A 71,024-nucleotide genomic window follows, 5' to 3' on the forward strand; every position below is an offset into this window, starting at 1 on the left:
AATAAAAAGACTTTGTCCAAGGTCCATGGTAAAGAAGAAAGTGGCAATTTGCAAGGGTGCCTTGTGGTCTTTGTCCTTCTATTAAATATACCAAAAAAATTATTATCCCTTGATTAAGGTACTTTATCAGAAAACTTTAAGTGGAAGTTCCCATACTTGGCTGGCTACACACATAACTTCAGGCCATTCATTGTAAACCCACAAAACCTCACAGCCTCTGAGGCCACTGAAAGTTTTATTTCTGTTTTCATTGGAAATGATCAGCCCATGGGAGTTTGACTGTTTTTACTCAGATTTGCCTCAAGCAAGATGTTGTCAGTTGTCACAAGGTACCCAGGCTGCCCTAACCAGTGTTTGATGGAAGACTTCCAGAAAAGTCCAGGTAATGCAGGAAGTGTCAGTGACTCACTGTTAGCAGCTCCCATTCTGAGTCATTCTCCCCCAAACTCTTCAGGATAGCACTAAGAAAAAGGCTGAGTGAGCACAAATAGCCAAATTATGGAACCGGCTTAGGTGTCCATAAACAGACGAATGGATAAAGAAATACACAATGGAGTTTTATTCAGCTATAAACAAGACTGAAATTATATCATTTGCAGGAAAGTGGATGGAACTTGAGATCATTATGTTAAGAGAAATTAGCCAAACTCAGATAGTTGAGGGTTATTTATCTCAAATGAGGAAGTTAGATAAAAGGAAAAATAGTGGGGGGATCTTGTGAAAATATAAGGGAGACAAGTAGAGTAGAGGAAAAGGAACAGGAAGAGAGAAGGGTAAGAAAGGGAGGTACTAAGGAATGAAATTGACCAAATTATATTGTTTGTATATACAAATATGAAATGACAGATTCCAATATTATGTGTAATTAAAATACACCAAAAAATATTTTTAAAAGAAAAGAGAAAAGCTGAGAGGTAACATCATAAACCCAGGGAGTTGTAAAACAAGCCAAGTTTGGCTTTTTCTCTCATCTCCCACTCTTCTCTGGGCTGCTTCCCTTGGCCATGCCCCATAGCCACCACAGTTCCAAACTGGGTCACTATCATTCTTGTCTTTCTCCCACTCAAACTCTTTCTCTTCTGATTCTTCTGGACCAGATACTAATCTGATTTTAAATACATGAATAAATAAAAAGGAGCTTCTCCTATGAGTTAAGGCACTCTCTTCCTTTCCAGTTACCTTTCATTATAAGTAGCCTTTAGAGTCTATGTGCCTATTTCAATTCCCTAATCCACCGTGGCAAATAGGTTTTATCTTGAGTTAATTCCAACTGGCCTGGGATGCTGAACTGATAAGGATACTGAGGCCACACCTGGACTTGTGAAGAGGGGTGAAATGGGTAAGTAGGCATGTCTGCCACATTTTTGTCACCCCTAACCTTAAAGGAAGTGCTTTCCGTGGTAGGCTTCTCCAAACAGGCAAGAGGAAAAGGCTATATAATAGTCCTTTGTGATGAATGCAGTTAACTCCATCACAGTATGTGGCATTCTGCAAACCTTACGCTCCAATACCTGAAGGGTCAACGTAGGCCAGACAGGCAATACAGCAGATATAGTGTTCTTAAGACATTTTAACTCAGTTAAATTACCTGAGGTACTGCACCATTTTTATACTTTTTTATTATTTTGTTCAAAGGGAAAGGTTGGAGTTGCAATTTTTGGTCCTAGATATAAATTGGCTAATTACTTACTGTCTTCTTTTATCTCTAGAGTCTCAACTGGACACATTTCCCTTTTTGAAAACAATGTTATTTAATGTCATTGCCTAGCTACCATATACCACTGAGCTGAAAATACTACAAGAGTTGGAAAATAATCTTGATTTACTGTGTAATCACAGAAATATGAAATACTGAAGAAACAAATGAATTCTCATTTCTTTGAAAATTATGGTACAAAAGTGTTCTCTACATTACAGAACAATGTGATACTAAGCAGGTACATGAAATAACTTCTCATTAAAAGACTGATAACTTGCCTTTGACTTCACGATTTAATTTGCAGAGGTGTCGGAGACAACACTGACAATGGCAGAGCCACCACTACCTCCTCCAAAGTTCTTGTGACCTCCGCTGAGACTTTTGCACTTGTCCTTAAAGAACAAGCTGCTTCAAATTTCATCCCTGTGGAATTTAAGGAAGTGATCATTGCCAATGAATCCAAACCACCACCGGCACCTGCGAGCACATTGCCTCTACTATTAGATCTACCACTATGTCACTCAAGATGTCACCAGTGGCATCAAGGCTGGCACAAGACAAACTAGAAAGCAGAAAAGTGTGACTTCAGTGCTGATCTTTTTCTGTCATCAGAAAAAAAAGTTCTGTGAGGGCGGAATCCATGTCTTTCTTGCTTATTGCTGCATTATTAATACCTAGCTCAGTCGATGGTATAGAACAGGTGCTCAAAAAGCTCTTGTTGAATGTGTGGATGGATAGATAGGTGGATGAATGGACAGAGAAATATGTAAATGCATAAGTGTTGGTCCTCCAAAGGCCTTACATTAACATGTTGGCATGAAACAAACAACCCACCCCAAGATGGCTGCAGTCAGGGGGAACATTTAATAGTTTAACACAGGAAGTTAACTATTGAGTCTATGATTTTTTTTTTTTTTTTTTTTTTTTTTTTTTTTTTTTTTTTTTGGTAAGAGGAGAGGTCTTTTTGATGTGGTGCTTAACCTGAAGGTTGTTTTCTTCCTGTCAGGGTAGGACATTATGCCTTTTCTTGAAAGCAGAGAAAAGAAATTCCTAGGTATTAGCAGCAGCTGTAAACTGGGCATGGTGGCATATGCCTATAATCCCAGATACCCAGGAAGCTGAGGCAGGAGGATCCTAAGTTCCAAGCTGACCTGGGCAACTTGGCAAGAACCTGTCTCAAATAAAAAGGGTAGTCTGCCTCTGGGTTCAATCCCTAGTGCCACAAAAAATAAAACAAAACAGGCAGTTGTAGAAATCAGCACTGACAAGTTTTCCTTACAGAGTGGTTTCTCACATCCAGTAATGCTTGGATCTGTGAAATATCAAATTGGAATGCGAATAGCTACAGCCAATAAACAGAATTCACAAAGATTCTACCCAAAGTCTCCATGTAGAATACTTTCACTTAGACTCTATTGTCTATGTATGGTTTATCAACCTGATAAAGAAAGTTAGTCTTTAACAGAAGATAGAGGAATGAGGCAAATGGTAATACAATGAAGAACCAGATGAATTAAGAAAGAGGACATTCTACAAAATAACTGGTTTGCTCTTTTCTCAAAAGTTAATGCCAAGAAGAAAGAAAGTAGGAATATTTTGTGGTGGTTTTTAACAACCAATTGTAATACACAAACTTTGGATCTTGATTTTAAAAAAATAGAAATCTTTTTATAAAAGAATGAATGGAGAAATTTGAACTCAGGCTGCATATTAGATGATATTATGGAATTGTTAACTTTCTTAGTTATGATAATAGTATTATTTTTTTAAAAGAATGTCCTCAATTTTTTTGGATATGAGGATTGAAGTTATGCAGAGGAAAAGTAACTGCTATCTATATCTTCCAAATGGTTAAGCATACATATACAATACTTAAATGGGAAAGAAAACAAATATGGCAAGATATTAAGAATCACTAAATCCAGGTAGTAAGTATAATGGTGATCATTGCACTGTTCTTTCAACTTCTCTGTAGTGTGGAAGATTTTCTTAGTAAATTAGAAGAAAACAAACGCTGATGCATAGTCGTTCATGGATTACTCTGGAAGGAAATGCTTGGACCACAGGCAACCCTCAAAAGCTTTTTTTGTTTTGTTTTGTTTTGTTTTTAGGTCTATTTTGTTGGGGCTAGTCAAGTTTCTCAGGGAAAATGTTCTTCCCATCTCCTTCCTGTAAGAGAAGGTCTACTTGGCCAGAATATTATATACAGGGAATGACAGTGTGTGGAGAGAGGAGTCTCAAAATGTAATAAATAAAGTTTTATTTTGAGTACAAGAAGAAAAAAGAGAGAGAGTGAGAGAGAGAAAATTAGTCTCTAGGATGGATCAGTGTGGGAGACGAGTGAGACCAAGCAAAAAAACATCGTGAAACAATCAAAGGTTCAGCAAACACCACTGACTAAGAAAGATTTCTTCCTCCTTATTTCTGGCTATTGTTTTTACTAGTAACTTGGTGAAAATGACTGAAATAGAATAAAAGCAGTTTTACTGAAGTATAATTTGCATATCATAAAATTCACCTGTTAGGTGCATTCCTCAATGATTTTACTAAATTTGCAGTTTTGCAATCCAATTTTCATGCATTTCTGTCACCCCCAAAGTTTCTCTTGCTCACATTTCACATTTGCAATCTTAGCTCTAGATCCAGGCAATTACTGTTCTTCTTTCTGTCTATAGATTTTTCCTTTTCCAGAAATTTCCTACAAACAAGATCATGCAAGATATAGTCTTTCGTGTTTGTGTTCTTTTATTTTGTATGCTGTTTTTGAGGTTCATCTATAGTGGATATATATCAACAGTTTATTTTTATTGCCGAATAGTATTCCATTGTATAATACTACATATTGTTTAGTTAATAGGCATTTGGATTGTGTTCATGTTTTAGCTATTGTAAGTAATGCTTCTCTGAACATATTTACACAAGTCTTTGTGTGAACATATACTTACTTGTTTGTTTTTGGTTGGTATCTGGGGAATGAATTGCTGGGTCATATGCTAAATTTATGTTTAACTTCTTAAGATAATGCCAAACCATTTGCCCGAGTGGCTGTGTCATTTTGCATCCTCACTGTTATCATGTATGCATTCCTGTTTCTCCATGTCTCCTGTATTTAATACAGTCAACGTTTTGGACCACAGTCCCTCTGGTGAGTTTCTAGTGAAGTGAGTGATGTCATTGTGATTTTTAAATTGGTCTCCCAAATCAAGGGTGTCAAAGCACCTTTTCATGTGTTTATTGAGACATTCATACTTCTTGGATGAAATCCCTTTCAAATCTTCTGCCTGGTTTTTTTAATTTTTAAAAAATGTTTTTAGTTGTAGATGAACACAGTACCTTTACTTATTTATTTTTATGTGGTGCTGAGGATCGAACCCAATGCCTCATACATGCTAGGCAAGCACTCTGCCCCTGAGTCACAACCCCAGCCCAGTCTGCCTGATTTTTATTTAGTTGTTTTGTGTTCTTATTATTGAGCTATGGTATTCTTCCCCCCGCCACCCCCCCCCCCCCCGGCTCTAAGTCCTTCAACAGATATATGATTAACAACTATTTTCTCTCAGTCTGTGGCTTGTCTTTTCTTTCTCCTGCACCTTGTAATGAGCACAATTTTCAATTTGATGAAGTCAAATTAGCCAATTTTTTTCTTTTATTGATTGTTCTTTGAGTGTTATATTTATATTTTTCTTTGTTTTGCTTTTAAAAATTTCATATCCATATTTTTTTAAAAAATTGTTGCATCAATATTTTTGCCTAAGTTAACTAAATAGGTATTTCACAACAAAACATTTATCTTATTGTTTACCTCTTTCTATTAAAAAATTATGTGTTAAAAAAATCTCCACTGGGTATTTTCTATCCCCTTTCCTCTCTTCCTTCCTCCTCCAGCCTCCTTCCTCTACTCTTCTGGTCTTCATTCTATTTATTTATTTTTTCATTGGTATATTATAGTTATACACAAAATGGAATGCATTGTGACATATTTATACATGTGCATGGCACAATTTGGTCAACTTCATTCCCCAGTTCTTCCCCTTTCCTTGCCCTCTCCCCTCTTCTTGGGTCCCCTACTTCTACTTTAATGATACCACTGGGTATTTTTCAAGGGAGGCAGACCCAATTGATGATTTCAGGAAATATTATGATGTTCCAAAGGCAAGATAATAATAGTTATTTATCAAGGACACTCTGTGTGCTGGGCACTGTTTTGAGCTTTGTTGGTATTAATTCATTAAATCCTACTGCTCTTGTGTAGTATCATTATCATCACCACTCTAGATGGGAGCAAACAGGCACAAAGAATACTGAAGTTGCCCAGGATGTGGCAGGGCTGGGGTCTGAGCTCAGGCAATCTAGTCCTGAGACATGTGCTTCTAACCAATATACTATACCATCTCTAAGCAATCTCCCCCACAGAATGACTCTCTGGGGTATGTGGTAGCTGTTTAATACAGTATCACTCCAGCCCTCTTCTCTAAAACTGACCTGTCTGCTACAGGGAGATTCCTGTTTCTAACATGCGAACTTCCCCTGGACCTCTCTGCATCTCCTTACGCATAGCTGCTACTGAGTGAGCCAACAGTGAACAATAATTTAAGATGGTCATGTGGTATTCTCACTCCCACTGGAGCTTGGGAAACACTGGAATTGGGAGCCAAGTCAGGTCATTGGATGGTCATGGGTTGAATTCCATGACCATCATGGTTCCTTGAAATACCTCTTGTGTCCTTCTAATACATTTCCATTCTGCTTAAGTTAGCCCAGGTCAGTGTCTGTTGCTTGCAATAAACCAACACTACCACAGGCATCCATGGCTGAGTCTCATTCTATCAGTCCAGGATCCACAGCTGCTCCATCACTACTCAGGTTTCAGGAACTCTGTCCATACTTGCTGGCCTCACTTTCTTGTCAAGGAGTGAAACTGTCTTTCTAGGCCTTCCAGAAGGAAATTAGCTCAACTGACACACTAACCTGCGCTAATGAGAGAGCTAGAGGAGACTCCTAGCCTCTGCTTCTTACTCTTAGGTAGTATGGACTACTGTAACAGGGCATTTCTGAAGACAACAGTACTTTTGTTTTCCTAACCAAGAATGGCTCGGATAGTGCCATTAGATAAAAGAGGAGATGGAAAAGTCCTAGGAAAAGGGCCCCAATTTTGAGCCTATGATTCACTTCATGATTCAGCTTATGATTCTAGCTTCTTGTGTTAGCAGAAAGCAGGTTGAAGAGCAAAGAGCCATCACTACATCCCATCAGAGATAGAAACTAGTTCCAAAGGGTGATTTCAGAACATACAGCAACTCCCAAAGTGATGCTAGCTCCAGTGACAGTAACAAGTGCAGCAAGAAGTTCTGGTTTGGGGTGTGTGATCTAAGAGAAGGAGTACCAGCTTTGGAGTCAAGCCAACACATTCCAAGCTCACTGCATACACGGGCCAGTTCTGAGCCTGTTTCCTCATCATCAAAATATAGATGATGCCGGCCACAACAACACACACCTGTAATCCCAGTGACTTGGGAAGTGAGACAGGAGGATTGCAAGTTCAAGTCCAGCCAGAGTGACTTAGTGAGATCCCGTCTCAAAAATAAAAAGGGCTGTAGCTGTAGCTCAGTGGTAGAGCGCCCCAGGGTTCAATCCCCAGTACCAATTAATTAATTAATTTAGTGAAAAAAAAAAAAAAAAAAAACAGTTGATGACACTGGCAACCTTGAAGGGTTGGGGGTTTCAATTGTAAAAGGCTGGCACACTGACTCACCTCTATCACTTGGTCTACCTGTTTCAAAAAGCAGCAACTCTATAGTTCTCTTTATTGTTTCACTCACTCAAAATGATCCTCAAAAGGATCATACTTCTGATCATGCATGATACCAAATCCAAAGGAATAGCTTCTCTGTAACATTAATGATAATCTGGGTATACACAATACAGTGAGTAGATATAGGCGTGCACACACCCACATACATAGAGAGCCAGTTACATACTTTGCAGGGCTCTCTACAACATGAAATGTGAACCTCTTTCTCAAAAATTATATATCTGATTAAATAAAATAAAATTTATTTTCATAGATAACATTTCAGGTGTGACTTTGGTTGTATAATTATTTTGTCTAATTATAACCAGGTAAAAAGAAAGTCAAATATTCTAAAATACAGTTGAACCAATGTTTCAACAGTCTATCTTATCTAAAATTATTCAGGTATTCAAAAATTATCTGTTAATCATCTTGATTTTATATTAATCCAAGGTCTTAAGTTAACATAGGACTTTAAGAATCTTATTTAAGTAGATTCACTACAGAATAAATAGTACTGTTATCAATACAAATATTCTCAGAACTACAATTCAATTTTTTTAACACAATTTTACACTTTTTAAAATTTTAAACATTACATAGAAGGAATATTTTATCTGATTGGTAAATAATTTTTTTAAAAAGTTTTATAAAGTTTACATTCTAATTAGGTCCTTCAAGACAAAACAAATCCAAATCTACTTTATTGTAATAAAGTAAAATGTATGCTTATATTATGCTCAAACGTATAAAATCAGAAAAAAGACTCATAGCTATTTTTAAACCAAAATAACTAAACCAATTAGATTTGTTAAAGAATTCTCCTTGCCTATGTGAACTTAAATTCTTAATTAAAAGACTTCAGAAATAGAAAAAAAGAAAACCAAACTTCTGAGTATTATTAAATCAAAACATTTCACAATTATAGGTCTGTAATTATTCAAGAATGCAGATACATACTTAGTGCCTGCTTTCTAAAAAGCATGATCTAGGCTGGAGGAAATTTTCCTGCAGTTACAACATGGATAATACCTCTTGGAGTATGCAGCAAATACTAGCAAGCAACTGAAAAACTATGAAATTTCAGAATAATCAGATATTAATATTATTTTTCTTATTTCTTATTTTTGAACAGTTTAGAGAAAGCAAGTGAAAATTCCATTTCTCAAACAGAAAAGAGTAATTTTGTAATGATTCTAAAATCTTTGTTCTTTCTATCAAACTTCAAAAACTCATCAGAATGTCATGCCATTCATCAGTAACTCAGGACCAACTAGTTTTGTACTTACCGTGGATAACAGAAATCACCCTAGGGAACCACATAATTAAGAAATCTAAATATGAACTGAATTCCTAAAAACCCATGGGAAAATCTACCAATCTAACCTTGAAAAGTGAATCTATATATAAGTAAATGATTCTAAAATCACAGCAGCTAACATTTATTGAGTGCTATGTGCAAGGCAGTGTATAAAGGCTTTTAAAAGAGTGTTTCATTAAGCCTTACACACCAACGAGCTAGGTACTATTCTTATCCCCCCTTTTTAAGCAAAGAAATTCAAACTTAAGATATGGAAATAGTGGGGTGGGGGATTCTCATAGCTGTTATGGAGTCAGAATACGAACTTAGGCTTTCTGACTCAGAGTCCAAATTTTTAACCAAGACATTTTTTAAAAATTGGTGCAAAATACACTTAACATAAAATTTACCAATTTAACCCAATTTTAAATGTATAGTTCTATGACCTTAAGTACAGTCATGTTGTTTTGAAACTATTACCATCTTTCTTCAGAAAATTTTTGTTTTACCAAAATAAAACTCTTGCTTTAGCATAATGTCTTCAAGGTTCATTCTTGTTGTAGCATGTGTCAGAATTTCCTTTTTCTTTTAAGGCTCAACAATATTCCATTGTATGTGCACCACATTTTGTTTACACAGTCACCCATCATTGGATATTTAGGTTGCTTCTACTTTGGGCTATTGTGAATAGTGTTACTATGAATGTGAGAGGATAAATATCTGTCCCAGTCTCTGCTTTAAAGTCTGTTTGATATATACACATTAATTAAGATGTCTCAAATACCTTCTTGATTTTCTATTGGCCAGTTATGAAGCAATCACAAATGCGTAAATATCTAGGGAGAGCTTTATGTGTCATCTTAAACCATTGTCCTGGAGAACAGCAGAAGCAGGCTGGACTGACAGCTTAGGTAATGTAGATATATGCAGGCAGACTCATGAACCAGATAAAAAATTTTAGGTCAAATATATTTTAAACATAATTTCTCTTCATTGGTTAACATGTTCTTTTGACATGTGTTTTTTTAGGCGTTAAGGACATGACAACTGCTGAAGAACTTAGATAAAACAGAAGAGGAAAAGGACCTTATTGAAAAAAAGTTGTGGTTCTGAGGTCTACTGTGAAGCAGGAAGGAAATGTATAAAAACATTAGTGATATTAAAGTCAGTATTTTCAAAAGCAAGATTGTAATTTTAAAAAGAAAAAAAGAAATGGACAGCATCAGCTAGAACAGGGTAATGAAAGATACTGCCCTTAGAAGGCTGTTTCTGCCACTGTCAAGTTTTGTTAAGCTTTTACCAGAATCCCACTGAGTAACTGTTTTTCTCAAATATATTTGCCTTAAGCCAAAATATCTACTCTCCCAACACACACAAGTAGGACTCCTTTTCTAAAAAAATCTGGTAAAGCAAGTACCAGAATTGTACTTTGGTAGTTTTTCCCCCTACTTAAACCATCTTTTATTACTTCACTACATTCTGCATTTCTACAATACCATGACCAGATGGAAAGCCATGAGTCTCCCAGAAAGAGAGCCCTGGGCTTCTGCCTCAGACTGACATTATGGCCTCATATTTCTATTTTAGCCTTCCTCAACCTGTTTTTAATCTGAAAACTGGGATAAAAATTCTCAACTCAAACAATTTTTGAAAGAATCAAATACAAGAAGTTCCTAGCATGTAGCAATTGTTTAGAAACTAACTGCACTGTTAAGTAACTAATTGCACTTCTTGTCTGGATTTGGAGATCAGTGAAAAATAGTTTTCAATTCATCTACCATATTTTTTTTCACATAATAAAAATACATATATGTATAAGGGAGGGCTTTACTTCCTCAGTCTCACAGTTATATAAAGATGTGTAACATAAAAACCATAGGATTTTTGTCACAGAATGCTTGTGAAGGTATTGACCTGAAGTGGTGCCATTTGTACAGAAGCTGGAAAATATGGAAAGACACATCACAAAAGAAAGAAGTACAAATGACCATTCATTTACAAACAGAATAGGAGCTGTTAGAGGTTAAAAGAGATTTAAGAGACACAATTAAATGTAACATTTGGACTTGTTTGGTTCATGAATTGAGTAAACTAACAGTAAAATATCATCTGTGATATAATCAGGAAATTTTAAATATGGACTGGTTATTGGATTGTGCTAAGGATTCATTTTTAATTTTCTTGGATGTGTTAATGGCATTGTGGTTATATTTTTTAATTCGTTTATTTTGAGATGAGATCTTGCTGATTTGCCCAGGCTGACCTTGATCTCCCAATTCTCACCCCAGACTCCCAAGTAGTTGGGATTACAGGCATGTGCCAACATTTAGAGAGTGGATGGAAAGAGACAAAAGTGAAAGTACATAAACCAACCAAACAATGGAAATGGAGAAAAGCGGTCAGATTTGAGTGATTCAGAAAGTAAAATCAATAGGACTGAGTGGAGAATTTGATATGTGCAGTAAGGTAGAGGCAAGTGTCAGATTTCCCTTGTAGAGAGCTGGTGCCATTTATTGATACGAGCATTCCTGGAGGAAGAGCAACTTTGGGGAGGTTGGCCAAGGAAAGAAAGCTTTCCAGGAGGCAATTGGCTCTATGCATCTGAAGCTCAGCAGGAATGTCTGAATGGCAGATAGAGATCTATGAGTCATTGGTATTTAAATGGCATATAAAGTTGGCAGAGACTATATAATTGCCCAGAAGAAAGTATACAAGAAAAGGGCCAGGATCAAGATTTAAGGAACTCTAACCCTAAGTTCAGGAAAAGAAAGGTATAGCCCAAAGAGAGATTGAGGAGCGGCCATAGGGAATGGTGTTATAAATGCTGATTAGTAGCAATTGGAATGGTACTTTTGGATTTTTGTGGTTGTTGTTTTGGCAATACAGAGCCTCTCACATGCTAGACAAGTACTCTATCACTAAGCGACACCCCCAACCTTCTTATTCTGTTTTGAGAAGGGTCTCACTAAGTTGCCCAGGCTGGCCTTGAATTTATGATCCTCCTGCCCCATCTTCCCTAGGAGCTGGAATTTCAGTTGTGCAATAACAAGCCCAGAGAAACAGTACTTTTAAAACTGATTTTATCATTTATGGATAAAAATAGACCTTATTTTTGAGCTTCCCTATTGTCACCTTTTAATGCACATGAACTATAAACTTTAAAGCATTATTTCCAATGCATAAATATGTTCAAGTTATAAACTACTGACATACAGAAACTGAAAAACACAACCAATCCTTAAATGACGACTGTCATATGCAAAGCAAAGTGAAAGTTTAATAAACATAGATTTATAGATTTGTTACTATATTTGTACAAAGTAACATTGTGCCCCAGGATATATCACATTTATGAACCCACATTTATGGAGAATCTTTTAGACATGATACCTAACAGCTAGAGTGCTTATTTTATAGTAGGTACCATTCTATTTGTGTTATTTACCCCAAACATAGGTTCTTATTATTGTGCTTAGTTTACAAATGAGGAAAATAAGGCACCAGAAATAATTCCTTAAGATTAGAGTCCATAGTAGAATGTTTGCACTCTGTCTCCAGAGCCAGTTCACCTGACCACTACTCTGTGGGCATGCTAGGCAAGTGCTCTAACACCAAGCTACACTCCCAGCCCAACTTCCATTTTTATACATGACCCCTATGTTACTACACTAAACTGGCCTTAAACTTTTGGATTCTCCTAAGTCTCCAGGATTACAGGCATGTACCACTGTGCCCTGCTATTTTAAAACTTTTCAAAAGCCCTACTCATATTGCTTAGTGCATTTTAAAGATAAATAAAAAGAAACTCAGAAAGATTAAATAACTTCAATGAGTCATAAATCCTCTATGATCAATATGGAGAATCTAACCAAGATTATCAAGACTCCCAAAACATTAATTTCTTATATGTGATTTCCACTGTAAGATCAGTACAAAAAGTAAGATGTGACTTTAGAGCTGGGGTTGTGGCTCAGTGGTAGAGCACTTGCCTGGCAGATGTGAGGCACTGGGTTCAATTCCTAGCACTGCATATAAATAAATGAATAAAAATAAAGTTCTATCAATATCCAAAAAAATTTTTTTTAAAAGATGTGACTTCAGTTCTCAATGATCTCAAGACAGAAAAAACAAAAGTAATTCAAGTTAAGTAATGTATGGTAAGTACCAAATGGATGGTATAAACAATTATTGCAGAAATTCAAAGAGGGAGAGACCATTGAGACTTGAAGAAAGACTAAGACTTAGGTAAACACAAAATAGGAGAGATTTTTCTGGCTGAAAAAACAGCATGAATAAAGGAGTAAGGAGGGCAGCTTGATGCCAAAAAAAGGCAGATAAACTAACCTAGAAATTTCAACTCTGTCACATATTCATATATAGCCTTGGGTGCTTAGTCTTTCTAAGTTTTAACTTTCTCATCTGTATAATGGGTCATTAAAACCTATCTCTTGGAATTTGGTAATTACTACTGAGGTATATGATTCATACATAGGACTTGGGGGTAACTGAGAGTTGAAGGTAATTACTATCCTTAATGAGAAAATCCCAGGAGATGCCTGCCTCTTGAGTATCTTAGGCAAACACTCTACAACCCAGTCCTTTGAATTGCTTTTGAAAATTTCATGATGAGGGTGTTTCGTGAAGTTGGTTTTTGCAAGGGTTTCCTGTTTTTAAAGCTCATTTACATGATGGCTCTGGGAATGTCATTTTCATTTTTGTTTTTTACAGCTAAGGCTTCAGGAGGGGAATTTCTAATTATAATCTGTTCCTTAAATCACAGACATTAGCACTGAAAAAATTATAGAACCCACGAATTTATGTATTATGCAAGTTCAGTGGTCAAGCACAGAACTGCTGAAATACAATACAGGTAGAATTCAAAATGTATCTGGAGACAAATAAGCAGCTATTATTTTTATTACATTGAGTACAAAACAGGCCAAGCTACTTTATTTTTCTTATCTATAAGTACATGATTTCCCCAAAACAGAAATCTTAGAGATACACCAACTACCCTAGGAGAGTCTCCGTTCTGAGTTTTTTCCCCATAACAGAAATTTTCTAGTGTGCGCTCACCTGCTCTCCTGTATGATTAAGTGGTAGAATTTATAAAATAACTGCATAGAGTTCGGAATGTAATTTTTGACCAAGAAAACAGAATGAAACTAGCTGGGAACTTAAGTCAGGCTTTTTTCTTTTTGCATCCCCAAATCAGTCTTTTTTTACTTCTCAATCCCCAACTACAGCCATGCAGATTGTTGCAAAGGTGCAGTCATAATTCTGTATCATACTCATATACATCTCATGTGCACATACTCATGTAACTTGCACACACATGCCCAGAAACACACACCCCAGAGGGAAAAGTCAAGAAACATGCCTTGAAAGGCTCAAATGTCAATGTTGTGAATGAAATTTGTGAAATAAAATAAAATATTGATGCTATGGATAACAAATTTATTTGGAAGTTAAATAGTATAACTTTTGCCTATGCTGATAACCACTAGCAAATTAATTTAAAAATAATAAATTGGGGATTTTTTTAAAAAATTACTTATTTTTACTTTTGTGTATTTTTTAAATGAAACTAAGGAAGTATGTATGTTATTTGAAATAAAACTTTTAAGGAATCATACAGCATGAAAAATTGGAAATATTATTTCAGGTTATACAGCAATAGGTATGGGTGAATTCACTTTTAATTTGTGTTCTGTCAAAGGCAGAAAACTAACTTTATGCTTCTTCTCATTTCAGGGGTTGAGAACTTTCTATTTTCTACACCTTATCTTACAACAGTTCTGTAAGGCAGATTTTTTTTTTTTGGGGGGGGGGGGTGCTGGGGATCGAACCCAGGGCCTTGTGCTTACAAGGCAAGCACTCTACCGTCTGAGCTATCTCCCCAGCCCCCAAGGCAGATTTTTTATGCAACATCCTAGATGAGAAAACTAATATTCTACACGGTTACAGAATTTGTCAAAGACCACTCAGCTTACAAGTGGTGGAGCTAAACTATGACTCTCGTATTCTCCACTATTCCATGCTACCTTGGAATCCCAGTTCAGCAAATGTATCTTAAATGCCTGAAAAGCATCAAGCCAGGTACCAACAGTGACAAAGATAAGAAATATACATCCCTTTTTTTTTTTTTTTCTCTCTCAGTACTGGGTATTGAACACTGGAGCACTCTACCACAAAGCTATACTCCTGGTCCTTTTCAGTTGTTTTTTTTTTTTAACTTTGAGACAGGGACTTGCTAAGTTGCTGAGGCTGACCTCAAACTTGTGATCCTCTTGCTTCAGGCTCGAGTTGCTGGGATCTTAGGCATGCACCATCCAATTCAGCCTATATCCTGATCTTCTATAAGAAATACACATCCTGGTCTAGATTTTATATTCTCTTACAGGTAGGAGCAGCTACATAATTTTTGAGATCCAATACAAAATGAAAATGTTGGTGTCTTAACTCAAAATTTTTTTAAAATAGCCAGGTATGGTGGCACACACCTGTAATGCCAGCTACTAGGGAGGTAGAAGCAGGAAGATCACAAGTTCTAGGACAGCCTGGACAGTTCAGCAAGACCCTGTCTTAAAATAAAAATAAATAAAAAGGGTTGCTGTTATAGTTCAGTGGTGCAGCACCCTTTGGTTCAATCCCCATTATCACCACCATCAACATAATACATATATATACATACAAATCTTAAAAATATCAAGATAATGATATTAGATTATTAAACCAATCCAGGGGCCTTCTATGAACAGGGTCTATACAATTGCATGAGTCACATGTCCATGAAACTGACATGAATACAGGGCTCAGCAAACTATGGCCCACTGACCAAATACAGTCTGCCATCAGATTTGTGCAGCCACGAGTAAGAATCATCTTTACATTTTTAAATGATTTTTTAAAAGAATATTATTTTGTCACACATGAAAATTACATACAATTCAAAATTTTAATGTCCACAAAATTTTATTAGATTACAGCCACATGTGTTCTTTGTTTTGTCTAATGCTGCTTTTGTGCTACAATTGCAGAGTTGAGTAGTTGTACAGTTGAGTAGCTACAACAGAGATCATTTGTCCCACAAAGCCTAAGATATTTACTATCTGGCCCTTGACACAAAATGTTTGCAAATCCCAGTTCTGGTAGGAGAGTCTAACACAAGTGACAACAGAAAAGAGCAGTGAAGTTTCATGGGGATCTGAAAGAGAAGAGACCATTTAGGTTGGATATAAAAAAAACAAAAATGCTCATTCTTAAAGAAAAGAGATGACCTTAAGCAAGGTATTTGCAGAATGTGATGGAGTGGGAAGGGGCATTCCAGATGTAGGGAATAACCTATGCTCAACTGAGAGGTGGGGAAGATATTTATTTGGACAAGAGGAAAAGTTCACTCTGACTAGAAGCCAATTTTAAGTGAAAGGGAAAAGAAAGACACACTTTATTTTGGTAGAGGAGGAGAGTAATTGAAGGTTTTTCAAAGAAGGCTGTGACTTTCTGAATATGTTTTAAGATAATTCATCAGCAACAATGTGTAAAATGAATCACTTCAGAAACAGACTGGAAATCACCAGTGTGCAAAGGTCCCAGAGTTAAGTTGTGCCAACCTAAACAAGTATGATCTTATATGAAAGGGAAAGAGAAACTCAGTGAAAGACCTTGCCTAATACTGATAGAGGTACCAATAGACAAATTATTTCAGAGGAGGCAGAAAAAAGTGTTAGGCTTGAAGACCGTATAATTTAAAAGGCAGCAATAAAATTAACAAAGGAAAAGGAGCTGAAACTGGTTTGGTGACAAAGATGATGAGGTCAACTGCACATGATGACTGAAGCCTTTACTCTCCAATACTCAGGAGGCTGAGACAGGAAGATCCCAAGTTTGAGGTCAATCTGGGCAACGTAGTGAGATACTATCTCAAAATAAAACTAAAAAAAAGGGCGGGGGTGTAGTTCAGCGGTGGAATACTTGCCTAGCACGTACAAGGCTCTGGATCCCCAGCACCAAAAAACAAAACAAACAAAACAAAACAAAAAATGAGTTCAATTTGTACCTGTGATCAGTTCAAGTTACCAACAGGACATCCTGAGATGGAAAGGAAATAGAAATGAGGGACTCAAATTCAAAAGCAAGTTCAGGCAGGGTGTGGTGGTGCATGCCTATAATCCCAGCAACTCAGGAGACTGAGGCAGGAGAATCATGAGTTCAAACCCAGCTTCAGTAACTTGGTAAGGCCCTAAGCAATTGAGGCCTTGTCTCAAAAAATAAAAAGGACTGGGGATGTGGCTCAGTGGTTAAGTACCCCTGGATTCAATCCCTGACACCAAAAGGAGAAAAAAAAAAAAAAAGTGAGTTTTGTGTTACAAGATGCAGATTCTGGCATTTTCTGCGGAGTGATAATAGTTTAATACAAGTGCAACAATTCCCTTCCTAATAAGAAACCATAAATCTATTTTTAATTAAACTTTCACCCATTCTCTAAAACTTTAAAAATTCTAGCTTCCAATTTCTTTTCTAAGAAATATAAAAATTATTGAAATAGGGAACATTTAACCAACTTAATTTGCAAAACACCTGGAAAACACATACTCCAAACTATAACTCATTTTTATCTACTCATTTAACTTAAGTTAGCTTAATTTTCAATTTCTGTATGTTCTTAAAAGAGTGAAATTTATCACACTTTTTATTTATCTTCCAAATTTATTAGTTTGCAAAAATTTATTTCAAAAATAATTTGTACAGGGCCCAGGCAAACCAATAATTAAGCAAAAGTTAATTTTCAATGACCTTCAACCCCAACTTTCCCCTGCACTTTACTCTCAGAAGCTTTTGGTCCATCAAAGCCTTTAAAAAAAAAAAAACAAACAAACTCAAGTTAAGTTTCTCATGCTAAAGGTAGCTGTACTTCATCTCTTCTCTAAATATGGCCAACTTCCCCTGGTAAGTTCCTGTGCTTTTTGGAAAGAGGCATTTGTGGAACAGAAAGTGTTTTCTAGTGTCCTGAAGTCACATCATGGACCTACTATGGGAAATCCGTAAAGTCACTGAAGTGTCCCAAACCACTTCCACATGCACACTATAAATACTGTTGATTTTGGCACAGGGCACAAGTTTGGGGATCATAGATTTGTAAACTGCCTTTGGCAGTTAAGTCACTAGTGAATGAAATATTTATCAATTCAGGAGAAAGGCCATTTCAAGAAAGAAAAGATTGTGTCCTAGCCTGGGCACCTTCAAGGGAGCTCTAGGCGTAGAAATTGTACACCCTCAATCACCTCTCAAGCTACTGTCCTCAGCACAAAGAACTAAGCGAACACCAGCGGTTTGAAGGCTGAATTATAGTTTGTATAAAAAAGGCACCTTTGGGAGGGTTTCTAAGCCCTGCACTTCCCTGTTATCCGCTGGGGTCTGGCAGAGTGCGCTAGAGGCAAGATGACACGCGATTCCACCCACCAGCCCTCCGGCAGGTGCGAGGTTGAAGGGACGCTGGGAAAGAGCATGGCGCTAAGGGACCGCCTGTGCCGGGCCTGCTCTCCCCGGAGGCGAAAGGCCGGCTCCAAGCCGACTCCAAGCCGAGGGCGAGAACCGCCGCGCGAAGGCCCCGCCCCTCTGCTCCATGGTCCCGCCCCCTGGGTCCCGCCCCTTCCCGGGCCGCGCACCCGCGCGCCCCGCCCGCAGGCGGAAGCGAGAGCGAGGCTGAACGACTGACGTCAAGGCGACACCGCCAAACCTCGCCCAGAGTCAGGCGTGTAAACCAGCCGGAGCGGCGGCGGCAGCCACAGGACCGCCGTGGCGCCCAGAACAGCGACCCGGAGGGAGCGCGAGGCGACGCTGGCTACGGGAGCCCGGTGACAGCGTGAGAGGTTCGCAGAGTGCGTGCGTGGCCGCTGAGGGGAGCGGCCGTGGCGGCCGCGCGGGGCGGGGACCCGGCGCCGGCTGAGGGGAGCGGGTGGGGTGCGGCGCGGGCCGGGCGGGGTGGTCGGGGGCTCCGCGGCAGCGAGGGCGTCCCTTCAGCGCGCGGCAGGTGGCGCGAGGGCCCGGCGCTCGGTCCGCCAGCGCGCTGCCTTCCGGGCGAACGAGGAGGAACCGCCGCCGCCGCCGCCGCAGGGGAACGGCGCGCTTTGCGGAAGGGGTCAAATGTCTGAAATATGGCGGAGGAAGTGAGAGCCTGAGGACCCCCCCCCGCCCGCTCCCTCCTGCCCGCGGCCGTCGCGGCCTCTCCCGCTGCCCGCCTCCCCCGCCGGCTTCCCCGAAGACTTACTCCCCGCCCCGGAGCCCCCTTACTGCCGCCCCGGTTCCCTCCCGGGTGTGGGTGGAAGTTAGAACGGAAACCAGAAAGTTGTCCTTTGCGTAGACCCACCTTCCCCCAGCCCCGAGCCAGGGCGAGGAGCGTTCGGGGGAAACCACTCCCCGGCGCCCTGCGGGCTAGAGCCTGACAGGGAAAAAGTTTGTCTGAAACGGGGCTGCTTGCTCCATTTGTTGCGGGAAGTGGCAGGAGGAAGGCAGCGGAGGGAGCCCCACCTAGTCTGGCAGCAACCACCGTGCAGAGAAAAATTGTTAAAGGGGCCTTTCCCTTCGTCAGCAAGAGGAAATCTCTTTCTCTTGCGGAGACAATCCAGGAAGTTTGTCCTCTTCTCTTTTTTACCATCTCGATATGTCTATGTTAAAACTGACTTACCGGCGCCATGAATTTTATTTGAAACTACTCCGGTATGAACCGGGCCCTTGGGGTTTTTTTCTTAAAAAAAAAGATGTCTTTGGAGAAAAGATCATCTTTGCAAGTTTGAGCAGATGGTTTGCTTCCCCTCACTTGTCCCTCTCCCACTCCTCATTAATAGTCCGGAAAAACATTTTACTCTTGAAACTCCTGATTGGCATGAATAGAAGCACTTATCTATTACAGTAAAGGAAAATATCATTTTTACAGAGTAGAAAGTTCACAATAAAGCAAATATTGTGACTTTAATATTTTAAGGTTTAATCAGTCTAGTTGAATTTTTGTTTGCTAATTGTATATGTATCTATAATATATAGATATCTCTTGCAGACCTCTTTTTTGTAATTAAAATGTTGTATGGACTAGCTCAAAAAGAGCTTATCTTAGCAAGAAATAACTTATGGAAAAGAGAAACTTTCATTTAACTTCAAACTCTTATCACTCTTAAAAGCTGACTCTTGAAATAGTATTTATTGAGTCATTATGGAGTCATGGGACTTTTTAAGAGCCGGAAGGGACTATTTAGATCATCCAGTCCCGCCCTGTCATTTTATGGAGGAGGAAACTGAGGCCTAGAATAGATAAGATAACCAGTTAGTAAGTGTGCTTAGAACAGTAGTCTGTCCATAATAGACAATCTGAAGGAAGAAAAAATGGCATTTTAATAGTAAATTATATCTTAACAGATTATATAAACCCCATCATACCCAAAAAAGTGAGTAACATAGTCAAATGGTGTGGAATAATAACTTGAAGCGTTTTATCTGCAGGTTTTAGGAGAATACTCAGAGGTTAAATAATTTTGTTTAAAGACACAGAAACCTGAGTAATAGTCTTATTTGAGCCCTTCCATGCTTTCAGTCTGCACTACAGTTGTATTCTCTTGCACTTTTTTGTATGACATTCCCAATAAATTGTGAAGCAGCCTTATCTGAGTAAACCCCAAAGTAAATTATTGCAATAATATAACCTGTTTGGTTTTAATATGTCAGATATCAAATAGAGCTGAAGAATTCACTACTAAACTGACTTAATTTTAAATGTGATATGGGGCATGAAAATGGTTGTTGTCTTTTCACATTCTCCCACCCCACCCAACCCTATGAAAGTCATCTCTTTTGCGTTATTTTATTTTTTATTTTTTGGTACCAAGGATTAAACCCAGAGACACTCAACCACTGAGCCACATCACCTGCCACCTAACCCTTTTTTTTTTTCCCTTTTTTTTTTTTTTTTTTTTTTCCTCCTCTCTCTCTTTTGAGATAGGGTCTCATTAAGTTGTTGAGACTGTTTTGGAACTTGCGATCCTGTCTCAGCCTCCCAAGTTGCTGGGATTACAGACATGTGCTACCACACCCAGCATCTTTTTCTATGAAACATGTCCTGTCTTCTGTTACCATCATATAGTATTCATTCTACAAAATTATATACAAGATATATATATATATATATATTATGTTCTAAATCACTGGCATGATGCCTTGCACATAGATTCTCAATACCAGTTAAATGAAAACACCATGAGGGGAGGGACTTGATTTATCCATTGTATTCTTCATTAAATGCAATGCCTAGACCCACAGTAATGTATGGTATTAAAATTTAGGGATTAATGAACATTCAGACAGGATATTTGAGGAGAACAGTGTAATCCTTCAAAAAGAAATGACTCCACATTGCTTTTGGAATCTCTTACTTTACAAATTGTCTTTTTACCCTCAACCCTTTACAATAGAGTTCAAATATTTTCTCTTTAACTATAAAGGGATAATGAGTCCCCATGTACATACTGAGGGTCCAGCAAGGTAAAATTGTCAGAAAGTTGATCTGCCTTTTTTACTTACCAGCCATCTTGGCAGCTGCTTTGGGTTGGGGGACTGTCCACCCAAATCGTGGCTATAAAGAAGAAAAAGTCTCTGAAATAGATCAGCTGTAGGCTCCAACTTGTTATGAAAAGAAAAAAGTATGTGCTGGAGTACAAGCAGATTCTGAAGATGGATCAGACAAGGCAAAGTGAAATTGATCATTTCCCCAACAACCTCCCAGCTTTTCGGAAATCTGAATGTGCTATGCTTGCCCAAACTGATGTCCATCACTGCAGTGGCAATAATATTGACTTGGGCACAGCATGCAGAAAATACTAAAGTAGGCATACCATCATTGATCCAGGTGATTCTGATAATATTAGAACTGTGCCAGAACAAACTGGTAAAAAGTAAAACATGCAGAATAATAAAAGAGCTTGCTTTTAAAACAGAATTGAGGGCTGGGGTTATAACTCAGTAGTAGAATGCTTGCCTAGCATGTGTGAGGCACTGGGTTCAATCCTTAGCACCACATAAAAATAAATAAAATAAAGGTATTGTGTGCATCTACAACTAAAAAAATTTTTTAAATTGTTCTGTGAATATAATCTTTCAAGTGTATCTTTGTATTTGGAATTGAAAAACTGCTTATGCAGAGATTGTTAGCATAGTAACTATGTGTGTTTTAAATGTAAAATCTAAGATATGGACCAAAAGCTCATACGGAAGTTTCTTTGCCTTTTGTTTAAGCACTTGATAAATATTTTTCTCGCCAGGTGGTGGGTGATATTAATCTTGAAATTGGATCTGATACAGAGAGAATTTGATTTTACCAGGGTATCATTCCCCCACAACCCAAAAAAGCATAGTGATTTTATAGGTGATTTTATTATTGCATATAAAGGAGATAGTCAATATTCTCTCCTGATCTTACTGATTTGCAGCAACTTAGTGAGACCCTTTCTCAAAATAAAAAGAACCGGGGATGTGCTTCAGTGTTAAAGCATACTTGGGTTCAATTCCCAGTACAAAAAGCAGGGTGAGGGTGTGGAAAACTAATGTTTGTTTTGTCTTGTGCTGAAAACTAATGTTTTCCAGAGTTCATAGGTATTTTGCAATGGCATTGGAAGATACTAAGTATCATTTGAGGATTAAAGTCTTTTACTCTACTAGTTATTTGCAAATCTCATAAACAGAGTGAAAGCAGTAGCTTTAGAATAGAATGAATTTATCCATTTGTAGTAAGAATAGCCTAATCTGTTATACTTGAAACCCAATTGAGCTTTGAATTCTAAGACCAGTTCCTTTAACCATAGTGTTCTTTCTCTCTCTCTCTCTCTCTCTCTCTTTCTTTCTTTATATACTTATTTATTTATTTTTGTTACTGGGACTTTTACCCAGGGGCACTTTACCACTGAGCTCTGTCGCCAACCCTGTCTTCCCCTTTTTTATTTGAGATAGGGTCTCACTAAGTTGCTGAGCATCTTGCTGAGTTGCTGAGGCTGGCCTTGAATTTGTGATCCTCTGATCCTCCTGTCTCAACCTCCTGCGCTACTAGGGTTACGGGCGTGGGCCACAGCAGCAGTTTCTATTTTAAGCAAAAAAACTGTCAGGGAGTTTTATTCTGCCTTTTAAAATCACTTTTTAAAGAATTTACCACCACCAACAACAACAACAAATCATTTATTTTCTATAATAACACTACTGTTTATTCCTAATGTTGGTCAAATTAAGTTTACACAACAACTGATTATTTTGGTAGTAATTTAGAAAACTTATTTTCCTTCATGTCATTAAAGATCAAAAATTTAAAAAGCTTTCTCAATAGCCTTAAAACTTACAAGAGAAAGAAGTGGAAATTTAGAGGAGAGGTACCAAGGTTTTTTTGTATTTGGTACCAGAGATTGAATCCAGGGTGCTTATTCCCTAAGCCACATCTCCAGCCCTTTTTTTATTTTGAGACAAGATCTCACCAAGTTGCTGAAGCTGGCTTGCAGTCCTCCTGCTTCAACCTCCTGAGTCACTGGTATTACAAGGCGTTATAGAGGACAAAATTCTGGAATATAATTCCTTAAAATGGATTGTACTGGAAACATGTTTATATATACTGGAAACATGTTTACTTTAAAATTAAGAATATTAGCCTCTCTAACCTTTAGGAAGTAATAATCTAATGTTCTGAATTGTACATTAAACTGGTTCCTAAGCTTACTCTTATACTGTTCGATACTTTTTATTTTTGTTTTTATGCTACTTTACATACTCAGACCTTTTAATCTGAATTAGGGTATCATTAGATAACTTGCTAGGTGATCTTTTCCAGTGGTGGGATATTGAATGTTTTTAACTGTTGTATAGATAATTGAATAAAGGTGCTAAAGGAATACAGCATCCATTACAAGCATCACAGAGCTTCAGTAGTTTTTAATTAGTTGCTCTGAAATTTATTTCAGGAAATATATCCTTAAAATTTTTTTTTCTCCTTTACTTAAAATTTTAGTAATTTTATTTTGAAAATACACAGGAAACTGATTATCCCATTGGTGAATTACCTCTCCAATATATTGTTTCCTCCTCTTTGTCTTGAGGAAAGGAAAAAATACATGGAAACAATGTTTTGTCCTCCATTGGAGAGTTTTTGTGGTGCTGAAAATCTAACCCAGAACCTCACAAATGCTAGTCAAGTGTACCACTGAGCTATATCCACTACCCTGTTTGGTCCATTTAATAACAGTTTTGGGGGAAACCTTCTGGATAGGAAATGAAAAATATTAGGCAAAATAAAATTAATGTGTCTTGTAAAATTTATCCTTCTCACAAACTATGTTGATTTAATAGTTTTTAGGTTCAGATGATAATGCATGCATCTAACTGTTCATTACCTTGTATTAAAAGTTAACAGCACATGTGGAATCCTATTATGCTAACTTGTAGCTGCAGCTTTTAAGATTTTTAAGTTATGGATAAACTTCTCAGTTAACAGTAGCAAAACTCAGGAACCCCTGTGGAGTCTTAAATTCTATACTGTGGGGGGGGGATGAGGGATAAGAATGAGGTATATAATACATATATTTTTTTAAACTGTTTGAAATTATCAAACTTGAGATATTACACAGAATTTGTATTGACAAGACTGACCAAGTTTTCAAGTTAGTATCACCTCTCATTCCACCACTAAGAGATTTTTAGGCAAAACATCTACCCTAAAGCTTTTCTACCTCTCTGCTCCCTCAGTAGGAATGATAACATGTCTTGGAGTTGTTGAGGATTAAATGGAGAATTTATAAATGTTTCATATACTTCTAAAAAAATGTACTAATATAGTATTAGTTCTTGTTCTTTAGTTTTTCTTCCCTGGTAGAAATGCTTAAGATTCTCACTAACATATGAATTAGAACTAAGAATAACTGTGATTTTTGAACAACTTTAAAAATGAAATGTCTGGCCTAGAAATTTTCAGAGTATGATCCAAGGAATCCTAGAGATTCCATAGACATTTTCAGGGAGTCTACAAGTACAAAACTGTTTTTATAGTAATACTAAAATGCTCTTTTCCCTTTCCACTATATTGACATTTGTACCTATGTGCAGAAATAGTAGTGGGTAAGATTTCTGGCACTTGAGAAATAATGAGATTAGAGTACCTTACTGTATTTACTATAGTAGTTATTGTCTTCTTCACTACTTTGCTTTCACAATTTAAAAATGGGGTCACTTTCACCTAAACATGCATGAAGAAGTAAAAAAAAAGTTTTTAAATTTAATCTCTACCATTATACATATCTTTTTAATACACTGTGAAAAACAGGAAGTATGCTTAAAACATTTTAGTTGCATACAGAAATACAGTGGTTGTCTTTGGGTAGAAGAGTCAAGGGTGAAGTCTTGGAAGTTGAACCAACCACTTCTTTATGAAACACCATTTTTACTTGGAAGAATACCAGACAAACTGGTTACTGAGAATTGGGTATTAGGCTGACATTTTCTTGAAAACAGTGAGCCTGCTGCTTTAAGGAAAATAGAAACAGTATTTATGACTGATGATAAACTTCTAGCTTTTAAGCAAAAATTAGAATTTTGGAAAGCTTATCAACCGCTGGGCTTTTGATAGCTTCCCAATACTTAAAAATATTATTCTGATGATATTAGTGATATTTATAACTTTTTAAAATAATGTATAATGAATAATCATTACTTGAAGATGTGCATAATTATGAGCCAATATGTTCCAAAAGACCCATGCATGATATTACAAAATCATGCACAGATAAATTCTTGCAAAGTACTAGCTAGACCAATGGGTTTTAATGTTACAAAAAACAGGAAGGCTGGGCACGATGATACAATATTTTAATTCGCAGCAATTCCAGAGGCTAAGGAAAGGAGAATGAGAGTTTAAGGTCAGCCTCAGCAACTTAATGAGACCTTGTCTCAAAATCAAAAGACCTGGGACTGTAGCTCAGTAGTAAAGCACCCCTGGGTTCATTTCCTAATACCACAAGAAAAACAAACAAGCATGAAGTTGATTAGGGAGGTTTCCAGTTTCATATTGCAAACAATTACCAAGTTTTGGTGTCATATCAAAGAAGCATGTCCACATTTATCTGAAAAGGTTATAAATATTCCTGTTTATCTGACATTTTTTCATTTTATGTTATTTTTGTGTGCCTTGCTCTCTATTTAATGTTACCTTTGATTTATTGTGGGTGTCTTCGATTTATTGTGTTTTTGTTGTTAGTGTGGGCTGGGGTGCAGGTAAGGAATGGGAGTCAAAGGTAAACGTGAAACAATAATTTCATGTGCTTTATCTTGGAATCCCTCAATATATAGTTATTTTAGATTTAATTTCTGAGCAGTCCATTCAACCTTTGGTCACAGTCATAGATTTAAGTTTTGTTTGTTTGGAAACAGGGTCTTTCTATGTTGACAGGCTTGCTTCGAACTCCTGTTTAAGGGATCCTCCCACCTCATCCTTCCAAGTAGCTGGGATTACAGGAGCCGCTTATTTTGAGGTTTTAATAATGTCTCTTTGACCTGAGATTTGGTGTGTCTGTCTTAAGAACATATGTCTCAAAAACACCTCCAGAACGATCATATTTTTCCTTTTTGAGGGAATGGTGTCTTTTTTTTTTTTTTTTTTTTTTTGCGGTGCTGGGGATTGAACCCAGGGCCTTGTGCTTGCAAGGCAAGCACTCTACCAACTGAGCTATCTCCCCAACCCTTAAAAGTCTTAACAATCCCTGTTAAGCAACTATTTTTATAAACCTCATGGGACATTGTAAAGGACATTTGATGCTTATCTGTGTTTGAGTCAAGTATTCAGTTTCAGATTATGAAAGGAATAAGAATGAAGCACAGCTTATACTGTGCTCAGTTTCTTGGAAATTTATTGCCAGTTACTATTTTCCCTAGAGATCAAATGGGTGTGTTTCATGAAGAAAGGGAGTATTGAGTTTGAAACCAAAGTTTGAAAGAACAGGGCTGACATGAGGAAGAGAAAGGGAGTGGAGTGCCTTAGAGAAAGCATAGGTATGAAATACTAATTTCAGCGTAGTTTCAGGCATTATAGAACTTCTTCCCACATGAACTGATTCCATGACTAAGAGAGAGGGAAGTTTTAGTGCTCCCTATATTAAATAATTACTCAGCCGTTTTAGCAATTTTGAATTAGGGAACATACTGAGGTCATATTTTACATCCTGTGCATCCAAATTAGTCACAAGATTGCCACTGGCTATTATTTTAGTTACTAGCCCCCCCAAAAAAAAAAAATTAAATGTCTTCTGTTTTAGCTTTTTTATACTTGTGCTTTCTTTTTTTTCTTTTGTAAGTCAGTCATCTGAATCTCATCATTAAACAAAGAGAAGTTAGACTGTGCAAGCTTTTAAAGACAGAAGAGCACCTGGCATGGTAACATACCTGTAATTCTAGTAACTCAGAAGGCTGAGACAGGAAGATCTCAAATTTGAGGCCAGACTCAGCACTAGGTGAGGCTCTGTCTCAAATTTAAAAATTTAAAGAACTTGAGTGGTAATGCATCCCTGGATTCAGTCCCTAGTACCAAAAAAAAGCAGGAGGGGTTAATACAATAGCACTCATAACTTTTCTGTTTAGATGAAAGTGATGATGGTGATTATAAGTAGTGAACACGTGGGAGGACAGGAAATGGAACAGAAAGGTGAGGATGGTGATTAAGAGGTTCTTGTTTGAATAAGCAGAACTTCCTTTATTTCTATTCATTCAGTCTTTAAAAGTGTTGTTACTAAGCATTTTGAGTTGTAAATACTTTTACTATTTCTGCTCCCCAACAGACCTTTATGCACTTTTTCTCTAAATATTCAGGTGCCCAAATTAGATGCTTATTTCATTGTCCTTATAAGTTTTAACTGATTTAGGCATGGGGATAAGTCTGAGAAATTATGTACTCATTTTAAGTAGTTACTAACCTTGGTTTAGTGGTGATAACATTTGACATGGGTGCTTAAATTTCAGTATCCATGGGAGTATATGCACACTTTTTCACACACTACTTGAAACCTCCCAACAAGTTAATGCCTGCTTAGGAACTTACCTCTATGTAGAGAAAGTTTGACTAAATGACTATTAAGGCCTTTTTGAACTGCCAGGTCCTGTATTTTGGTGATACCACCTTTGTTTATGCTAGTCATCTCTTCCTGTGGCTTTCTGATGTTTCCATTCTTGTCTTCCCCCATGTTTGCCTTTTTCCAGAAGACGAACTGATCTTTTAAAAATGTAAGTCAGATCGTGCGATACCCTCTAATCCCAGTTTTCCCCTCAGTGGCTTAAAACTAAAACCAGTCTCTTATCTTGGCCTACAGAGTCGTGTATAATCCATTTCTGGCTTACTTCATAATTTTATCTCCTTTCCATTGTTCTACCAAGACACTGTACTTGTGGTCTGGGAGTATCTAGGATTAAACCCAGGGTCTTGAACATACTCAGAAAGTAAACAGTCACTGAGCTACATCCTGAGACCCCACACTACTTTCTGATCTTGGTCCAACAAGCCCTTTACTACCTTTCAGTTTTGGTGTTTGCTCCTTTCTACGCAGATCTTTCCCCAGCTGTCTGCAGTTCTGCCTCAGTGTCAGCTATAGATCTTAGCTCAGGTATCATTATAGTTTTTCCAGATCACCTTATGTAAAAGAGCAACTCTCTTCATTGCCTTCATAGTTCTTAGGAGTAATTATTTTTATGCAGTTGATTACCTTGCTTTCCCTCTTAAGACTATTGAGAAAAGGGAAACACCATGTTGACTTTACCATATTTCATATAGCCCAGTAATTGGCAGGTGCTCAAAAACTTAACTGAAAAAAATGGATAAGGTATACAACAATTTGTCCTTATAAATTTCCTTCATAGGCTACTTCTAAACTAGTTTTTAAGGTATTATACCTACCTGACTATAATTCCTCATTTTTTATTTAGAACATCTGTCTCTTGAGGACTGGGTCATTCATCTGGTTGCCATGTCAAGAGCTAATTGTTCTTGGTTACTGTTAGGGTTAAGTTAACATAGAAAGTTAATCAATATGAAATGTAAATAGTTCAGAATACCCAGATGATATTTTATGATATAGATGAGTGTTTATAGAGTCAAAGGAAGAAATGATAACTCTAGAAGTCAGAAAAGAAAGTAAAAATGACATGAGATCTGTGCATGATATTAAAGTAGTATATAAATCTTAGATTAACAGCAAACCGTAGTGGGCAGCAATAAAGAAATCGAAGTATATTCAAGAAAGTACTTTGCTTTAGCAGATTCTAGGTCTTTAGTCCTTTATCTAGAACCTTTCTTCCCAAGTATTTTAGAACTCAGGATTTTAGAGTAAGATTTCTTTGGGAATTTTCGTAAAAGCATTGAAACATTAGTGTGAAACATGAATAGACTAAATGGGTTGAATAAAAAGTATGACACATATCAGTGCTCAGGTGAAATTTTACTGTTTATATCAGGTTATGTTTTGCCACCAAATTAGATATAAGACTTTTTGTTTTCAAAGATTTGGAACTTCAGGATTTCTATGGGAAACAGTTCTGAAATCATTTGTACAGGCTATTTTATTCATTATTATGTGTTTTATGAAAAACATTCAGGGCCTGAAAATATTACTTGTAAGCTATTAAATTAGAAACAGTCTGCCAAGGAATTCTTCTTGAACATGGCACATAAAGTCTTCTGTAGTTCATCTCCCAGTTGGTAAGGTTTCTAAGAATTACATAATGTATTTAATTATAAAACAGGATACAGTATGAGGCTAGGAACATTAGGACTAACAACAGTCTCTATAATGAAAATCATTGATGAAATCACTTGGTGTACTAGTGACAAGAAGTAAATGGCTGAAGAGGCTCCTTGGGAACTTAAAATTGATAACAGGAAGTGTCTGTACACTTTGTTTTCCCCTATATGCTCTTCTTATTCTAGCAGCCTAATTAACCCCCAAACTTTGGTTTTCATTTGCTTTTATCCATTAATTTGGTGTGCATATACTAATGTTCAAAAATGGAAACACGTGTATGATTTTTTTTTTTTTTTTTTTCAGTGCTGGGGATCGAACCCAGGGCCCTGTGCTTGCAAGGCAAGCACTCTACCGACTAAGCTATCTCCCCAGCCCCTGATACTAATTTTTATCTTTCAAAAGAATTGTCAAGACAGACATGTAGGAAAGCTACCCTTTTTGACCCTAGTTATTATGCAAGTATGTATTATTTGTGTGTGAAAGTCAAAGGTAAACACTATTTATAACTTTCAGTGTAATGTGGCATACCTTTTATTTTTCTAGGTGGTCTTTATTTTACTTGATATTAAACACATCTTTGAATAAAGAATGTAAATAATAAAAGGAAGGACTGTTTAATTAAAAACAACTTCAGAACAATTAGCTGCACAAGCCAGTGTGGGCAGTAAACATAAACTGCTACTTAGACTGAGATATTAAAATCATTAGAGAAAATTATGGGAAGTACTTGTGCTGTCACTCTTTTGTTGATTGGTCCATTTTTCTCCTCCAAACTTTTGGCAGGTTTGCTAGGAAATTTTCAATTAGGAATATCCTGGTCTTGAAATTTCATTCAGAATGTGCAATTTAATCATGCAGATTATGAATCTACAATTTAAAAAATCAGAACATTCTATGCCTTCTTAATGTGTGTGGAGGTAGTCATATTAAGCATGTCATTTAATCCTAGTGATGAGGTTAACAGTAAATAAAATATTTTTGTAGCCATTTGTTCCTCTTATGTAAGACATTCTCTTTATTTATGAATTAAATCTTACATTGAAAGAGTCTGTAAAATTATGCTTAATTATGCTAAGGAAGTTCACCCATCCTTGAGGGAGGTGGATATATTACAATAGCAAGAAATATTTGTGGTGGGTTTTTTTCCCATTCATGAAAATGAGTGTGCTTGCTACTGGAATCCTTACCTTTAAAGTCTAATTTATCTACTAGTTCTAAAATGTCTAGCTTATGATTTCTTATCCTTCTGTCCCAACATATCATAAGCTGTATTCAGTATTTCCTTGAAATATATGAAAGCATACACTTTCACTAACTAATGGGAATATCTGTGGTTGATATGTGGTTATCTAATTCTGCAACCTGTTTAGGAAACAGTATTGAGCATCTTTAAAGGTAGCTTTCCTCCTCGTAAAGGTCATTCTTTTCAAGATGGTATGTCTTTCTTTTTTTTCTGTGTGTTAAGAAAATTTAAGACATTCTGGTTGGCTTATTTAAATTATGGAAGAATGACGAGATCTGAGAAACAACAAAAAACTCTTCTGTACTAAATTGGGAAAATCTATTTGTAAGCAAAATGAATAAAATAGTCTCTTTAGATAGACCCTGATCTTTCTTTGCAGATTTCAAGTACTTTTCAGAGTTACAGCCCTGTTTCTTCACTTAAACCCCAGTAGACATTGATAATTAAGAACAGTACGTATTCCCTTTGAGTCTCTTTCTTTTGGTCTTGAGTTTGTCTCAAAAATCACTCAACAGTGCACTCACTACAGGAAGCCATTCATATTTTGTGTTGTTGTTTGAACCAAAAATTCATTTGCTGCCACTAAATTAATGGGCAAGATTTATTGTCTCTCTCCACGCTTTAGCATGTAGGACACATGTTAACAAACTTTCTGTGAAGAGCCAGGTAATATTTTAGGCTTTTTTTTTTTTAAACAGGGTCTCACTAGGTTGCTTACAAAGTCTCACTAAATTGCTGAGGGTGGCTTAGAACCTGCAATCCTCTTGCCTCAGCCTCCTAAACCACATATTTTAGGCTTTGTTGACCATACAGTCTCTTAAGAGTCAGTCAGCTCTGCCATTATATCCTAAAGGCAATCATAGACAATACAAAACATATGATCATGGCTGTGTTCCAGTAAAACTTGATTTACAAAAAAACAGGCAGCAGGGACTGGAATAGGTGTAGTATGGTATAGAGTGCCTAGCATGCCTTGAGACCCTGGACTTGATACCCACACTGCCAAAGTAAAGAAAGATAAGGCTGCAAGTGGGATTTGGCCTGAGGGATATAGTTTGCCAGCTCCTGCTCTAGGATAAGAAATTGATTTTGATTCATTCAACAAATATCTTTTATATTCCAGGAACTGCATTAAGTATTAGATTATGTAGCAGTGAACATACACAAAGATGCTAGGCCATGAGGTATTTAAGCATTAATTGAAGTTTGTTACTTTGTATTTTAAGGAAAAAAATTAGACCTTCCCCATACATCTACCAATACATAGATGATCTTAGGCCAATACCCTAAGTACCATGTTCTGTGATAATGATATAACTAAAAGTATCTTCAGTATGCTTTGAGTATCCAATGCTGTGGTATCAGAATTAACATCCTGTTATAAAAATAGGGAGCATGTCTCTACTAGCTTCACATAGTAGGCACTTAATATTCATAAAGCATTGTTGAATAATGTTGAAATTATCAATTGTCTTTAACTTTCCTATATTTGTTTCTTCCATGTCACATTGTTTCTAACCTCTTAATTTTGGTTTTCGCCATCTTAATATAGATTTTTGTTGCAAAACAACTCATGCATTTTAAAAGTAATCTGAATATTAGTGATTTTAACAAAATGCTTAATTTAACATTCCTGGATGTATTATTCAGTCTTCTACTGTAAGAACGCTTTTTCTTCATTTGCAGGTACCCTTAGGGACTGGGATTGTAGCTCAGTGGTGAGCCCTTGCCTAGCCTGTGTGATGCACTGGGTTCAAATCTCAGCACCACATATAAGTTAACTAATTCATTTAGTCGTCCATTGACAACTAAATATTTTTTTTAAAAAGTACCTGTAGAGGCTGGGATTGTGGCTCAAGTGTATGGAACACTTGCCTCACGTGCGTGGTGCACTGGGTTTGATCCTAAGCACCACATAAATAAATAAAATAAAGGTATGTGTCCATATGCAACTAAAAAAAGTTTTAAGTACCTTTAGTTTTCTCAATGTTGGTATGTTTCTCATCAAATTATCCAGTATTGTTGCTTAATAAATGATTCAAAGCCCCATCAGTACCCAAAATCTTTACTGTAGATTCTAATGCTATTTTTCTTTACTTATTCCTTTGTGCACTGTGATCCAGTCAGATTATGCTTTTGTTAGAATTTTTACATTTCACTACCTTTTCTTAATTTTTTTGCTGTTAAATATTTTGAGTTCTTTATGTATCCTAGAAATATTCTTTATCTATTCCATCAGAGTATCTAGCAAAGGTTTTCTCCCATTCAGTAGGTTCTCTCTTCACATTCTTAATTGTTTCCTTTGCTGTGCTAGAGGAAGCAAATTCTAATCAAGACTTATCTTAGTTTGAATGGCCAAGTGGTTTGCCCAGAATTGAAGAATATGAGAATTTCAGAACTTAAACTAGGACTGTTGGTGATCTTGATTCCACTTAATGATAAAGCCATCTCTTTTGCATATTCTGCCTTGGTGCACTTTTGAGAAAGTATAATAAATACTGGGTTAAGAGGTGATTAGTTTTTGTTTGTTTGTTTGTTTTAGGGGAGGGGGCACTTGAACTTTTATTTATTAAGTTTCAGATGATTATTTTCAGTGAACATTCTTTAATGTTCAAATGAAGTGTATTTGATCAGTTCATTCATCTGTGTAGGGATATATTTGTTTATGAAATATCTTCATGGCCTCACTAGAAGGTGGTGCTACTTGAATTGCAGAGATTGCATAATCTGTCAGAAACAGCCTGATAATTTCCTGTTTGTTTTCTTTACAGTGGTTTAAACTTGGATCATAGGTTTATAGAAAGAGTGTCATTCCTTTGCTGCTAAGTATTATCAAGGCTAATCTCTCCTTAATAAATAGCAGGTATATAACAAAATAAAAATTCTTGTAAATTTTATCAACAGATAAACCATTAGTAGGACATACACTGTTCTGGGATATACATTTTTACTTGGTGGTATTGTTGAAAACATAATCAACTATTAAAATATTGATACTTAAAAAAATATTGATACTTGGGGCTAAGGTTGTGGTTCAGTGGTAGAGTGCTTGCCTGGAATGTGTGAGGCACTGGGTTCAGTATTCAGCACCACATATAAATAAATGAATAAATAAAGGCCCATCAACAACTAAAAAAATTTTAAGAAAAATACTGATACTTTATACCAAAAAGAACTTAGAAGTCCCAGTTCCTTCAGTTTTGTAAAGGTTAAAATTTAATATACTTCATTGTGCTGTGTGCTCTTATGTTGACTATTTACTAGCACATTCTGGGTGGTTTACTTGGCTTTTCTCATTCTTGTAAGAATGTGAATAGAGATCCCTTTTGATGTTATTTTAGTGCTTATGTTTCTTTTTGCCAGTTTATACATTGTATGTTGATTCTTTCCTGAAATCCTGAACTGTTATAGAAAAACCGCTTGTGTCTTTAAAATTAATGTAATCAACAGTATATTCCTGTATGAAAATGTAAAGTTCAAATTCAAGTAATGAAAATACTTGAGAAGACCAAAAATGGGAAAATTCATATTAAAGCTAATAAAGAATGGTGTTCTTTTCACGAGAGGGACGACTCTGCTTTCTTTGCTTGTGGTAGTTTTAATTTTTAATAGGCACAGTGTTGGGGCAGGGGGTGGCTTTGTTTGTTTTTGTTGTTTTTTGTTTGTTTTTGTTGTTGTTTTTAGAGTAGACCTTAGAATGGGACACTGGCAGTATTGTTACCGCACAATGAAAGATGCTTGCTTCCCTTTTTATAGAAGGCTTCAGAGGAAAAGAAAAGGAGTGGTCTGGGGCTATATGTGTGAGGCACTGGGTTTGATCCTCAGCACCATAAATAAATAAATAAAATAAAGGCATTGTGTCCATCTACAACTAAAATTTTTAAAAAGAGAGAGAGAGAGAGAGAGAGAGAGAGAGAGAGAGAGAGAGAGAGAGAGAGAGAGAGAGAGAAAAGAAGCAAGTCCAAAGATTATAGACACTTTTTAGGCTAATGATTTTTTTTTTAATGTTATGGTTTACTGTACAATACAAACCAGTCACTGATTATTTTATATTGAGAAACTCATTCAGCTAAAAAGGTTTTTGGTTTTGTGAAATTTTATGTTTTATGTTTTATTTCTCATGAACTGGGGGAAAAACATCAAAGTTAATTTGATATCACCTTACAACTAAAACCATAAAACCTTAAAACTGAGTTGAGATTTGTGATGGCCAAAAGTTTCTTCCCCTGTACGTCCGCTTGTCCCCCCCCCCCTGCCCTCATCACTTCAGTCATGCCCATCCTTTCCCCCAAAATGCCCTTTCAGTAAACTGCCCCATACCCTTAAAATAACCACTTAGTGATTTATATATCCACTGGTCTGGTTTAAATATCTCCTTATGAAGCCTCATCTGATATTTCTTTACAGATAATTGTTTTCTGCACTGACGGAAAACACTTTGTTCTATAGATCTTGCTTGACTGAGCTTACACAGTGCAAACACTATGGACATTTTAATGTATAAAACAAAGTGACATATGAGTCATTAAGGCCACTAAATATAGTTATCATATTTGTTTTTCCCCAAATCTGTAGAATTCTCACCTCTTTGTCACAGTTTAAATGGATAATACCTCAGTTGGGGGTGGCAAACACCTGTAATCCAGCAACTCAGGAGGCTGTGGCAGGAGTGTGGCAAGTTCAAGGTCAGCCTTACAACTTAGTCCCTAAAAAGGGCCAGGGACATAGTTCAGTGGTAAAGTGCCCCCAGGGTTCAATCCCCAGTACCCCAAAAAAAAAAAACAAAACTCTTTTCTGGCCATTGAAATTCAAGTATATAGCAAATTAATATTTTTTTCTTTAATGTTTGCATCCTTTGTCCCCTTTATTCTGTGTGAGAAATAACCAGGACCCTTATAAGTAATTGAAGTAGAGAGAATGGAAGTGATTCCGAAGATACTAAATTAGGATAAATCAGAATTAATGAGTAAAGAGAGAAGAATCAATGACAACTCCCAGAAATATAGTTTGCTCTACTGTTATCATTATCTCAGTTTAAAATACAATTAACTAAAACCTTTTATGTGTATGATTCTAAGGTATATGGCAAATAGTAAAGGTAATGACCATATTCTAAATAAAATTATGCTTGGAATACACAGATCTTTGAGTCAGTATGCATGCCTATAGAATTTACAGCTAGATCTAATAAGGTGGTAGGGAGTGAGGACTGACAAGTTGTTTATTTGGGCATGACCAGAGCATTCTTAGGTGCAGGGAAGGGTTGTGTACAAATCCAGCGTGTTTGGAAGGATCTTGGGACCACATTATTTCTTCTTGCCTCCTTTTGAAACATTGTCATTTTCTCCATTCTTGTCATTTAACTACCTTGTTCATCTGTTGAATCAGCTGAGAAGTCTATTAGGAAAGTAGTTCTGCATTTGTCAGATTACTGATAAATCATACCCTAGTTAATATATTGTTTCATACATGATCAAGTACTGAACTCAAAGGTAACTACAGTAATAAAATTGGAAGACATGACCTTAAATTTCATGTCAAATTATGTTAGTGAATATTTTTGTCAAAGAGTTGGCATGATTGGTGGAAATAAGCCTTATTTACTAACAATATTAATCCATTGGAAGGGCAGGGAAAGAATTTTTTCCCACTTGAGGTATTATAAATATGGACAGAACAGAGAAATGACTGTAAACAGTTTGATAGTATACAAATTCTGTTCTGACTAGATTCAGAAAACTGGTTCACAGAGAACACCTTTCTTGGCAGAAAATGAGTTAAGATTGGAAGCATGTTCCATTAAGAGTCAAAAAGTAAACATCATAAGCAGTATTCATTTAAAGAACTTTTTTTATTCTGTGGGAGAAGTTTTATTTTTAAAAGTGTTTAATTTTCAAGAGTTAGTATTTGGGCCTCTTATTTTCTCTCTCCAGAAAAAAGAAAAAGGTTTTGTTTGTGGTGTTGGGGATTGAACCCAGGACCTCAAACATACCAAGCAAGCACTCTACCATAGAGGCACATGCCCAGTCCTTCAGAAATAATTTTTAGATCTGCTTAGGAGTTCCAAATTCAGTTGTGACCACCAGATTAGTACCAGGTCTTTGTAACATTTAAATTAATTAATTCTATTTGAAAGTGAGAAGAAACGGTAATCCTCTATAGCTCTTACAGTACTACTTTGGGAGTTGGAGGCGGAAAGGAGAAATCAAGTATCTTCTCTTCCAGTAAGTGTTCAGTGGGAGAAGTAATGTCACTTGAGTTTAGGAACTAGTAGTTAAGTGTTTTTACTTAGCCCTTTCTTTATAATTTAAGATCACAAGAGTTTCAGGACATGGGGGTATTATAATTAAACAAGTTGAAGATAGAACTGCTTGTTACCAACATTTTAGGAAATTTTTGACTATTTGGAGATCCTTTAACATAATATTTTAATGGAAGGAAATTAGGCTTAAAATGTTTATCACTTTGCAAGTATTGGATTTTTAACTTTTTACATTTGTTATTGAGATTTAAAAAAAAAAAAAAATAAGGCTAAGAGCAAATGCCTCTAGAATACAACGCTATTCCTGCTCCAAGGCATTTTCTTTTTTTGCTGGACTATAATTCCTAGAAGGCAAGTATAAGAACCTTTTTTCTTTTTTTTTTTTTTTTTAATGCCAAGATTTGTAAAGTTTCATCTTCAGTGGGGATTCATGACATCAATCAGTAATAGAGGTGAATTTAAATAGTAATTTACCTGTAAAAGGTAAGTTGTTAGTAGTCTTTTAAAAAATTTAGTTCTTTCCTTTGCTGGAAATAAATTATTAGTCTTTAACCTTTTATTCTTAAACACTTCTAGTCTGAATAGTGGGCACTAAAATAAGGCCTACTATTTATGTGGTTGATGTTGGCAATGACTTAATATATTTAAAGGTTTTTATCAACGATATATATTCTTTGCATATTCTTTCTCCCATTGCTCCCCAAAGTACAGAGGATGGAACCCAGGAACATTCTCCCTTTGAGCTACATCCCTAACCCCTCTTTTTAAATTTTGTTTCAAGACAGGGTCTTGTCAAATTGGCTGGTCTGGAACTTGATGGCCCTCCTGCCTTAGACTCCCAATAGCTGGGGTTATGGGCATGAGGCACTGCACTCAGAAACAGTATCTATTATTTAATCTGTCCATCAGCCCTGTGAAATTGGTTATCATTATTGTTCCTATTTTATAGATTAAGATATCAGCCTAGAAGTGACGACTACTTTCTAGTAAATTACAAAGATAACCAGTTCTTGGTGTCCTTATTTCTATATTTCATGTTTGACCAAACCCTGGGCAGCAAAGATGGTATTGTGTTTATTGACATAAGGAAAAACTAAATTTGGTCCTCACACCAACCAAATGCCTTCTTTACTTTGTAATGAACTAGGCTCATTTGGTTAAGGAACTCTCTTTAAAATGTCAGGTTACTTGTTTGGTTTTATCTTAAAATCACAGGGTTGTTTTGTGTCATTTAAACAGATTTGATAGGCTGGGAATGTTGCTCAGTGGTAGAGTGTTGCCTTGCATGTGAGGCCTAGCACCACCCAAAAAAAATCATTTTTTAAAAGATGAAATTACTTGCTTTTCTTAGATTTCAGAGTAAAAGTTTTTTTAATAAAATTATTTTGATCTGCATTTTATCCTGGATGGAATTACAGTAGTCTTTGAAGAGATAGTCTATAATTCACTTTATCTTATACTACAGTGTGATTTACATTTTGTTCCCTAGTCCACATTTTTTTGCATATTTTGTATGTGTGCTTTTCCTTTTATGGCCTTTTTTGTATTTTATTTCCCAGTGTTAATCTTTGTAATCATTTTTTATGATCTCACGTAGAGCCAGTCTCTTCGGGTGAATAATTGAAAATAAATACATTTCCTAAGAGAGGACCTCATGCCCACATCCTAAGGTTTAGTTAGAAAGAACACTTTCACTGCATGAAACATCTATGAGACTACTATGCCAAAAGGAAGAAAAAAATGTAGAGGCCTTTGCCTCTTTCCCTGGTTGAATGCCCTATATTGGATTTTGCTAGTTGGGGCACCCAGTGAATGGGCAAATCGTTTCATATTTTCAACTCTTTAAAAAAATCTGTATTATAAGCCAGGGTGTGATGGCAAATGCTTATAATTCCAGGGACTAGGAGGCTGAGGCAGGAGGATTGCAAGTTTAAGGCCAGATTCAGCAACTTAGCAACTCTCTCACAAAGAATAAATAAAATTACAAAAAGGTCTGGAGATGTAGCTGAATGGTAGAGCACCCCTGGGTTCAATCCCTAATGCCAAAAAATAAAATAAATATCTATGATAGTTGAAAGATGATTCTAAAATATATATCAGACCACCATTATGAAGTTAGGGAAAGAATACTTAGATTATCATTAAATTTAAAGCAGAGGGTTTTTTCATTTTGTTTTGGTTTGTTTTGGTTTGATTTGGTTTGGTTTGATTTTTGGTACTGGGGATTGAACCCAGGGGCACTTAACCACTGAGCAGCATCCCCAGCCCTTTTTAATTTCTTTTTATTTTGAGAGAGGGTCTCACTAAGGAGCTTAGGACCTTGCTAAGTTACTGAGACTGGCTTTGAACTGGTGATTCTCCTGCCTCAGTCCCTTGTGTTGTTAAGCACAGTTTTATATTTTTTTTATAGTAATTAAGGAGAAGGAGTATAATACATTTAAAAGTTCCTTCCATGTTTTATTCTTTAAACCCTGGTACATGTAACATTCCATGCAGCATTGAAAGGGATCTTAGGGATTAGCTAGTCGAAAAGTTAACAACTACCAGCCCAGAGTCCAAATCACCAGTCTCAAATAGATTTTTTTTGTTACAACATTCACAATATTTTTAAAGTTCAAATGACTGCCTATATAAATATCTTCTGTAAACTTGACTACAGTTAATACCAATTCATAAAATACACCTTGCTGCATCAGACATTTTCTTGCCTTCCTGACTGATGTATCTGAGTGTTGAGTATTCTTCCCTTCTCTCATTCACTCATTTGACAGACAAGGAACCAGGAAACTGAGAATTAGTTACTTACCCCAAGATAAACAACTTTTTAGAATAGAGTCATGCCTCTTAAATCCCAAGATAGTTACTTTCTACAGCCTAATGTCACCATTAAGGAAACAATACAATATAGTATATAATCAAGTCTTAAGGTATTTGGTACAGCCTGTCAGAAAGAGGGATGATCACTGTGGGCTAGATACAAATGGAGGAATAGTTCAGAAACATCCTTAACACTGCCTCCTGAGAACTATATCTTTAGTGTATGCTAGTCAGGAACACTATTCTGATCTGTATGTTGTTCTCACTGTACAGGGGAAAGAAAGACATGAATGTAGTCCTATAAACGCTGATAAAGGAAGTCCCTGAAAGGGATTTTGTACATACTGTTTACATCTGGATTCCTTTGGAAATCCCATTTATGCCTCTAATAGCAGAGGAAGAAGGGTCATCAAAGCCAGGAGCTCTCCAGTGGGTCCTGGGTAAATCTCCAACTTCCAGATACAAATGTAGCTTCAACCACAAATTAATTGACATGTTACCTCACCAAAATGATTAATAAATGCCCTTAAAACAAAGTCTAATGATAAAACCTTTTGGCAAAAACAGAATGTTAACATTAATCCATTGATAGGATGTTTTGGGTACTGAGCCTCATGTAGTTCTTTTACCTTATCTGAAGTTCTTCGTAACCACCCAGTCCATCCACTCCTACACTCTTCGTCTCCTTTAACTTGCATTGTTTGGTGGGTTGTTTGGGGATTTTTTTTTTTTCCTTCTCTCTACTGCTAATCACAACCTGACATATTTTATATTGACTTTGTTTTTCTTGCTTTTAAATAGTAAACTCTGAGGGCAGGCTTTTTTGTTCACTGCTTTAGTCCCATTGCCTAGAACAGTGTCAGGCATATAGTAAGCACTCTTTTTATATATTTATTGATATAGAACATTGAATAATAAATTATAGTAGTCTTGATGACAGCTGTCATTTCCTCAATTTTCTTTTCCAATACATGGGTTCTAGTACAGTACTTGGAACAAATTACAACTCTAGTAAATGTCAACACCAAGTAGTTGCCCGAGTGTTGTTTTTTTTAATATAAGACTTTTATTGGGATTTTTAATTTTCTTAATCATTTTTAGAATTATTATTATAGTTCATAATTTGGATCGATAATTTGGATCTGCAGTTGTGTCTTTCTTAGGCCTTATTAATGAAGAACACTTAGAGATAATACAGAATGATAGATAGTTATTGCTTTTTTATATGACTTTAATACAGTGGAACATATTTAGAGTAAAAACGTTTCTCAGCTTTTTCTTTGACTTTTAAATATGCAAGATTTTCTGCTACTTCAGAATCATTGTGGCACCCATTATTTTGTGCTTTCTGTGAAAGTACCCAAAAGAATTTGATGAAATAATATCTTCTATAGATTTATTGAACTTAGTGTAAAATATTACTGTGTCTTTTCCACCACTTTTCATTTTAAGCAGTTACAAAACAGCCACTGAAAACTGACTCTGAAAGTAACTGTAGGAGGTTTTGTTTTCATGTTTTTGCTGTGGTTTGCTCTGGGATTAGAACTAAACAGCCTCTTAAGTTGATAAAAAGAACTAATGTAACCAAAGCTAGTCTATAAGTAAATGAAAAAAGTATATAAGCAGTAAGTAAACAACTTTTAAACAAATTAGTTGGTACCCAGGTATTGTGCAAGAAATAAGAGCAAAGTGCAAGAGCAATCAATTATTTTCATTGATCTGATCACATTGACTGTAGTCATCCAGAAAGTAATTCAAGCTAGAAATCTTTAAATGTAAGTGACAGGGGAGTCTAAATATTCCTATGCCTTAGGCATATAATAAATATGTGTGATTTTTTTTATGTAACAAATGATAATACTAAAAATTTCTGAGCACGGTGGCACATGCCTGTAATCCCAGTGGATCAGGAGGCTGAGGCAGGAGAATCACCAGTTCAAAGCCAGCCTCAGCAGTTTAGCAAAGCCCTCAGTAAAACCCTGTCTCTAAATAAAATGCAGAAAAGGGTTAGGGTTGTGGATCAGTGGTTAAATGGCCCTGAGTTCAATCCCTGGTACCAAAAATAATAATGATGATGATAATTACCTTCTTTTAACGTTGGGGATCAAACCCTGAACCCCACACATGATACATGTGCTCTACTACCAAGCTATACCCCCAGCCCAAAAATAATTTTTTCAGAGATTTCAAACATTTATGCATTGGAAAAATTAGATTAAAAAAAGTTGAGGTTTAACAGTAGTGAAATTTTCTTCATTTTGATAGTTTTCTTTAAAAATTTAACTCATTTACCTCATCTGTAATCTTAAGTTTTTGGATAAACAGGGTAAATGAACCTTCACATTTATAATTGTAGAAATTGGGACTGGGGTTGTGACTCAGGTAGAGCGTTTGGCATATGTGACACCCTGGGTTCACTTCTCAGCACTACATATAAGTAAACAAACAAAATAACAGTTCATTGACAACTAAAAAAAATATTTTTAAAAGTTAATAATCATAGAAGTTGTCTTTTTTGCTGGTGAAGAATGTGTCTTCTCGTGGGCATTACTAATAGCCACATTCTTTTCTGTTCAACCAACCAAGAAAATGAGGATCTGAGAGTCCTTCCTAATATAATTAGTTCATAGATTAAAGCTTGGTACAAATATACCATATTGACAGATTAATTCATATGTAGGCATGTTATCATTAGTTGGCATTTTTTTTAAGTTTACAAGTAACTGAAAATGCATCCAGCTTTTATAAATAATTATTGTTTGTGAGGAGCAGCATAAAGACAGCAAATATGTAAGCCAACAAACTCTTGCCACCTGTATTGAAAATTCAAACTAGAACGTTTTACATTCAACAAAATAGCACCATGGTTTTAAGCACAGTGTTTAACCAAGTGTCTCTTGTTATTGACATAGCTTCATTGAACCTTTCTAATGGTGTTGACTTTAATTTCTCGAAGGTTGTTAAATCTAAAATTTTTTTCAGAGTTGAATTTTTTATTGATTATGGAATATTTTTCCCCAGTAATAACTCCTAATGTCTAATATTTAGGTACCCTAATTTTATTACATCCTTTTTCTGCTGGTGTACAAGTAGATAAAAACCAATAGATTTCTCAGAAACAATCCTTTACTTGTGGCAGGCCAGTTAAAAGTACTTAGATATAGGTTCTCTCAGAATTCAAGTTCTTTGTCACCCTTTTTGTCTTTTCTTGCCAGATAAATTTTCCAGCTTGCTAATTAAATTAATAAGGTAAATATTGCTTGAATGTAAGAGAGAAACATGTTTAAAATGTCAGTGTTTACATCGTTTATGGAGTAGTTTTCTATAAAGCACTTAAATATTTGTTTAATTTTTTGATTTTCAGTAATTAATATTACCTCTTTTGGGGAAGAAGAGTACGAAAATAGACTTAAAGGAAATCTGATTGATTATTTAACACGTGTCTGTTTCTTTAAACACCTACCATCACCATCAGTATATCATTTCCCTGAAAAATAGTTTTGTCTGCCAGCATGAGTATTTTGGAATTATTCTTGTATGTTAAACAGTTAAGCTTGGTATTTTGAGATTATGGTTTGGTTTGATCCTTTTTCGAGGTACTGGGGCTTGAACTCAAGGCCTTGTGCAGGTAGGCAGTTGCTCTACCACACTGCTACATGCTCAGCCCTTTTTTATTTTGAAACAGGTTCTTGCTAAGTTGCTCATGCTGATGTTAAACATGCTATCCTCCTGCCTCAGTCTCCTGAATAGGTGGAATTACAGTGTGTGCCACTACTCCCAGCTTGGTTTTTTTTGTTTGTTTGTTTGTTTGTTTTGGAGTACCAGGGATTGAACTCAGGGGCACTCCACCACTGAGCCACAAACCCAGCCCTATTTTGTATTTTATTTAGAGACAGGGTCTCACTGAGTTGCTTAGTACCTTGCTTTTGCCCAGGCTGGCTTTGAACTCTCCATCCTCCTGTCTCAGCCTCCTAGGTGTGCACCACCGCACCCAACTTGTTTGTTTGATGCTGCTGTTTTGGTAGTGCTGAAGATCAAATCTAGAGAATCGTGCATGCTAGACTCTACCACTGAGCTAAACCCCTAGCTGGTATTTTTCAAGTTTCGAATGGTCACTTTGAAAAATGCCAATGGCAACACTCTTAAGTTATAATAACATGAGGGTAATTATAAGAGCTCCACAACTCCTCTTTTACCTTCAGTTTTTATGTAAATTTTCATTTGTATTTTATACATTTTTTTCTGTTTACTAATAATGAACTATTGGAAAAACACAAGCAAACAGAAAAGAAAAATAGTCATCCTACCACTTGTGTATTTTTAAAATTTCAGGGAATTGAAATTCATTTTATGGTAATCACCCTTGTAATCACCCTTTGAGGAGGGTTATATTCCAATGGTAGTACTGAACTCTGTAACCCAATGCTTTCTCATACTTCACGTTGCTGTCATTTGAAACCCTTTCTGGTCATGTCTTCCACCTACAGATTTAATGTGTGTTCAGCTTATCTAAGCGCCTGTCACATATTGACCATAAGTTTTGCTATTTGAACTGCAGAGCAAATCTAGCACAAATTTCTTTTTTCTTTACAGTTTCATGGCTAGAAGATTCATTTTCATAGCAACCCCAACATACATTTGTTTTCCTTGTTAAGTTCAGAATTTACACCTAAATTTAAAGGAAGCACTTTGCACCTTATCGTGGCATATCACAGTCGCCAAGATCACTACTCTTCACTTTGGGGCCATTTTTAAGTAAAATATGGGTTATTTGAACAAAAGCATTGAACGGTCATAACAGTTGAGCTGATAACCAAGTTGGTCACTAAATGGCTACGAAGTGACTGGGTAGGTAGCACATACAGTGTATATATGCTGGACCAAAGGATGATTGACATCTTGAGTGGGTTGAAGTGGGACAGAAGATTTCATAATGCTACTTGGAATGGTTAGGAATTTAAGACTTAAAGAATTGTTTATTTCTAGGATTTTCTATTTAGTATTTTTGGACTGCAGATACTGTGCAAAGCAAAACCACAGATAAGGGCAGAACCACTGTAATTACAATCCCGAGGTTTTCTCAGTATCCTTGAAGTAATAATACTAAGATGCCCCCGGGCATCAAAATTAGTCTGCATAACTTGAGGCATATTAGAGTTCACCTAAAATAGTTTTAACCTGTGCATTGCAGCTCTTTGCCCATCAAGGACAAAACTTTCTGCATCAGACAAAAGCTATTCAGGCCCTTATTTACATTCTTAAATGCTTTCTTGAGCTAGCAGATAAAAGGGAAGAGCAGTGATTCACAGTTGGGGGCACAGCCATTCTTCATTCTGTTGAATGGCAGCTCAGACCATTGCTATCACTACTACTATTTAAAAAGTTACCTTTTGTTGACTGTTACCATGCGCCAAGGTATCATGCCAGCGACTCTTAAGAAATTACATTTCTTTCCTTACTTTGTGGAGTATGTATTATATTCTAGGTACTAGATTTTGGGGATATAGCAAATAAGTAAAACAGACAAAAATCTTTGTCTTCATAGAGTTAATTTTATTTATTTTTATTTTATTTTATTGGGGTGTTTTTGGTGGGGGAGATACTGGAGGCTTAATCCAGGAGCACTTTACCACTGAGATACATACCCCAATCCCTTTTTTCTTTTTTCTTTCTAGACAGGGTCTCACTAAGTTGCTGAAGCTAGCCTCAAACTTGTGGTCCTCCTGTCTCAGTCTTCCAAATTGCTGGGATTACAGGTGTGTGCCACAACACCCAGCTAGTTTACCTTTCATGACCCGCCCAGGATTATACAAAACCAGGTTTGAAACTTAGGTGTTACAACTATGCTATGCTGTGCTGTCAAAGTTGTTCCCCTTTGGAGTTCTGTGAAAGAGAATAATTAATTTCAGTGTCTCAAATAGTAGTTATCACAAATCCCATTAGCGATTTTATATAACTCTCCCCATCTTAAAATTGTGCATGAAATTTTAAGACATTCACAGATTTCAGAGTACTCATTCTTAATCTGAACCAACATTTGAACAGGAAGGCTTGCTCATGGCTCACATTTAAATAGGCCAACCAGTGACAACATTGCCTGATGAACACAGTTGTCTTTTCTGCTAAAACTAGATGCAACCAGTTTTGAAAACAGAACTGCTAATGGCCATTGTCACTCGGATTTGGCATTCGCAATAAAATCTATTTGTTAGTTCACTCTTAGAGTCTTTTTTTAAGTGGATTTTTTAATAGTTTTATTTTATTTAGTTTTGTATGTGGTGCTGAGGATCGAACCCAGTGCCTCACGCATGCTAGGCAAGTACTATGCCACTGAGCTACAATCTAAGCCCCACTCTGAGTCTTTAAATAATTTTTCAAAGCTAGTGTGGTAGAAAGTAGATTTTAAAACAGAGGGGCTGAGGGTTATAGTTCAGTGATAGAGTACTTGTCTAAGCAGGTACAAGGCTCTGGGTTCCATTCTCAGCACTACAAGGAAACAAAATTCCTTATCAGCAAGTTAGATGTATTTTGTCATATTTTTAGTTTTGAAAATATTCATTTTGGCCTTATCATTTTACTGTTTCTAAATTTGAAATGCCTTAAATTTGTTTTTACTATAAGGCTTTGTATCCCCCCAAAAAATATTTTTAATTAACACGTAGTAATTATACATATTGATAGGGAACTGTGACATTTCAATACATGTATACAGTGTGTAACAATCAATCAGGGCAATAGGCATATCTGTCACCTCATACATTATCTTTCCTGTGTCTTTGCAACATTCAAAATCCTTTCTGCTAGCTATTTTGAAATTCAGTTGATTGTTGTCAACCACAGTTACCTACTGTGCTAAAGTAGTTTTTTTTAAAAAAAAACAAAAAACAAAAAAAAACTTAATGGTATAGTTATTAAAATCCAAACAAATTCATGAGCATTATTTGAACCAAACTAAAAGCAGTTCAGATGCCTATCAACTGGTTTGAATGGGTAATGACAGTGTCATACATCCATAAAACAGATATATTTTAATCAGTAATAATAAAAGTAAAAGTTACTGGTAGACAGTAACATGAATGAACCTGACTCATCTCATGTGTATGAGAGACACAGACAGATACACACTGGGGTTGAACCCAGGACTTTGCATTTGCTAGGCAAGTGCTCTACCACTGAGCTACATCTCTAGCCCCTCATTCTAGCAACAAATATTCATGGATAAATGCAGAAATGGAGAAGTGACCCACCTATCTCATTAAGAAATGAAGCCTCCACTACCAACTCAATTACCTTTATTTGTGAGGCAAGGAAATAAAAAACTTACTTAAGGCAAACAGCAATTCCCATAAATATTTCCTTTTATATTTAATATCTCTAAGTGGTGATTTTATACTAGCTCAGTCAGTTGTGTTATGTTTTTGGGTTTCATAACACCAAAAAATTTCCTGGAACTGAATGTGGTCAGTCCCACCTCTACTTCCAAGAGAGGAAGGGTAGGGAATTGGGTGCTGTTTCCCTTGCGGCACCATTATTGGACAGAATTTTATATCATTGTACTTCAATTTCTTAGTAAACATGAAACATTGTTCTTCCTTTGAACTCTTGTTTGCAGTTTGTATGAGTGTCCTCATCCATAGGCTTCCATTTCTTAGAAAATAGTGACATTTGGGTTTAGGTTTTTTTGTAGCTTATTTTGTAAGGCTCTCTGAAAATCTTAGCCACTGTAGGCTTTCTAAATTAATCTACCCCGAAGAAAGATTTCTCTAATAGTGTATTTCCTAAATAGGTTCTTATTTTCTAAAGGTTAATCTTTAAAATAAGATTGGTTATTTAAATCTAGTCTTTCAATCCTGATTTTAAACATTTTCTTGTATTGAGGCGTGTAATTAGTTGGTATAGACACAGCATTACAGAACATAAGTTGCTAACGAATTCCTGAATTGTACAGCACATTTCTTTCAGTCTTCCTGAGATTTAGGAAAATTCTTGACTATCAGCTAAGTTCTAGACCAGAATTTAAATTCAGTTTCTATAGATATGCCTTCTGCTCTAGCAGTTTAGAGGGGCTGTTGTATAATTGTTCCTTTTCTGAGAAACCCACAAGAAAGGTAGTTATCTCATAGATAAGGAGAAGAGGATAGAAAGAATATGTATGTAGTATAAAAAGAATGATTCAGGGTTTCTGAAGGTTTGAACAGAGGAAAGTATCTTAGTAATTTTTATTTTGAGGCCTCAGAATACCAGTTTAAAAAGTTGATTACTAAACGAGCCCAGTGGTGCACACCTATAATCCCAGCGAGTTGGTAGGCTGAGGCAGGAGAATCACAAGTTCAAGTCCTGGGGAACTTAGCAGACCCTGTCTCAAAAAGGGCCAGGGTTATAGCTCAGTGGTAGAGCACCCCTGGGTTTAATTCCCAGTACCACCTGCTGCCCTCTCTAAAGTTTATTATTGAATAGTACTGTTTTCATGGTTTTTTAATAGTCATATTTCTTCCTAAACTATTAGAACATTTGAAAAGTAGGCCATAACTTCAGTTATTAGTGATTTTTGTCATTAACCATGTAAATATAGGAGTTAAGGTTATTTTAAGGTATAAAAAAGAAAGACAGTAGTTCTTCTGAGAAGTGGCTATGATTTTGGGGTTTTGTTTTTGTTTGTTTGTTTTATACCAGGGATTGAACTCAGGGATGCTTAAACCACTAAGCTACATTCCTAGTCCTTTTTATTTTGAGACATGGTCTTAGTAAGTTGCTGAGAATGGCTTTGAACATGGAATCTCCTGACTCAGCCTCCTGAGTTGCTGGGATTATAGGCATGTGTCACCATGCTCGGCTGATTATGGCTTTGACAGTGTAAACTCATGATAAGAAAGCAGTTACTAAAATCACAGTTTTTTGTGATAGTTGAGAAAAGGCACATTGGAATTTCTGAGTAATAGAAGTGTTTTGATTTTTTTTTTTTTTTTGGGCAGTGCTGGGGATTGAACCCAGGGCCTTGTGCTTGCGAGACAAACACTCTACCACCTGAGCTATATCCCCAGCCCAAAGTGTTTTAATTCTTAATGGGTGTGTGTCTGTAGGTTACACAGATGTTGGCATAACAGTAGTTCTTAAGATCTGCTTGTTTCACTGGATGTAAAGTGTTCCCACAAATTAAAATTTTTGATTAGTGTAATCAAAACTATTCTCAGGTTCCCAGTCAAATGCTAAGAAGAGGCCATATAATTAACAGCCTCTCAATTACTAACCTCATGATAATGGACTAAGTGGAATAATTATAAAAAAGATAATGGTTGCTGTCAGTGTTTCAAGTTAAGTTAAACAATCACTGTCCTTTTCCTGAGTTGGTTACTGGTTTTACTTATCTTCAACACTGAATGTTCCAAGCCAGCTTGAATTGGATTAGGTTTTCTTGGACTTCTGTTTCCATTTGTTTCCTATGGAGCAGCACTCTCTTATTCAGTAAATGGAAACAAGACAGCCCAGGACAAACAAAACATGGGGATAAAACTTTTCACAAATAGATGAATAACCAAGTAGCTGAAGAATTAAAACTAGTGACAAAAATAGTTACCAAATAATACAACTCCATGTCAAAACCTGAAGGCATTGCCTTCTGCAAAGACCTACTTGGTTACAAATCCTAGTGTAACAATTAATTGAAGGATATGAGCTGAAGGAACCAAATTGTAGCACCCATCAGCGTTGATACTGACTCATCTGATAAGTTCGTAGAACAAACTGGACCAGAGGGAGCTTTTTGGTACACCTGTTCCAAATGATACCAAATCAGGTCTTAATAAGTAAACTGAAATGATGAGATGATATTCAGTATCTGAAACAATACAAACCTGAAATTATTGACTAATTTATCAAAACACCATCCTGGGCAAAGCAGAATGCTGGTCTTGTAAGGTTTTGGGGGAATTATGAGATTTAAAGATCCATAAACTTTAAAAGACCAGGAGTGAGTTGTTGACTGAAGAAGCACTGTCACTCAAGTGAGACAGTTGTTGATTGGTTGACATTCAAATGTTTTCATTGAAGGGAGTCCATTTTTGACTGACTGACTTTCAGGAAGAAGGGACCATCACTGTTTGATTCATTGTTTGCAGAAGCATTCTGGGATAAATTTTTATTGTGTGATTAAATTTGTTTAAGGTGCCATGAAAGGTCATCTCTTAATTAAGAAGTTTTAAAACCTGTTCTGACGGCTGCTTTTGTACTGAGGCTACTGACCATTTAATTTTTTTCCAGGAACTTGAGAACTTTTTATTCTCACGAAATCCCCTTTGAAATTTTTAGTATCATCTTTTCTTAGTATGATATTTGATAATGGTAAACCTTTGTAAGGGTTGTTTCTGTTTGATTTCATTTTTATTTTCTTTCGATTTCCACTTTTCCTCATAGTGAACACTCTAGACCTTTTTACAGACTGTGAACTCACTTTTCAGTTCTGCTTTTATTCCAGATGATTTTCAGTTCCTTGTCTGTACCTTTTCCTTACTTTAGGAATATGTGTTTGGGTATTTTGCTCTGTCTGCCAGCTTATTTACATTTACCATTTATCTGTTCCAGGGGTTGACTAGGTAAATATTTTAGGCTTTATGGACCATATGGCCTCTTCTGCAACTACTTAACTCTGCAGCTATAACATGAAAGAAACTGCACACGTAACTGTGTTCATTAAAACTTTGTATAGGGGCTGGGGATATAGCTCAGTTGGCAAAGCGCTTGCCTAGCAAGCACAAGGCCCTGGGTTCAATCCCCAGCACCACAAAAAAAAAAAAAAAAAAACAAAAAAAACTGTAGTCTGGGAGGTGACTTATAAATCCAATCAATCCCGGCGACTCAAAAGCCTGAGGCAGGAGTATTGCAAGTTCCAGGGCAACCTCAGCAACTTGGCAAGACACTGTCTCAAAATAAAAGGGGGCAATGGGGTACTGGAGATGTAGCTCAGTGATGGTGTATCCAGCTCCTCAAAACAACCAGCCAACCAAAAAGAAAGCCCTTTATGTAGGACTAGGAGGTTTAGCTTGCCTGGCCTGAGTGGGTCCCTGGGTTTAATCCCCTCAGCACTATTTAAAAACAAACAAAACAAAACATAATAAACTGCTTTGTATGTAGTCCTATCGTATCTCATTCATCTTTCTAGACTGTTATATGAATGTGGACTAGTTATCACTTAAAATGAATCTATTTGTTTGAATATCTTATTTACGTAAACCTAATTTTTTTCTTCTTTAACAAGGTACTAAATTTTGACAAGTTTGCATCATGCGTGAATATAAGCTAGTCGTTCTTGGCTCAGGAGGGGTTGGAAAGTCTGCTCTGGTAAGTCATTCTCATAAAACCTAACTTTTTACACCAAGCTCTTTTTCTATTGAATTTTAGGTTTCAATTATGTGTATTTGTTAAAGTGGTATTAACTTCTGAAGCAATACTATACTGTATTTTTCTTGTAATTTTAGTGAGTTTTTAGGTTTATCTGGCTGGATTATATTTGAGATATGACAGAACATAGTTTGGGCTAAGTACAGAGAGTAAGAGCATGTAAATTTGTGTCTGTTAGCATTTCAGGACCAGATAGGAATGAATTTTGGAATTTTTTCTTGTGAGTGGGCTTATACTATGTATTTTATGTTAGAAATGTCAAAGCTTATAAAGTCTTTTCCTTTCTCCCTAGTGAGATAAACTATCTTACTTGACCACTTCAGGTGGCCACCTAGCGAAGAATTTCACGTTTGGATCTAATTAACCACTGTGTATAGTATGGGATGAACTACTTTTTCAATTGTATCTAAAATAATGGAGAGGTATATTGATTGTGTTTATGTGTATACACAAAACTATTAATACCCAGTGAAATGTAAATGCTTTGTAAATAACTGACATTGAATTGTTTAGGAAATCATGACAAGAAAGTCTGAACATGCTCAGCACAGATGCAGTCTGGTTCTCCTCACCCCACCCCCATTCTCCAGATATTTTTGGTCCTCAGTTGGTTGAATCTGAGAATGTAGAACCCACAGATACAGAAGATCAACTGTAGTTTATAGTTTGCATATTTAGATTTGTTCTTCTCTTTAGATGTATAAGGGCATGTTAATTTTTTTCAGACTGTACAATTTGTTCAAGGAATTTTTGTTGAAAAATATGATCCTACAATAGAAGATTCTTATAGAAAGGTAGGTTATTTTAAAAGTCCTTCTGATTTTAATAGAAATATAATAATTATAATGCCTTTGTAATTATTGAATGTTTATATACAAAGTGGAATGAAGAGATAGTTAATTTTAAAAATTAATGGGAAAAACTATTTCCTGGCATTGAATGTTTACAGTTTAGGAGAATCATAAACATTCGTACACACATATTCACAGAGCTTTAAGTTTATCCTGACCCCTGAATTGTTAATTTGATACAGACTTTAGAACCCATTTCAAGTGGCAGCCCCATGTTCCCTTCTCCCACCCCTAGAAAGACCAGTTATTCTTTTAACCTAGAGACAGGAGTGCAGAAGTCTCCCTAACATTCCTATTTAATACCTCCTTGATAAAATACCCCTGCTCACAGTAGGTAGGTGAATTCCTATGTCCAATAACATAGCCTATAACAATAAAACAATGTGCAGACATTTTTAATGTAGTATTTGTCTCCCCACCTTTATGTCGTAGCCAGTCTGGCCCCTGCTATTTTGCAAATATGGTGGTTTTTTTCCCTACTATGTCCACAGTCTACCAAAAACACTGGAAAATCCTTCCTACTCCCCAACTGTGAAATTACTTTGCCTCTGTACTTCTAATTCTAAATAACTTTTTTCTCCCAGGAAATATTAGGTGAAAAGGGGGTACTAGGGATATGTAATTTATTTTGTAGCTATGGCATTGCTTCCTTGCTATTAGAATCCTTGTTCAAGTATTGTGGAGGCAATATAATTACCTGGAGAAAAGATACATTTAAAGTATTATGGGAGAGTTGATAGACAAAAATCACTGTTGATAGTATTGAAGTGATTTGTTGTTTTGTTCATTCATTCATTTATTTGAACTATTTTGGTATCATTTCTCATCCAGAATTAAGTGCTTAGTGATTCATTTTGAGACTGAGGCTTGTTGACTTGTAAACACATGGTTTTGCACCTATTAGAAATTTAGGGTTTTTTTTTTTTTAACTTTTCAATGACTTAGTTGCTTTTTCTACTATTAAAGTATTGGTCGATAATTACCTAGTAAAATTGCCATAATCTCCCTGTTTTTAATTTTAACTTTTGTTTTTATTTGAGGTAGTCTTATATAAAATAACATAAAGGTGTATTTTAATTTTTTCTTTAGCAAGTTGAAGTAGATGCACAACAGTGTATGCTTGAAATCTTGGATACTGCAGGAACGGTATGTAAACAAATTACCAAAGTATATGCAGTTTGTACAGTATTGACTTGTAAATGCTATTACTCTATGTACAAATATTAGTTTACTTGAGTATTACTTGAATCGATATTTAAAGCTAATATTTTCATAGTCTGAATTCGACTTTTTTTAATATTACCTTTTGTAATTGTAGTGCATCAGTTAAAGAATTTAGAAAAATTATTAGAATAAAAATTTTCATAGTCTCACTAGTATTTTTAAAACAATATATTACCATATTTCAAATAAGGCAGAAAAATACTTGGGCATACCTTTTTTCCTTAGTGGCACTGTAGTGATTTCATTGGTATCTTTTCTCCATCAAATTATTTATAGGCCAGTATATTAGTTCTTTCATTATAATTGTGAAATACCCAATGCAGGTTTCCTTTATAAAGAAATGAGGTTTATTTTGGCTCACAATTCTGGAGGTACAAGTTCTAGGAATTACACTATTATGATGCCGCCTTTCAGTCAGTCCAGAGCATCCCATAGCAAGAGACAAGGAGCATGCATGTCTGTCTATCCCTCTGCTTATAAAGCCACCAAGATTAATCATGGGAGCGCCACCCTAATGACTTTAATCCTAATCACTTCTCAGAGGCCCAAACTCTGAATGTTCATGATCTGTTAAGTTTCCACCCTCTTAATATCTCACAATGGGGATTAAATGTCAACATGTGAAACCTTGGCATATACTCAACGTTATATTTAAATCATAATAGCCAAATAAATTTCTAAGTATCCAAAGATAAAGGGAAGATTTATTCTGGTTGTATGGTATGCATAATATTTTAGTGCCTGGCATATGCCAGACACTATTCTTACCCTCAAATACTCAATAGTCTAGTAAAGGAGAAGTATGGGGAAATGGCAAGATGTGGGTAAGCATTCTGATAGACACCCACATTACAAGAGTATTGTGAGCCTGACTGTAATTTAGGGATACAATTAGGATGCTCTAGGGTTGATGATATATTTAAAAAGCTGCCTTTAAGTAGTTTTCAGCGACAGGATATTTCTATTCCACTTGAATATTTAATATTTATTTTATATAAATCTTTAGTAAAATAAAACTTCCAACTTTTCAAATAATAACTTGCCATGGACTCATTCTATGAAGTGTTAAATAAAACTACAAAATTCTTCATTAGACTATAATTATAGATTTTGGAAATAGTCACATTAACTGTCAAAACATTCAATTTTTTAACATTCCTTTCTTTGTACTTTAGGAACAATTTACAGCAATGAGGGATTTGTATATGAAAAATGGACAAGGCTTTGCTTTAGTTTATTCCATCACAGCACAGTCCACCTTTAATGATTTACAAGATCTGAGAGAACAAATTCTTCGAGTTAAAGACACTGATGATGTAAGCTGAATTTCTAATAATAATTTCATACCCCTTATTATAATGTATCCAATTTTAAAGTTTAAACCCAATTTAAAGTTCATGTATTGAGGGTGAAGGGTTTAAAGGCACAAACGTATCTTTACAGGTTTTCAAATACCATATATGGACTGGGGTTGTGGCTCAGTGGTAGCGTGCTCGCCTAGCAAGCGTGAGACCCTGGGTTCAATACTCAGCACCACATAAAAAAATTAAAAAACAAATATATATTCCCTCCTTTCCCCTTATCTTTTGAAAATTTAATGTTATACATTTTTTTCTCCCCTTCGGTACCAGGGATTAAATTCAGGGGCACTTACCACTGAGCCATATCCTCAGCCCCTTTTTGTATTTTATTTAGAGACAGAGTCTCACTGAGTTGCTTAGGGCCTCACTAATTTGCTGAGACTGGTTTGAACTCAGGATCCTCCTGTCTCAGCCTCCCAAGCCACTGGGATTACAGGTGTGCGCCACTGTGCCAGGTTATATCCTTCTGTTTTTAAACCATGCTTTTTGTGGGGAGGAATGTGGGATGTAAATGTTATTAATAGAGCAGATGATCTTCTGATAACATTTCTGGTAGATTTAAGAGCCTTCTAAATAAGAGTTATATGTAAATATAAACATCCAGCAACAATGACAGAGGAGGAGCATAGTAATAATTTTTAAAGGAAGGAAGCCTTTCAGAGTTTCTGAATTATCTGTAATAGTGATTCCTAAAATAGATTGTGCATCAGAATTAAATGCTGTCATTTTCTGGACTTCTAAAACAAGGAAATTTGGGGAAAGCCTACATTTTTATTTTAAGTTGCATTATTTTATTTTGTTGCATTTTTATTATAAGTTGCATTAAACAAATATTTATTAAATGCCTAATAATAAGCTCCTGTTCCAAGCCAAAATTTTCCACAAAATACTTTAGAAAATTGATTTGAAAATGCTCGGTAGTGGTTTGGTAGAATAAGCATTATTTTTACCTATAGTGTTCTTTTAAAATTAAAAATACCATATAATGCAAACACAGTGTGCCATTAATAATGACCTTGATTTTTAGCAAATTAAGTTGATTAAACCAAGTATGACATACCTTGTTTTCTAAAATTTTCCTGTGAAAGGTTCTAATTTTGTATCTACATTGCCTAGGTTATGTCCATTTTACTTAACATATATGAGAATTTTCGTTCTTTCTCTACTTCCCTTTTGAGTTATTCAGAGCTTTGACATCTCCATGAGAAGAGAAGGCAATAGAAATAATTGATAGTGCAGTTGACCTGAAAGTCTGTACTATTTGAGTCTTCCAAATTAACGTTAAGGCTTTTCTAGTTTAACTGTAAATTTTATTACATATTGTGTCTGACATCATAGGAAAAGTAATCTTTAGGATTGACTCTTAGAATTCTTTTTATTTGAATTTGTGTAATATACATACATACTTATTTTTATCCTTACAAATATCTTTTTAGGTTCCCATGATTCTGGTTGGTAATAAGTGTGACTTGGAAGATGAAAGAGTTGTAGGAAAGGAACAAGGTCAAAATCTAGCAAGACAGTGGAACAACTGTGCATTCTTAGAATCTTCTGCAAAATCAAAAATAAATGTTAATGAGGTATGGTCAGATATACTTAATAGTTTTTTTGTTTGAATTATTGTATTTAAAATTAATGGAAAAATGTGTGAGTGTTTAATACAATCCCAAGTTAATATGTAGTCAGAGTGACGTGTTGATCTTACAGGCAGAAAAATTCTTGTTAAATATATGTATATAAATAACAGTACTATTTCAGTTACTAAATGTTTATACAGTGAAATTTATCACAGAAAAGGAAGACTAGGTAGAAGATAGGAGTGGGGAAGACAGGTTAACTCATCAAGTGTATGAAAGATTTTATGTAAAAGACCAAATTTCAAAAAGGCATTCTTGGGCTATATGAACTTTTAAGGAGAACAATTTTAACCCTCCTCCAGATGAACTTGGCACTTAGAAGAATACTTAGTTTTACTCTTCTTGTTTTCTGGTGGTACATTTATGTTCATGGAAATTCAATTTGGGGGTTTTGTAATATGTTTGCAGATCTTTTATGACCTAGTGCGGCAAATTAACAGAAAAACTCCAGTGCCTGGGAAGGCCCGCAAAAAGTCATCATGTCAGCTGCTTTAATATACTAAATGCATTGTAGCTCTGAGCCAGGTATGTTGATTTATCTTTCCTCTAATTTTTAATCATACAGCTTCATTAAGGACACTGTCAGGAAAGCAAGTGGATTTTTGGTTTTCGTTAGTTCTAAAAAAGTAGATGATTACGTTCATGAATTAGTTTGATACCTTGTTAATTATTTCATTTACTTATCATCAGAAATAAGGTATTCTACATAAACGATGACATATAAGTTTATTCAGGGGATGGAGACGTAGCTTAGTGGTAGAGCACTTGCTGGCACCCATAAGGGCCAGGGTTTATAACCCAGCCCTGGGGAAGGGGAGAAAAAAAAAAAGCAGGCAGTATAATGGTAAACAAGACAAACCTTATCTCCTTGCCTGTTTATTATAATAAGCTTATTATATAAGGTATGATGGAAGAGAGAGACAAACAGTTGCAAAATGTCAAAAATGCAATGAAAATAAATCCATTGTAGTACTAATAATAAAAATCCCTGACACATTTACCATGTGCCCAGGACTCTTAAGGGTCCCTATCTGTACATTAATCCAATTCTTACAACAATCCTCTGGGGCAAGAACTGTTATTCCCATATTATAGAGGAGGGAACTGGGCACCAAACATGTCACTTGTGCAAGCCCCTCTGTTAGTGAATAGCAGAGCCAGAATTTGAATAGGAGTCCAACTTCTGAGTCCATGCTTAAAAATTATGCTATGATGGGTACTGTGGGAGCATATAATTGGGGCACCAAACCTGTCGTATGCATAAGAATTCAGGAAAGTCTGTCTGAGTAGGAAACATTAAGCTGAGAGCTGAAGGACAAGTTGAAGTTAACTGTATTGGGCTAGAGGGTTCCCATACAGAGAAAAACACTTACATAATCCAGAGATGTGAGCAAAAGAAAACTGAGCATACAGTGTTTTTATGTGTATTTTGAAATCAGTCATATTAAATAGGATTAATAATCGTAAAGCTATTAGATCAGTGCCAGGTACATAGTAAACAATCAACTGCTGCTTTTTACCAATGAAAATGGTTTCCCATTTAGTTATTACTAAGGCACTATTCACTATTCTCTTATCCTTTGGAACTTTTATTATTTGTGACTGTTTCCCCCAGTATTAAGTGGGCCCATATTATCATTATTTTTTTTATAGTTTATGTCCTTGCTGTGTAGTTAGGGCCCTCTGTTTAGTAATAGATACTCTTATAATGATAATCTGTTGTACCTAACTGAATGCTTATTCTTACTTGGCATCACATATGTGCCTGAGCTTATACACCCCCATCGTTTCTTTCCAATTTGCTACTTTCAGTCTGCTAGGTTTTGGAAAACTATATTACATACTTCATTAAGACTCAGAATAAAGACCTGAGGTTCTAGGTATTTGTGAAAATAGTTTTAGCAGCCACATGTGTATTAACAGCCCTTCTGGAGCTTGCAACAAGTCTGATCCCCAGAAAAACAAGAGTTTTAATAAAAATTAACATATTTTAAAAGCTTAGGCATGTGTGTAGAAAGTCACTCAAAGTAAATAAATATTCCACAGACAGTTCAGATTTTACTTCTTTTACATTACAAATATTATTTTAAAACTTTAGTTTTCTCTAAAGAAAAAAAATTAATTATATGTGATCCTTAATATAGTACCAAATTTTTTGATATCTAAAATTTGATAGAATCTGTATAAATATGAAATTTGGAAGTAATAAAACTCAACTGTAAAGTGGTAAAAAAATGTCATGAAATAAATTCTGAAAAGATACGAATCAAAGTGCTGTGAATAGCATGGAACCACCTAACGTAAGAAATAGTTACAGGTGTTAAATGTTGAATCTCTGAACCCAGATTTTAGCTACTCTTTTAAAAGAGTAAAGAAGCAAAGTCTTAACTTTTCTCATACTAGAAACCCTGATTTTCAAGAGAACACTAGACTAGATTTCATCTCTTTGGAATGCAAAGATGAAAATGTCTTTGCTGTGAGTTGTGGTACATTGTCAGTCCTGTAATGACTGGAACAATAGTCTGTAGTATATTCATTTCTGATACTTTAAAAATGTTGTTTTACTGTTTCCTTTAATACACTGGGTTCAATTTTCAGTTAATTTTTTTTTTTTTTTTTTTCCTTTCGACAGGTCTGAAGAACTGTTGCCCAATTCAACAGTGCCAGCATTCCAACTTTGTTAAACCTACCAACATCTTAAATGGACTTTCCTGTGGTGGTACCCTTTAAGAGGCGGATGAAAGCTACTATATCAGTTTGCACATTCTAATCACTTTTCAGTATCACAAGAGAGATTTTTACTTATATAATAGTCCTAGAGTATGCAGCTGGTAAAACCAGAGGCTACATCCAGTATTACTGCTAAGAGACATTCTTCATCCACCAATGTTGTACATGTATGAAAATGGTGTACTGTATACTTTAACATGCCCCATACTTTGTATTGGAGAGTACAATAATGTAAATCCTGAAAGCACCACTATTTTAGCATAATAAAAGAAAGTCCAAAGAGCTCCTATATAGACTACTCCAGATAACTTTGCTTCTTTGATACTTGTAGCTTATTGTAATTTTTTTTAAATCCAAGGTCATTATCATTGTATTGTACAAATAAGCGCTTTGATTAACACAGCTATATAGTTTTTTTAATTTTTCAAAAACCTGTGGAGACAGTGATCTTGTCTTTAAAATATAGTCCTTTCAGTATGATGTCTTAGATTTAAAGACGTTGCCTTTAATATCTGTTGGGAAGGAAATGTCCAGACTTTTCAAATCTCCTTATTATGTGTTTCCTTTTTTTGTTTACATAGGGAACAATGTTTGTAGTTGTGTGTACAGTGGGGGTCTACAACAAGAAGTGTATATTTTCAAACAATTTTTTAATGATTTAACAATTTTTGTAAATCATTTTCAGGCTTCTGCAGCTGTAGATTCTCACTGTGAATCCCTTGCTTGCTCATGCATAAGTGTATTTGCAATACCAAATATACAGGTTTAGTATTTTTGCCTGTTAGTGATTGTTTCACATGTGTAACGTTTTGGTTGAGATGTTAAATGGTGGACGAGTACTGTGGATGTGAATGTGGGAAGTAATTTTAATCATGTGTAATTGGTCACAAGGCCTAATTTGCAGTAACTATTGCTGTTTTATTTAACAATGCCTTGTTGCTTTGTATGCATTAACGTTTGGGTGTAAAGATTGTGTGTCTATCCAACAGGGAGCCACAGAATTTAAATTGACCAACCTAATGTTACAACTACTTTGAGGTGGCCAAATGTAAACTAAAAGCCTTAATTAAAGTGGTGCAATTTTGTATAACTTAGCATCAGTAGTTCAATAAATTTGGATTGCCATGCAAGGGCTTGCATTATAATTACTTGCCACTTGAATGTGTTTTGTGTAATGTTTTAACAGTGCTAGTAAATAAATATGGGTTTACCTTCTTTTTAAATGTAATAGGTGTTATTTTACACATTCTGATTTTATAATTTAACATGAGTAAACTAGACTTAATTCCAGGAAAAATGAGTGAAAGATGTCAGGGTTTTTTTCTAGTATTTGAAGATTCACATAACCACCTTTTGAGCTTTTCTTTGAGAAAGAATTTTGTAAATCAAGCAATATTACTTATGAATAAATGCCTTTGGGTTGACATTCAGTAACTCTTTGGGGTGAAGGAGGAAGGATTGAAAATACTTTGGATGCTAAACTGGATTTTTTAATACCGAATGAAGTTATAGTTAGAATATTATGGTTATAAAAATCTTTGAATGACATGGACTTAAGTACAACTTTGTTTTTAAGAGGTCTTTGTCTTAAGTGTGCTTTAATTCACTTCTTTCGTGAAATTTGTAGAAGTTTTCAGTCTTTTCATAGTATTTACCAGCCGCTGGAACAATTAAGTAGAACCTTCTTGTATACTAATCCCCCTAAATACACATTATTTGATTGGAACATGAAAGCCTTTCATTTTAAGGAGACAAAAGTCTTAACTTACATGTTTAACTCAGAATTCCATGTATGGAAAGGCCTGAAGAAAAAAATATATATTTATATATGTATGTTTTTGCAGAAGCCCCTACTATGAGAGGCTGTTTTTATAACATGGGGGGTAGCATGTGGATTAAGCCCCCAAAAGCAGTACTGGAACACTAAAAATCCATTGAGGGTGCCAATCATTAATCAAATATTTATTGCCTACCAAATATATACCAGGCACAGTTCGAAACTCTTTAGAACAACTAAATATTCATTCAGCAGAAAAGTGTCAAGAATTTTTCTAGGCCTTCGGATATAGCAGCAACCAAAGTCAACTAAAACCCTGCACTCCTAGAACTTATTTCTATTGTAGGGTTTCTCAGCCTTGGTACTGTTGATGTTTTTGTGCTGGATAATTTTTTGTGGAGGCTATCTTGTGCATTGTAAGATTTTTAGTGGCATCCCTGCTTTCTGCCTTCTAGAATGCCGATGACACCCAAGTTGCGACAGCCAAAAATTTTTCCAGACATTAAAAAAGTGTCTTCAGGTTGCACTCTGGGCAGGGAGGGCAAAATCACTCCCAACTGAGAATTGATTTGGTGGGAAAAACACGTTAGTTGCAAACACAAGTATTAGGATTACAAAATGAAAATTTAGTAAATAAGAATATGGCCTCTTCCTAGTTTTCTAGTCCCAGCTCTGTTGTTTCATAGCATGTGACCTTGGTTAGGTGCCTTCGTTTCTTCATTTGTTATATGAGGATAGGAACAGCACCTACTTCATAAAAGTTAGAATGAATGCCAGTGCCATTCTCTAGGTTAGTTTCGTTTTTTGTTGTTTTGTTTTTAGTGCTAATAGAAATAGAGCAGTGGGTTTGGCAAAAAGCACCTTTGCAAAGTAGAAGCTGCAGCCCAAGGGATGCAAATCATACATAAATGTACCTTTTGGTGCTTAGATTCAATGATACTAAAATAATTTAGTCAGAAAGGTCTCAGTTGCTTTTCAAGTCCCCAGGGATACTTGGAGAAACATTTTAATATGTAACATCGAAATTAGAATCAAACTCATCACTGCAACATTTTTCTTTTAGTTTAATCTGTGTCTTCATTGAATTTAATCTCCCATCTAATATGGTCTCCTTTTGATTCTTGGAAATGTGAAAAGGAGTTAGAGGGATTTTTTTGGCAATTTTTTTTATTTGTTCTAATTGGTTATACATGACAGTAGAATGCATTTTGACACATTGTACACAAATAGAACACAACTTCTTATTCCTCTGGCTGTCCATGGTTCTGTCACACCAGTACTGTAATCATACATGTATATAGGGTAATAATGTCTATCTCATTCTACCATCCTTCCCATCCCCACCACCCCACCTCTTTTCTCCCCTCTGCACAATCCAAAGTTCTTTGATTCTTCCCTACCCACCACTACCCCCACTATGGATCATCGTATGCTTATCAGAGAGAATATTAGGCCTTTGGTTTTTTGGGATTGACTTATTTCACTTGGCGTGATATTGTCTAGTTCCATCCATTTACCTGAAAATGCCATAATTTCATTCTTCTTTAAGACTTAGTAATATTCATTGTGTATATGTACCACATTTTATTTATCCATTCGTCTGTTGAATGTCATCTGGCTTGGTTCCATAGTTCAGCTATTGTGAATTGAGCTGCTATAAACATTGATGTGGCTGCCTCACTATAGTATGCTGATTTAAAGTCTTTGGGGTATACACTGAGGAGTAGAAGTTACAGTATTTTATAATTAATCTTCCTATTACTTTAGAAATCTTGAAGTGTTTGCAGACTTGTATCTCATAAACTGTCAATGAGCCTTAACATTGTGGTCTTTATAAGACTCTAAAAATTTTTCTGTAATTTGTTATAGTGCATCAATACATCTGAACTTTATGGAACTTTTTTTATGCGATGCTGGGAATCAAACCAAGGGCCTCAAACTTTCTAAGCTAGCACTTTGCCCCTAAGTCATGCCCCCAGCATCATCTGGTGCTTTTTGAATTCATGAGAGAAGTGTGGTAGATTCAGAGAGTAGAACTAAATATATGTCTCCTTAGCTATTGAGAGGAAAATGCTTCAGTCTGTTGGGATACTTAATGGTGATGATAATGATACTTGCCCAAACTGGCCACTTATTAATGGAGCAACTTAATTAAGTCTGTAGGCTTGCTATGTATGTGTCTTTTAAAAGTAGAAATAAAATGCTTATTACTAAGTAGGTCTGTTTTCTAAATGCTGCACTGTAAGTATTCTGTATTATTATGTGTGTTTTGAACTTGCTTCCCTAAAACATCCCTTTAAAAAAGAGGCCGGTAGGTTATTGGTTTTAGGAATTAAAGGTTTTAGCCAAGATTAGGAATATCTACCTGATTGTTGTATTTATGAATCAACAAATGTACCAAGTGCCTGCCATGTTCTAGGCACTGTTAACAGTGCTCGAGATATATCAGGGATGTCTTGTTCACATGAAGAAATAAAACTGTTGATAACAGTTTGTTAAACTTTGACAGAGGTTTCCATTTGGGACATTTTAATGATTTTACAAAAGCATACTATCATTTTTCATATGTTCAAAGATTTTTATCATTTGTAGGCAGTCATTAATTATGTTTAAAAGGAATTGAACCCAGAGACACTGTACCACTGATCTGCATCTCCAACCCTTTTTATTTATTTATTTATTTATTTATTTATTTATTTATTTATTTATTTATTTATTTATTTTATTTTGAGAAGGTCTCACTAAATTGCTGAGTGTGGCCTCAGATTTGCAGTTCTCCTGCCTCAGCCTCCCAAGTCACTGGAATTACAGGCATGCGCCACCATGCCTGGCAGCTACCACTTGATTTTATTATAAACCTAGCTTTGTTATGAACCTAGCTAAATCTGGTTTTCTTTAAGAATGACATAGATGAGAATTATTCAGATTCAGCTTTTGGTTCAAAATGCAGCGCTTTTTCTGAAAACTAACCACAGCTCTTACAGGATTTTTATGTGAATAATAAATTCACTTAAGTCATAGACAAAGATCAGAAGCCTTTCATGTATTCATCAGCTGCCATAATAATAATTCAGATTTCTATTTATAGTATAGTTCGTAACTCTTGTGAGCATTAGTTTCAGAAAGGGAAATTATTACTGTTAACACTTTTTAATGTGCAGTGCCCAAGACTAGGGGCAGAGGGAAGTAGGAAGGAGTAAATGATATAATAAACCTAGTCTCTGCTGGCATGTTGTTTAATGAGTCATTTGAGGGAAGAACCAGTCATATAAATTATCAAATTTAGTAACATCCAACCATATTCAGTTTCATACTCTTACCTGTACTAAAGTGACTAGTACTAAATATTGTACATTTTACTTTATAAGAATTTTATTTATATTCCCAACTATTAGATTTAGTTGTCTATTAACAGACCAATGTTAATTCATTATATTCCCTGAGAAAATCAACAAATAATGAACTATTGGACTGACAGAAAAAGCAGGTATCTTTCATACCAGAAATGGAATGCAATCGGGTGGGTAGGGTATAGAGTGGATAGTTACCAGGGGCCCTCCTTTGTACTAAATGGGAGTAATACAACTAAAGCAACAGATTTGATAGCCCAGGGAGGGGTAACAGTGGAGCAAGAGTTCTCCCTAACCAGTTTGGAGACTGGTCAATAAACTGTGGTGAGAATGGAAACCCAAGAAACTGCAGAGGAATAACTGGGGAACTGGTTAATAACTTAGATGCAGGGGCTGAAGGAAAAGAAAAAAATGAGTTGTCTGACAATAGTAGTAGAACCAAGCATTTAGCACCAATGAAAATAAAATAGAGAAGCTCTCAAGGACTTGTGGTTTTGAGTGCGTAAGGAAAAGAACTTTTTGGTAGGATGAAGTTTAGATTAAGTAAAATATTTTGATTTGTAGCTTCTGGTGGTAGCCAAATTTGAACAGTTGTCCCTTGAAGTTATTGATATAACAGGAAGCAACTGAAACCGTGTGAATGAAATTATTTTCATAAGAATTAAGCATAAAAATAAATAGGAAAACCTGGCATAAGCAAGCCTTGGATGGGAAGAAAGTTTGCATTACAAAGGCATACTATTACAAAGACAAGGACAGAGAAGAAAGCAAATAGCTATGCAATAGCAGAATTCTGCATCTTTGGCAAGCAGCAAGATACTCTTGTTCCTTTCTACATGTTCTATATTATAAGCCAGCAGTCATTTCATTCTCTAGACATGTCATAATTTATGCCTCTTAATGTACCTTATTAGTGGGGAATTGCCTACTAAAGAGATGATAGGACAATTTTCAAAATGCCATTCTCTAGTACCAGTTCTGTGTATATTTGTGCAGCAACTAAGTCAGTGTCAGAGCCAGTGCTGGCAATCCATTCAAATTCAGCTGCACCAAAGCCTTAAGTCATCTCAAATACATGTCATTGCAGTATGTCTCCACCTACTTTCTTGATAATGTAGACATTTTTTCTCTCATTTTTCTTAAATGACATTTTGGCACTTGACAAAATGTTAGGGAGATAAATCCTTATTAACTGGATTCTCACATTACTCCATTTTATACTATGTTCTGGGGGGAGGGGGGAAGCATTCATGTCCTAAACATTATTTATTAGTTTCTGATAGCTGCTCTTACAAATTTAATGGTTTAAAGCACCAGATGTGTACCCAGTTCTGGAGGCCAAAAGTGCAAAATCAATGTTGCCATGGCTGCCCTCCCCCTACAATTATAGGAGAGAACCATTCCTTGGCATTACACCAACTCACCCTAGTCTCTGCCTTCATCTTCATATCATTTTAGTGTATCTAGTATCCCTCTTCCTTTCTCTTATAAGGTGGTTTAGAGCCTGCCTGAATTATTCAGGGTAATCTCACATGAAGACCCTTAAGCTTATCTCCAAAGACCCTCTTTTCAAATGATGGGAACATTTTACAAGTGGGGATTGGTATGTGGGAGCCATTATCAGCTGACCCACATGGTGTTTTACTAATTTAACAAAGACTAGCATAAGTCTAGTTCAAGGTAACCCAAAGTATTCTGAGCTGAATCAGCAGAGCTTGAAGTCCTCTAGAGAGACCCTGAGCACATGGCAAAGCTCTATGGTTAAACTACTCTACAGGAATTTTTCTGAGAGAAACCTAGGATCAGGTGAGATTTCCAGGAGTTAGAAGAGGCCCAGTCTGAACTAGCTCCACAATTTCAGAACTAGCATAGTAGAAGGAGTGATATAAATAGTAAACTTCATTTTCCTTACTTTTTATTTTCAGACATGTCCAGAGGGTTTTTCCTCCACTTTACAACCCCATCTTTAGTCAAACATTTGATCCATACTAGAAGAAAATGAGTGCTTCTGAGACCAAATGATAGCGCTTATAAGATTTTGCTTCTACACTGAATTGAATGGTTTATTTGCTGTTTTGGTATTCTTTTGAAAGAAATGAACAGAATTAAGTGATAAAAACGAATCTGGTTGGGTTGAAACACATTGAATACTTGAATAAGTTAGGATTTGGGAGGGCATTTATATACAACAAACATTAAGGCTGTAATCAGTTCTCAGAAGTAAATTTTTACCCTCCTCAGATACTCCATTTATCCATTAATTGTTTTAGGTAGTGGTGTAGAAAGATTATAACCATCTATGTGATTTACATGTTTAAGATATGGTGTTAAAAGTCCTAGAAGCTGATTCAGTCATTCTCTATCAAAACTATTATGGAAAAATAGTTCTTTTTGTTCTTTAAATTTTGACTTCAGTAAAGCATGACTTAGATCATATAAGATTTCAACTGAAGACATTAGACTACTGTATTAGACTAAAAGGCACTAATGCTTCCTGAAATGCATCTTCCATTTAAGCATTCATATTTTTTTGGAAACAAAGAGAACATTATTAGCCACTACATACCACTAATTACATTCTGCCAATACTTGCAGAGAGAATGACACCAAGGGAAAAAGTGGCACCCATTACCCTTTCCCCCATCAAACTCTGAATCAGTGCAGGACACTGTCATGGTGAAGGCATTCTCACTTTGACAGGATGTGGCTAATGACAGAATTAGAATGAACAACTTGGTTGCTCTAGGCCCTTGTTCAAGGGAGAGTAGAGAGGACAGATACCAGGATGACATCCAAACAGAATGGATATAAAATGCCAAGCATGTCAGCCCTGGACAGTTAAAACATTTTACAGTGCCACCTCTTCCACCAACGTCAGAAGCGAGGCAGTTACACACTATTTCCCCAAGGCTTTTATAGGGTAGGGTTTTTTCTTAGTTACTCCAAAACTCAGAGAAGCAACGGAATTAAACACAATTGGCTCAACTGCTTTACTTTTAAAAAGAAAGGCAAATTCCAGGAACTAAAAGATTTCTGATAGGTCTTGACATGCACAAAATAAAGCAGTATAAGAGTTTAAACCAAAATACCGTAGATGTCCAGCTTTAACCCTAGTTTGACTTTTAAATTTTCTAAAGGTCAATAATTATAATAACCATCTAGAATCATCCTTATATATAGATTTTCTCTGCTTTTCTTTTCTCCATCCAACCAAGATGAGAGAACCACACACAAGTAGTTTTAAAAAGCTGTCACCTATGCTCCCCAAAACCAATTAAAATAGGGAATGCTGAAAGAATAAGAAAACCCAGTAAATAATAGTTTAATTCTTCTTGATTTGCTCTTTAATTGAAATATTATCATTTCCTAGACACCCTAACATTTTCCACCCACTCTCTTATGTACTTCACTTTCACATGTGTCATTTAGCCACAATATGAGATAGGGCTAATAAGCAGTGTTGCCTAATAGTGCTATGAATGCATTAATAATGAAATATTAGAGACACTGGAAAACAAAATTATTTACAAACTATAAGGGAAAAACTCAGAAAATCTATTAGAATTATTCAGAAACTTGGGAGGGTGATTGGATACAATGTAAATATGCCCAAAATCAATAGCTTTCTTCCATATTCATAAGTATTTTGAAGTTGATTGACATGGGCATAAAATCAGAGATGAAAACTATAAATGTAATAAGGCATAAAGCTAATGAGAGCTATTGTAAAACTTTATTGAAGAAAACATTGAACAAATACTTAATAATTGAAGAAGTTATAAAAATATTAGCCTCCCCAAATTAACATGTTAATGTAATATTTCAATTTAAATTTCAACTGGGCGAAGTTTTGGAATTGAAATAAATGATGGTTCATTGAGCTACATCCCCAGCCCTTTAAAATTTTTTGTTTTGAGACAGGGTCTCCCTAAATTGCCAGGGCTAGCCTCCGACTTGCAATTCTGCCTCAGCCTCCCAAGCCTCTGGGATTATAGGTGTGCACTGGAGAAATTACACTGTGCCTGGAGAAATAAATGATCTTAAAGTTCAAGTGAAAGAAGAAAATAACTATTAATCACTAAAGTAGAACTGAGTCCAGAAGTAAATTCTAGTACATAACGAGTTAATTTATGACATAAAATATTTTTCAATAGGAAAGAATGTCACTTGGTAAAATACTGGCACAAATAGCTGTCCATCTAAAGAAAAAAAAATTACCTCTGTATTATGTAGAAAACCCTTTCCAGATACATATTTATAGTCTTTAAGTATAAAGTAAAAATAATAAAAGTCTTAGAAGAAATTCTAAGAGATTGGCAGTATAGTCCTAGCAATAGAGGAAGCCTTAGCTAATTAAAAAAAAAAAAAAACCACACACAAACTGTTTAATGTATTTTATATATTTAGATTGTTATAATAAAATGGAATATACAAATTTAAAAGTTGATTAGCAAAATATATTACAAAGTCAAACTTGAGGAAATATAACAGAGAAAAGATAAGGGATTACAATCCACAAACTATAAAGGGTTCTTAGAAACTAGGAAAAAATAATCTGAAAGAAAAATAGATGAAGGATATCACAAGGCATTTCAGAAAAAAGCAAATTCAAATGGCCCATAAACATTAAAAGATGCTTTAACTAGTAGCCAGAAAAATGCAAATCAAAATACCTGAGAGCCTAATACATAGACAAAAATTATAGAACTCTACAGTACCACCAGGTAGGGTAGAAGGCAAGAAAGAGGTCATATATTGCTGGTTGAAGTGTGAATCGTAGAGCATTTGGGTAAGCCAAAATTTAATATGCTATCTGCTAATATCTATTAAAATTCACCACATGCATATTTGACCCAGCAATGCTATTCCTGTTACCTACACTAAAATAAAATGTTATGTGCCAAGATTACTTACTGCTACACTGTAAAACAAAATGAAACAAAAAAAACATTCCATCAATAGAAATAATAATTGAATAAACTATGATTCATGTATACCATAGAACTTTATGTGGTTGTTAAAAATGTTTGATGTTTAAAGGTTGACTTACAGGAAATCCCACAAGGTATTGAAAGTAAACAAAGCAAAATACAGAGAAAGATGGTTGCATGTGTCTGTGTCAGTGTGTGTGTTTGTTATATGAATAAATGAATCTGAAAAAGGTAATGAGGGATACACAGCAGGTAGTTATAAATTACCTGGCATGGTTTTATAGGGAGGGAGGGATGAGGAAGTGAAGGGGACCCAAAGGTGGGAGAAGAAAAGCAAAGTACACCCACAGGGGAAAAAAAAACCAAAGGAATATAGAAAGTAAGCATTTTCATTAACAGTAAAAAACATTTGCTGGAATATATATTTTAAAAGCCATATGAATATATGTAAAATGTAAATGTAAAAATGCGGGAGATAATGTGCAGTAATGAAAATTACTGTGCTATTAGGAGGGCTTTTGAATTAATTTTTTAAACATTCTTACACTATCCTTAAGTAAAAATAATTTAAAATTTTTAAAAATAATGAAGTTATCATTATAACTTAATACTTAATCCAGAAAAGAAAAATCAGTGTAAAAGCCAATGGAGTTTAACTTTTATTACCTGAAATTTGGTCATTTTACACAGTTGAAAAACTTGGTCGAGCTTGTGAAGGCCAAAGAAGCAGACTCCCTTAGGATGGTAAGCTTTTCCTAAAGATTAAAGCTTTTCCTAAAGATTTAAAGTCATTTTAAATTGCTACTAGGAAGCCAAAGTGGATTTTGAAGCACAGATTTACCTAATGCCCTTTTGCAGCACAGATTCAAGCTTCCAAACAAGTTGCAAGGGGGGATGAAATGTTCATGACAGTTTTGTTTAGTATTTTATTGCATTGCCAATACCTACAGTGCATCATTTTATGCTTTTCAATGTACTTCTATATTTAGAAGCTGCATAGTTGGCTCTGATATGTCAATATGTTTGTAGCCCAAAATACACTCAAAGTATTTTAAAGGTCAGTTTCTGCTCTTGATTTATGAACTAAATATACTACATTTCTCAATCATGGAAATAACAACTTGAAATGTTTTGTTGTTTTTGAAGAATAGATTCATAGCATCATGGATGCATGATTTGTCCTCCTAAGGATATCCTCCCGCCCCGGTGGTGCTGAGAATTGAACTGAGGGCCTCTTGCATGCACTCTACCACTGAGTTACGCTCTAACCCATAAAGGTTAATTTTCATAGATCTTCTAGAAGGTATTTGCTTACAAAGATAACTATATATGTGATGACTAGTTGGCCATATTTTGAATTACTCGTTATATGGTTTCTTAGTAAATTATCATTTATTCATTTCCCTGTATTTTTCATCCTGCCCCTGCCACTCCCCACCCTGTTCTGCCTCACTTAGCATGCATGAAGATGAGCCTCTCATCATCAGACAAACCGCACAGCCTGGACAATGATCTGCATTAGGTAGAGCCTTTTACCTAAGGCTAAGAGCCTTTTACTGTGTTCTTAAAAACATAGGTGACCCTCCCCCAGATTCTGGTGCAAATCCTAGAAAAGAGGAGACAACCCTTGTGATGTGTGAGGTTGAATTTCCTGCCCTCAACCTATCAAACCAGACAGGATGAGGGCTTGGTTAGAACCAAGACCATATCAGAAAAAAATCTTAAATGACTTTTCTTTCCCCAACTTGTGAGGCAAGATTCATGCTAGATACCTTCTTTGCATAATAAAATCTAAACAACAAAAATTGTGCTATTTAGAGAAAAACAACAAAACAGTACTATCCCAAATACCCTAATAAATC

General features: G+C 35.7%; 1 protein-coding gene across 7 annotated transcripts; it reads left to right on the forward strand.

The window, feature by feature from the left end:
- Positions 1 to 18,483: 18,483 nt before the first annotated feature.
- RAP1B (RAP1B, member of RAS oncogene family) lies at positions 18,484 to 60,321 on the forward strand. Of its 7 annotated transcripts, none has more exons than XM_079142814.1 (9): positions 18,484 to 18,662; positions 40,181 to 40,347; positions 51,159 to 51,241; positions 52,027 to 52,095; positions 53,242 to 53,298; positions 54,552 to 54,692; positions 56,174 to 56,317; positions 56,783 to 56,899; positions 59,007 to 60,321. In XM_079142814.1, exons 3-8 carry the CDS (start codon positions 51,185 to 51,187, stop codon positions 56,867 to 56,869), a joined length of 555 nt encoding a protein of 184 aa, XP_078998940.1. In that variant the 5' UTR covers positions 18,484 to 18,662; positions 40,181 to 40,347; positions 51,159 to 51,184; the 3' UTR covers positions 56,870 to 56,899; positions 59,007 to 60,321. The 7 variants fall into 7 exon arrangements, with proteins under 7 accessions (XP_078998940.1, XP_078998944.1, XP_078998943.1 ...); XM_079142818.1 differs by lacking the exon at positions 40,181 to 40,347 and adding an exon at positions 43,123 to 43,156; XM_079142817.1 differs by lacking the exon at positions 40,181 to 40,347 and adding an exon at positions 45,583 to 45,663.
- The last annotated feature ends 10,703 nt before the right edge of the window (positions 60,322 to 71,024 follow it).

Source organism: Sciurus vulgaris (assembly GCF_902686455.1).
Source record: "Sciurus vulgaris genome assembly, chromosome: 5".
Classification (NCBI taxonomy): domain Eukaryota; kingdom Metazoa; phylum Chordata; class Mammalia; order Rodentia; family Sciuridae; genus Sciurus; species Sciurus vulgaris.

Excerpts from the sequence above, each read along its gene's own strand:
- RAP1B (XM_079142813.1), top strand. The coding sequence starts at position 51,185 with ATGCGTGAATATAAGCTAGTCGTTCTTGGCTCAGGAGGGGTTGGAAAG. Across the intron at positions 52,096-53,241 it reads TAGAAGATTCTTATAGAAAG|CAAGTTGAAGTAGATGCACA; the intron begins GTAGGTTATTTT and ends TTTTTTCTTTAG. Across the intron at positions 53,299-54,551 it reads TCTTGGATACTGCAGGAACG|GAACAATTTACAGCAATGAG; the intron begins GTATGTAAACAA and ends TTTGTACTTTAG.